Genomic DNA, 70,240 nt, shown 5'->3' with positions numbered 1-70,240 from the left:
ATACTTTGCCACGTGGCTCGTGGCTTACCGGTATCTTACATCTCCCTTGTCATGGCGGCGGCTGGCAGCATCTCTCTGCCTCAGCCTTCCACTTCCCAGCATTCTCCTCTCTCCTTGTCCCGCCTATACTTCCTGCCTGGCTACTGGCCAATCAGTATTTTATTTATTAACCAATCAGAGCAACACATTTAACATACAGACCATCCCACAGCAGCACATGGACCAAGCCCGGGCTTGCTTGTTATCAATAAACCCGTGTGTTTTGCATCTGATATCGGCTCTTTGGTGGTCTTGCTGGTGGGGGTGGGGGTGTGGCTTGCCACTCGGGCACAACAGCACTAATCTGTGGGCAGGAACACAAATATTTAGAAGGCAATTTGATGGGCACAACATATGCACGTAGCAAAACAACAACAATACCTTCTCCTCTAGGGTCCATGACCTCCCCAACCATGGTTTTGGTACCATCTTTTCACTCTTAATTTTTTTTTTTTTTTTTTGGCCTGGTGGTGGTAGTGCCAGCCTTTAATCCCAGCACTTAGGAGTTCAAGGCCAGCCTGGTCTACAGAGTGAGTTCCAGGACAGCCGGAGCTGCTACACAGAGAAACCTTGTCTCATAAAAACAAGAACTCTAGTCTGGAATCATCTATTGATGTTATGGTCATTGCCAATGGCCGATCTTCTGATTTCACATGTGTTTTCCGGCATACTACTAAAAGATGGCACTTCATCTTCCTCTTCCATTTATTTTCATTGCTCATACTCTACTGGATTGTCTTTTTGAGACTGGGTATGGTGGTTTGAATAAGAATAACCCCCATAGCCAGGCAGTGGTGGTGCATGCCTTTAATCCCAGCACTTGGAAGGCAGAGGCAGGTGGATCTCTGTGAGTTCAAGGCCATCCTGGTCTACAGAGTTGAGTTTCAGGACATCCAGGGCTACACAGAGAAACCTTGTCTTGAAAAAAACAAAATGAAAAAGAATAGGCCCCATAGGCTTATAGATTTGAATGCTTGGTCATTAGGGAGTGGCAATACTTGACAAGAATTTGGAGGTCTGGCCTTGTTGGGGGAAGTGTGTCACTGGGGGTGGGCTTTAGGGTTTCAAAGGCTCAAGCCAGGCCTTCTATCTTCTTGCTGCCTGTCAATCTTGATGTAGAACTCTCCGATCCTTCTCCAGCACCATGTCTGCCTGTGTGCTGCCATGCTTCCTGCCATGACAGTAATAGACTAAACCTCTGACCCTGTAAGCCAGTGCCAGTTAAATCCTTTCCTTTATGAGTTGCTATGGCCATGGTGTCTCTTCTCTCTTCACAGTAAGAGAACACTGACTAAGACACAGGGTTTTTGTTTTGTTTTGTTTTTCAAGACAGAGTTTCTCTGTGTAGCTTTGAAGCCTGTCCTGGAACTCACAGAGATCTGCCTGGAATCAGTGCTGGGACCACCCGGCGACCCAGGGTTTCATGGTGTGACACAGGGTTTCATGGTGTCACCCTGGCTAGCCTGGAACTTGCTTTGTAGACTACGATGGCCTTAAACTCACAGAGATTTACCTGCTACTTCCTGAGGACTGAGATTACAGGTGTGAGACCCTGGTGGGTTTTTTTTTTTTTTTTTTTTTTTTTTTGAGAAATGGGGTTTCTCTGTGTAGCCCTGACTGTACTGGAACTCCGTCTGTAGACCAGGCTGGCCTCAAGTTCAGAGATCCATCTGCCTCTGGGATTAAAGGCATGTGCTACCATCACTCTGCTATTTTGTTTTTTTTGGGTGGGAGGGGGGTTTGAGACAGGGTTTCTCTGTAGTTTTGGTACCTATCCTGGATCTCGCTCTGTAGACCAGGCTGGCCTTGAACTCACAGAGATCCGCCTTAGCTCTGCCTCCCCCGAGTGCTGGGATCAAAGGTGTGTGCCACCACCGCCCAGCCGGCTATTTTTTTTTTAAAAGTATATTATAATCTGAAAGCAGTCAACAGGTTGAAAGTAATGTTAAGATAAATATCCACCACCATGCATATAGGGAGAAACCTGTGTATATAGTTTGAGGACATCTGTTTGTAGTTCTAAGTGCTGTTCTGGGTTAGTTAGATTCTGTAAGGCAACTTCTTCCCTCAAAACCTGTTTTCTGTGATATTCAATAAATAGATAGCAAAAAAAAACCCCAACAAAACCCTTTGTTAGTGATAGCCAGACATGAGACACACATTGACCACAAACCACAGACAGAAGACACGGGAGTGAAGTGAAGAACTCAGATTTGGACTCACTCTTGGTCTAAGGTACTCCAAGAGGAAGACTCTTTTCTTTCTTCCTTTTTTTCTTCCCTTCCTTCCTTCCTTCCTTCCTTCCTTCCTTCCTTCCTTCCTTCCTTCCTTCCTTCCTTTCTTTCTTTCTTGACAGGGTTTCTCTGTGTAGGCCTGGCTGTCCTGGAACTCACACTGTAGACCAGGCTGGCCTTGAACTCAGAACTCCCCCTGCCTCTGCCTCCCTAGCACTGGGATTAAAGACGTGTACCACTACTGCCCAGTTTATCTTTCTTCATTTCTTAATGCAATCAATACACATAATTCTCCTTCTAGTCTGTAGATTGAAGAGAATAGAAAACTCTTTCCTTTCTCCTGATGCTATGTATAATGCTAACTATGATGGCTGTCTCTCCTAATGAATCTGCTCTTCTGAACCAAAGGATCTATCTGATCATGGCTGCAAATGGGCATGGTGCTATAACTCTCCATATAAAGTTTCTATTTGAAGGAGAGTTCCTCTCCACCTCCTGTCTCCTGAATCACCCGTGACATCTTTTATTTTTTACAAGAACCTGGAACACAGGTTCTCTGTGTCTTCTTTGCCTTCACTGAGTTCTGTTTGATCGGGTCTCTTCCAGGTGTGGGTGTATACCCCTGTAATCTCAGCATTTGGAAGGCAGGACCAGTAGGATCCAGAGTTGAAAGTCATTCTTGGCTACAGAGGGAGTTAAGGCCAGCCTGGGCCATATGAGACTCTATCTCATAATATAAGATAAAACAAAACAAAATAGAAAACAAAACAAAACAAAAAAAACGAAACATTTTTTTTTTTTTGAGACAAGGTCTCACTACAGCCCTGGCTGACCTAGAACTCCTTAAGCAGACCAGACTAGCCTTGAGCACACAGAACTCTAAAGGCCCCTGCCTTCCATGTGTTGGGACTAAAGGCAAGTGCTACCATGTTCACCTCCTGTTTTTAGGAGCAAGGTGTCGTGCAGCCCAAGATGGCTTCAAACTTATACAAATATTGGCCTACCTGGCTCACAGCTGTAAGTACAGTATTTGGGAACCTGAGGTGATTTTGAGACTAGCCTGATATACATGATGAGTTTCAGGCCAACCTAGACTAGAGTGTGAGACCTTGCCTCAGAATAAACAAACCATCACCACCAACAACCGAACAATAATAAAAAATTCTATATGGTAGCTGATGCCTGTAATCCCAATACTCAGATATTCAGGAGACTGAGGCAGGAGGATTGTTGTAAGTTCTGGGTCAGCGCCAGATAGTATGTGATTTTATCTTTAAAAAAAATGAGGGGGGTCTGGGCGGTGGTGGCGGGGCATGCCTTTGATTCTAGCACTTGGGGGACAGAGGCAGGTGGATCTCTGTGAGTTGGAGGCCAGTCTGGTCTACAAAGTGAGTTCCAGGCTAGCTAGGACTGTTATACAGAGAAACTTTGTCTTGAAAAAAAAAATGTGGGCAACAACTCTTTATGTAGACAAGACTGGCTTTGAACTCACAAAGATCCACCTGCTTCTGCTTCCTGAGTGATGTGATTAAAGGCATGCATCACCACACCCTACTAAATGAATAAATCTTTGTTTTGTTTTGTTTTGTTTTGTTTTGTTTTGTTTTTCGAGACAGGGTTTCTCTGTGTAGCTTTGCACCTTTCCTGGAACTCACTTGGTAGCCCAGGCTGGCCTTGAACTCAGAGATCCGCCTGCCTCTGCCTCCCAAGTGCTGGGATTACAGGCGTGTGCCACCACCGCCCGGCCTAAATGAATAAATCTTAACATCGAACAAACAGAAGGCCAGGGAGAGAGCTCATCAGGTAAAGGCACTTGTCACCAACCTTTGTCAAACGCCTGTAACCAACGTGGTGGAAGGAAAGAATCGATTCTTTGACTTCTCCATTCATGCTGTGGCCCACGTCTCCCCCAACTAAATAAACAGACAAATAATAAATAAATGTAACAAAAAGGTAAAAATGTTTTAAAAATTGTTTTAGAAATTTTGTGCATGCACACTCAAGTGTGTGTGTGTGTGTGTGTGTGTGTGTGTGTGTGTGTGTGTGTGTGTGTCACTGTGTGTGAGCATGTGTGAGTTCAGGTGGCCGCAGAGTTCTCTAGAGGGTATCCAGTCCTCTGGAGATGGAGTTAGAGGCAGTTGTGAGCTGCCAGGCATGGGTTCTGGAACATAACTCGGGTCCTCTATAAGATCAGTATGTGCTCCTAAGCACTGGGCCATCTCTGCAGTGACAGAGAGCCTTGGTCGTGAGTCAGGATTCCTGTGAGGTTGCAGATGACAATGCTCAGTTCCTCAGTCATCCCAGAGAGGAATGTCTGATAGCCTGGCTCACCATGGAAAAATACTTTCAGGAAGGAGAGACCATAATCACAGTCCCCTACAGCTGCCCCAATTTCCTCACCCCCAAGCCCCTCACCCTCGCTCTACAAAGGGTCCCTGACAGCTTTGCTCACCCTCTCCTGGCTGACCCCGCCAATTTCCTATGGGAGAGGGGCTGCCCTTTACCGTGTGCACTAATAAACACAGATCCGTCGAGGTCATACTCTGTTTTTTTTCTGCCTTCTGTCTCTTTCTGCTGCTTCAGAAATCTAACAACTAGCTCTTAATTAAAAGAACAAGACAAAACAAAAACATATATTATAATTTTATGTGCATGAGTGTTTCACCTGCGTGTATGTATATGCACTATGTATGTGCCTGGTGTCCCAAGAGGCCAGAAGAGCTTTTAGATCCTCTGGAATTGGAGCTTTGGACAGTTGTGAGGTGCTGTTTGGGTGCTGGAAGCAAATCTGGATCCTCTGCAAGAACAGCAAGTTCTCTTAACCACTGAGCCATCTCTCTAGCTCCCTCTAAAAAACAGAAGGTTTTATATTGTGACCAAAAACTCCTGGGAAGAAGCTGGGTCTGCAGAGACCGGTTAGAACTTCAGTACTGTGGACAGACTGGAACGGTGCAGGTCCGGGGGCTAATGACCTTGTCTTGGGCTAAGTTCTGGCTCTCTGAAACAGCCATAACATGCCCTCTTCTGTGTCAGAACTGACATCTTGTGACAAAAGATAAAGCCTTTTTGGGATCTGTTAATTTAGCAGACCACTAACCTCTGCCAAACCCCAAACTAAGAATGTCATCAGATAGCATCTTGGGCCTATAGAAAGCTTACCTCATCCCCCTGTACCCATCTCTCTGATGTCCCCATCAATGTATTTTAAACTTGCTTTGATTTATTACTTTCTTTAAACTATAAAAACTTCATGAAACTGCTTACACATTGTAACATGGAATTTGGGGTAACCTAAATCTGTATTCCTGGGCCATGATCACTGAATATGACTCTAGTATAAACTATCACTTATTCCTTTTAAGATGATAGCTGTGGTTTTTGTGTTGACAATATTCAAGCTTACTTTTCACTTTGATGCTTGTGCATCATATAGTTATAGCTGTGACTGGGTATCTGCTCCACACAGGAGACAGAGATAATACATGATCTTACAGGTAATAATTCCATCCACGGTCTGATAGGATTGGCAAGGAGCTAGGCTTGTAACAGTCAGATCACTTGGGCTTTGGGGCATGAAAATTTTTAGGTGTTATTAAACTGACTTTTTTTTTTCTTTGATGATCCTTCTCCTGCATGCAAAACAGCTGGGCATGAACATGGTATTGCCATCCATACTTCCAGGGGAAATCTGAGGACTGCAAGTATTACGTGATTACCATCCGTGTGCTAAGGACACAGGCTCAACCAGTCCGAAGAAGGATGGCAAGCACCTCCCAGGCTCACTTGTTGTCCTGATTCCTGTTGCTGCTGCTGGTGGTGAATTTGAAGATGGTATTTCCAAGGATGAGCAGACAGACCCCTGAGCAAGTCTTCTGGTTTACACACTGGGTATGAAAAAACTAACCCATGGTCCTCACAGAGTGATTCTACTGATTGGCACTACAGGTGAAAAAGAGGAAATTGTTAAGGAAGTCAACACCTACAGTAAGAAATGTGGCTACTGTTCCAACCCCGCAGTATTTGTGCCAGTTTCCAGTTGGATCAGTGATAACCAGTTGGAGCCAAGCTAACACTTTGCTTCAAGGGATGAAAAACTGTGCATAGAGATTGCGTACTTGTGCATCCTAGGGCACCACCATGCCAACTGCATTGAGTTGATTTGTTTTTTGATAAAGGGTATCACTATGTAGCCAAGCTGGCCTCCAACTCACAGTAATCCATCCCCTGGTTGTAGCTACCCAAATACTAGGATTGCAGGAATGTATCCACTGTGACCACGTGATTAGCAAAACTCCCAAAGCGTTCCCCTTTAGGAAGAGATGTTGGGAAACAAGAACTCTTGCCAGAACTCTTGCCGGGCGGTGGTGGCGCACGCCTTTAATCCCAGCACTTGGGAGGCAGAGGCAGGTGGATCTTTGCGAGTTCGAGGCCAGCCTGGTCTACAGAGCGAGATCCAGGAAAGACGCAAAGCTACGAAGAGAAACCCTGTCTCAAAAAAAAAACACAAACAAAACAAACAAACAAAGAACTCTTTATAACCTGTAGGAGATATAAACCATCATTTCTGTGGATAATCTAGGCACATGCAACAAACTTTTATTGTGCTTGTCCTTAGTCTCAATATTTTCATTTCTGGGAATTGAAGAAAAATAATTCTGTATGCATAGATGGGTGCACAAATATTAAACACAGCTTCAAATGATAATAGATGATTGATTACTTAGGTTAACTTATGCCATATATATATATACTGTTTCTTAGGGTTTCTACTGCTATGATAAAACACCATGACCAAAAAGCAAGTTGGGGAGGAAAGGGTTTATTGAATTTAGACTCCCATATCACTGTTCATCACTGAAGGAAACCAGGACAGAAATTCAAACAGGGCAGGATTTGGAGGCAGGAGCTGATGCAGAGACCATGGAGGGGTGCTGCTTACTGGCTTGCTCCCCGTGGCTTGCTCAGTCTGCTTTCTTATAGAATCCAGGACCACCAGCCCAGGGATGGCACCACCCACCATGGACTGACCCTCCCTCATCAATCACTAATTAAGAAAATGCCTTGGGGTTGGGGATTTAGCTCAGTGGTAGAGCGCTTGCCTAGCCCTGGGTTTGGTCCTCAGCCCTGGAGAAAAAAAAAAAAAATGCCTTACAGACCTGCCTACAACCTGATTTTATGGAGACATTTTAATTGAGGTTTCCTTCTCTCAGATGACTTTAGATTATGTCAAGTTGGCATAAAATTACCCAGCATATATAGCCACTGAAAATAATTATTTGAGCCTGCCATGGTAGCACACTCCTTTAATCTCAGCACTCAGGAGGCAGAGGCAGGCAGATCTCTGTGAGTTCTAGGCCAGCCTGGTCTACAGAGTGAGTACCAGGATAGCCAGGACTGTTACACACAGAAGCCCTGTTTTGAAAAAACAAACAAAAAAAAATTATTTCATTTTTCTCCAAAGAGGGTTTCCATGTGTAGCCCCTGCCGGCCTGGAACTCACCATGTAGACCAGGCTAGTCTCCAACGGTGGTGATCTCCCACCTCTGCCTTTTGACTGGTAAGATCACAAGGCATGAACCACTACACCCAGAAGTCTGTTGCTGGGAGACTGGATTTTGCTATGGATGCCAAGGTGGCCTCAAACTCAAAATCCTCCTGCCTCAGCCTCCTGATTGCTCCGATTACAGCCATATACCAACATACCTGGTTTCAAAATTATATTTCTTACCGTATAAAGATAAATGTGTAGCCAATACGACAATTAGATGATAGATACTTAGCAAATATTTGTTAAATAAATCACTGAGGCAAGCAAACACAGGTCAGTTGAGCGTGGGAACCATTTTGTGTGGTTATGCACATCCTCTCTCCTGTAATAATAGACTTCTCTGCCTAGTTCCTTCATTTACTGATGCTATGCACAAGCATCTCTTTCCAAACAATATGCCTCACAGCCTCAGAACCTTCCCCAACCTCCCGCCTGGGCTCCAGGTACTCCCATATCTGAACAATCAAATACCTTTCCCTGCCCTTAGTAACAATCACATTTAGACAGTTTCTACCTCCACCATACCTGGATAGGAAAAATAGAAGGGCTGATCTGGCTGGTTTTGGATGGGTGCTCAGTGTGTTACTTTTTCTGTTGCTATGACAAGACACCATGAACCAAGGTGTCTTATGGAAGAAGGAGTTGATTTTGGCTTATGATTTCAGTGGGAGAGTCCATTATGCCAGGAGAGACATGGCAGCAGACCACTGGAGCAGGAAGCTGACAGATCACATCTCCATACACAGGAAGCAGAGAGCATTGACAGGAAGTGGGGTAAAGCTATACACATTCAAAGCCCATCCACAGTGATGTGCTTATTCCTTCCATAGCCTTCCCAAACAATGCCACCAATTGTGGACCAAGTGTCCAAATATGTGAGCCCATAGGAGACATCTTCCATTTGAACCACCATGCGTACGAGGTAAAACTATGTCCTCAAATAAACTTTTAGGGAGATCCCCTACTTGCCATCTTATGCCTGCACATAACTTGACGTGTTTCTAATATGATTAAAATCAAATGCGCTATACAGTAGGAAAAACTAATATAAAACCTAATTTATCAATTAAAACAGAACCACCCTCACTACACCCCTTAGTAACGGCCCCTTCCTCTCTTGAACCCCATAAAAGGAAGCCTCAAGCAACACTCAGGCCCTCTCAGTGCCCTTACTTATGCGGCGGATGTCAGTCTTGACCCTGTATCCCTCTATAATTTGTACTTTCCTTCAGCTTTCCATCAAGTTGTCTTGCTTCTTTTAAAAATCTGTGTGATAACCAGCCATGCACATCTTTTTTTTTTTTTTTTTTTTTTTTTGAGACAGGGTTTCTCTGTTTAGCTTTGCGCCTTTCCTGGATGTCGCTTTGTAGACCAGGTTGGCCTCAAACTCACAAAGATCCACCTGCCTCTGCCTCCCGAGTGCTGGGATTAAAGGCGTGTGCCACCACCGCCCGGCCGCCATGCACATCTTTAACCCCAGCACTTGGAGGAGGCAGAGGCAGGTAGATCTTTATGAGTTCGAGGCCAGCCTGGTCTACACAGTAAGTTCCAAGTCAGCCTGGATGAGATAGATTCTCTGCTCTCCGACAAAAAAACTGATTGAGTCCTTATTTTCAGTTCTTTGGATTAAAAAGTACCTGGAAAGACTTGGCCTGGACCTTGGCCACCAATAATAATTGCTCATAAACCGGGCAGTGGTGGTGCACACCTTTAATCCCAGCACTTGGGAGGCAGAGGTTGGCGGATCTGAGTTCAAGTTCAGCCTGGTCTACAGAGCGAGTTCAAGGACAGGCTCCAAAGCTACACAGAGAAACTTTGTCTCAAAAAGAAAAAAAAAACCCAATTGTTCGTAATATATATTATATATAATAAATAATAAAAATGTCATAAATATATATTATTTTGGCCTGGAACTTACTATGTAGACCAGGTTAACTCTGAACTCTACCTGCCTCTGACGTCTGAGTGATGGGACTAAACGCGTGCATTACCACATATGGCTTTTGAAACTTACCCTAATTAGTCTTATCAATAAAAACCCGGAGTCAGATATCAAAGGTGAAAGCTGAAAGATCAGAGGAAAGCAGGGCAGCAGCCACTAGAGACTTCTTATCTCTACGAAATATCAGACTGAATGGGAAGGATCCTGTCTCTACAAATCCTCAGACTGAAAGGGGGGTGGGGAGTGGGGTGGGGGGGAAGATCATGTCTCCACCTCCCTAGTGCTGGGATTAAAGGCGTGAGCCACCATTGCCCAGCTCTGTTTCTTAGTCTGGTTCAATCTTGTGCAGCCCAGGGTGGCCTTAAACTGCTGATTTTCCTGCTTCCTCCTCCCAAGTGCTTAGGTTAAAGGTGTGTGCCACCCCTGCCTGGCCTCTGTGGCTAACTAGTGGCTAGCTCTGCCCTCTGATCTCCAGGCAAGCTTTATTTGTCAAAATACAAACAAAATATCACAACAGGCTTTCTTTGTTTTGTTGATGGTAACCAGTCTGATAGAATCATGGTATTTTTAATTTGCATTTTCCCGATCGATAGGGATGTTGAACATTTTAAAAACTATTTATTGCCTAGCCATGGTGACATATGTTTTTAATCCCAGCACTCCAGAGGCAGAGGCAGGTGGATCTCTGTGAGCTAAGTCAGCCTGGTCCACACAGTGAGTTCCAGAACAGCCCAGACTACATAGTGAGACTCTGTCTCAAAAAACCAACCGCCCCCCCAAAAAAAACCCAACCAAACAATAACCCCAAAATATTTATTGGTTATTTGTATTTTCTCTTCCTTCCCCTTCCTTTCTCTTTCTTTCCTTTTTTTTTTTTTTTTTTTTTTTTTTGGTTTTTCGAGACAGGGTTTCTCTGTGTAACTTTGCGCCTTTCCTGGAACTCACTTGGTAGCCCAGGCTGGCCTCGAACTCACAGAGATCCGCCTGCCTCTGCCTCCCAGTACTGGGATTACAGGTGTGCGCCACCACCGCCCGGCTCTCCTTTCTCTTTGTTTTGTTTTGGTTTTTTAAGACAGGGTTTCTCTGTGTAGCTTTGTGCCTTTCCTGGATCTCGCTCTGTAGACCAGGCTGGCCTTGAACTCACAGAGATGTGCCTGGCTCTGCCTCCCGAGTGCTGGGATTAAAGGTGTGTGCCACCACCACCCAGCTGTATATCTTCTTTTATGAACTCTGTTCATTTTTTTATACTAATTTTTTTTCTTAATTGGGTTACTAGCTTAGTTTAGTTTTGAAGCTCTTTGTATATTCTAGACATGGATCCTCAGTCAGCTATTACTGGCAGATTTCCATTCTGAAGTCTCTTTGAGGTTAATGGTCTCCTTTGCTAGGAGAGCATTTTAACTCTATGAGGTTCATCTCCTTTCCTCCTGCCCCTACACCTTGAAGTGTCTCCTCCACTTCCTAGAAGTTTCAGAGGGTTCAGGGTTTACATCTCAGTCCTCTATTTAGTTTAGTTTTGTGTAGAACCAGAAAAAGACCTCATGTCACTCTTCTGTTCTTAGTGTGCTGGTTAGCTTTTCTTGTCAACTTGGCATAAGCTAGAATGACCTGAGAAGAAATCACAATTGACTATTGCCTGGACCAGGTTGGCCTGTGGGCAAGTCTGCAGGACTCTGTCATGATCGTTAACTGATGTAGGTAGGCCCAGGCCACTGTGAGTAGTCCCATTACTAGTCAGGCAGCTCAGGCTGTAGAGGAGCCTGAGGTAGCTAAGCATGAGCCAGTAAACAGCACTCCTCACCAGGCGGTGGTGGCGCACGCCTTTAATCCCAGCAGTTGGGAGGCAGAGGCAGGAGGATCTTTATGAGTTTGAGGCCAACCTGGGATACAGAGTGAGATCCCAGCACAGCAAGAGCTACACAGAGAAACCCTGTCTTGATAAACAAAACAAAACAAAAAAATAGCATTCCTCCATGGTTTCTGCATCAGCTCCTGCTTGAGTTCCTGTCCTGACTTCCCTCAGTGATGGGCTCTGACCAGCAAGCTGAAAAAAACCTTTTCTTCTCCTAAGCAGCTTTGGGTCATGGTGCTTGTCACAGCAACAGAAAGCAAACCAGAATGGCAGTTGGTGTCCAGTGTTTTTTTTTTTTTTGTTTCTTCTCGAGACAAGGTTTCTCTGTGTAGCTTTGGAGCCTGTCCTGGAACTCACTCTGCAGACCAGGCTGGCCTCTGCCTCCCAAGTGCTGGGATTAAAGGCATGCACCACCACCTGGCTGGTATCCATTTTTTTTTCAGAACTGTCTGTTAAAGAGGCTGTTTTTTCTTTGTTAGGTGTTTAGGAAGAAACATGGTTCCAGAGAAACATGAAGTTGGACTGTTGTTCAGGGAAAGGTTCAGATATAGTTGTGCATTCAGAAGCAAAAAGCTTCAGCCTGCCTAGGATAACAGAACCTGTTTTTTTTAACCTGAGAGGGCAGGTGTTATGCCACAGAAAATGGGGCCAAGGTTGGGTGACACCATCTAACTAGGCTAAGACATTTTGTCTTCTGTATTTCTGGCTGAGGCAAGTGTTTGAAGGTCTCAAGTACATTTCAGGATAAGGAGCTTGAGGAAGAACAATAAGCCTAGTTAGTATGTGATATGACAGGTCATTTGTCCTGTCTGTAGCTCTTCTGTTCATGGGTTTGCTATCTGAAAGGGACCATTCCCAGGAGTGGGGGTGGGGTAGATGAGTACTTGGATATTTGTGAGAGCAGGGAGGGTAGACTGCAGCTGGGCATGGCCTTGTCCGCCGTCTGCAGCAGCTGTGACGGGAGAGACTGCAGCTCGAGTGTCTGGATTCTAACCTTCTCCAGGGTTCTGGTGTCCTCGTCAGACACCAGGTGGTTTCAGCTGCACAGATTTGTATCTGGATCTTCTGTTGTTCCATTTACCCACATTTGTTTCCGTACCATGCTGCTTTCGTTGCATTGACTCTGTAATATAACTTGAGATCAGGTACGGTCGGTCATACTTGGAACTAAATTATTTTCTTTTTAAAAATACGTTTAGCCAGACATGATGATGCATGCAGTCAGGTCCAAAAAAAACTCCAATTCCCCAAACTCACAAAAGCTGACCAAATATCTAGAAATGGGCTCAAGCTGGACTATGGCGGATTTCTGGCAGTTAGGTAATAGCCAGCCATCCTCAGGAACTTGTGAAGCCAGCTCCTCTCTACCAAAGGAGTCATTTTCCTTACCTCTGGCAAAAGGGACAAATGGCTACCTGTCGTGTCTATCAGCATATAAAAGTTCATGCTGGCCTCCAAGCTCCTTTGGTATCTCAAGTACCTGTCACACATCCTGGTCCTTCTCACCTCCTACCTTAAGCTCCCAGGCTTCCCTTCCCCAGCTGCTGGTTTTCCTTATAGCCCTGCTATTCCGGCTGTATTTTCTCTATTATCTGCTCTTCTCCCCTCTTAAGACCAGGTTGTCTTCTGAACATGGTCAGTCTTCTCTGGACTCTTCCAGATGCCTCTGGCTGTTCTCTTTATCTACAATAAAAATCTTCCCCTTAACCATACCATGGAGGAGTCATATTAGGAGGCTACTATCCTAAACCTAACACGCATACACAAATGGTATATATGCACACAACCACCCCCAATAATGCCTGTTGTAAGCCTTTTGGCTAAGGAACTGAGTGGTATGTTTGAGACAAAACAAAATTGAGGTGTTGTGTCAGAAAGGGAAAAAAATGATCATTAAAACCTACTTCCTGCCGGGCGGTGGTGGCGCACGCCTTTAATCCCAGCACTCGGGAGGCAGAGCCAGGCGGATCTCTGTGAGTTCGAGGCCAGCCTGGGCTACCAAGTGAGTTCCAGGAAAAGGCGCAAAGCTACACAGAGAAACCCTGTCTCGAAAAACAAAAAAACAAAACAAAAAAAAAACCTACTTCCTGACAGTTTGAACAAGCACTGTCTAGTTAAGACTGAAAAAAAAAAGGAAGACATGTAAAGGTTAAAGGTCAATTTAATGGATTGGAATCAATACATACAATTCTGTGTGGGTTTCTGTGGGTATTTGCTTAACTGAGGGTGAAGACTCTCCCTAGAGTGTGCAGGCTTTCCAACAGTGACCCAGATATAAAGCAGTCCAAGGCAGGCTGGAGATATGGATCAGCAGTGAGCAACTTTCTGTTCCTGCAGAGAACCTGAGTTCAGTTCCTAGCTGAACTGCCTAACTGCCTATAACTCCAGGGGATATAAGGCCTCTATATAAAGGTACTGGCACTCACTGTCCCCAGTTCCCATAATTAAAATAAAATCTTAAGAGGTTCAAGAAAAAGCAGTATTGCATGCCCACCTTTGCTTCATGATTAGTCAGTCTATCCCTGCATCTACCATCCACACTGTAGCTTCTTGGGCCTTCCAACATGTACTTGACTCCCTTCAGCACCAGGCTGGGATGACAGAGCTCAGGCTTCCAGTTTCATGAAGTTAAAGGACTGTTAGCCTCTCCATTGTGCAGATGGTCAATGTTGGGACTACCCAGCCCGTATTGACTGCAAATACATACACATGTGTATAAACAAGATGTGTGGTGATATGTCTGTGATTCCAGCACTCATGAGGTAGAAGCAGGAACACTGGAAGTTTAAGCCTAACCTGGGATAGGTTAGGTTATTTCAAAATAAAAAACCAGAAGTACTTGGGAGGCTGAGAGAGGATGACTGTTCAAGGAGAGCCTGAACTACAAAGAGGCCCTGTCTCAAGAACAATACAGGATGAACTCTGTGATTAGGTGTTTCCACCCTCGTTACAGAGCAAATCAATGACAAAGAAGTCATCACGTAAAGGAATATAAAACTATTTATTGACCACTGTTCACCATTATTTACAATAAAGTAAATATACAGTTGGATGACATTCTGATACTACAAAGTTACTTTTCTGGCTCATTGAACCAGAAACCAAATACTGAAAAGATTGATCCTACCAGTAAGGAATGAGTCAGGGTACAGAAAAAGCATGCAAGTCATTAATTTATATTACCAAATTTTGTTCATTTATGTCAGCGGGTCTGAATTTGCCAACATCATCTCTAACCATGATCCCATTTCCACAGCAAACAGATATTCCACAAATCATAACCTTTTAGTAGATTTCAACTTTCTATAAAGGAATGGTTCACTAGAGGAACATTTACATGCCCATTTGAGTCTTTTTGTTTGGTTTTTAGAAACAGGGATTCTCTGTGTAGCCCTGGCTGATCTAGTCTAAATCAGAGGTCCGTCTGCCTTCATGCTGGGATTAAAGGCATGCACCACCACACCCAGCTTAAGTCTTGTTATTAAATCATACTACTACTTTGTCTAATTCCATTTTCTGAAGAGGGAGTTTGTAAGGACAAACTTTTGTAAATAAACTACTGTATTTATGTGATAATACATAAATTCTGATGTGGTTGCTGTAAAACTATCCAATAAATTACAGAATCATCTACTTAATCTGAAAGGTTATGGTTTTAGGAAAACGTTCACAATGATGGAATCTCATCAACACATGTTCTCATCTACAGTTTTTGAGCATTAAAAAACAAGACAAAATGAAAAACAGTTACGCAAGTGTTTTATGCATACACACACGCAAACAAACAAAAAACCCAGAATGGTCCTTCTGTGTCCCAGTTAAAAATAAGTTCTGATTGAGTAATGACTGTAAAATCTCCTCAGCGCTTAAGAAAAGTTGTTCTTCAAAGCCGAGGAAATACAACATGGTATCAAATATTCTATTGTTAAAGAAGCAACTACAGAAAGCTTTCATTTGCTCAAAGGAATCAGTGCCTTTTGATGCAGAACAAAAACCAAAAATATCCCAACTACTGTCAATACTTCAAAACCAGCATATCAAACTCGATTTTCATTAGAACGCTATTTTTTCCACACTAGTAATTCAAAACCAAAGATCCAGATTTTATATATATATAAATATATATAAAAATGCAAACAATTATTGGGCCTCATCTTCTGGACAAGAATGCCAAGTCAGCCTCTCCTCATAAAAGGCGATGACAATCTGAGGACACTTCATATTTGCCTCCTTTGCCAGCACCAAGTCTGCCTCATCTGAGTCCTTCCTGTTGTGAGGGGAAAAAAAAACCCAACAGGTTAAACATATGAACTGTGCCTGTCATCGGAATGTAAGAGCTAGCAGGGCTGCATGGCAGTGTGATTACATCTCAGTGAACTTCATTTCTCCAGAGGCTATGCATTTGCTTGCTCTTAACCTTCACTTACTTGTGGCAATCCTACCTCAGCCTCTTGAGTGCTAGGACTAGAGGCACCATGCTCAGCTAGGTACTTCCCATCTTTATCTTAAGAACCACTTATCCCAGCACTCGGGAGGCAGGGGGATCTTTGTGAGTTCAATGTCAGCCTGGACCACAGAGCAAGTTCCAGGACAGTGAGGGCTGTTACACAGAGAAACCCATCTTGAAAAGAAAAAAGGAAGAAACCTTGTGTATAACAGAGAATCAACACCCTCTCCACCTCAGGCCTAGTTCTCTTGGGGCCAGGTGGAACTTTTTTTTTTTTTTTTTTTTTTTCGAGACAGGGTTTCTCTGTGTAGCTTTGCGCCTTTCCTGGATCTCGTGCTGTAGACCAGGCTGGCCTCGAACTTACAGAGATCCTCCTGCCTCTGCCTCCCGAGTGCTGGGATTAAAGGCGTGCGCCACCACCGCCCGGCTCAGGTGGAACTTTTTGAGTTGAGAGCAGCTTGGTCTACATAGAGAATTCCATACCAGCCAGGGGTACACAATGAGACCCTACTTAACCTCCTCCCTCCCCAAAACCCCCACACAAAAACTAACCAATGTATCTTTCTAACCTTTTCTTTTTACTTTAAACTGTAAGATGACTCAGCAGGTAAAGATGCTTGGCACACAAGCCTGGCAACCTAAACTTGAACTCATGAATCCACATCCAGGTGGAGAATGGACTCCTTAAAGCTGTCCTCTAACATGTACTGTGATACATGTACTGCCCTCGCCATTATGCATGCACACACACAGTAAGAAAAACAGGCTAAAACAACTGCTCGAGCACTTACCATTTCATGAGAAACATTAATTCTCCACTGCTGTCGGTGGCACCGATTATTCGTTCAGGATCAAGACCTCTGGCAAAACCCCTTGGTTTGTCAGCCTGTTTAGAGGGTTAAGTAATAGCCTGCATAAATATTTTCATACAACCAATAAAATTAAGAATTCCTTATGTAATACAACTTTCACCACTCCCAACAGTGAGACAGGAACAACCAGAGTAAGAACCCAAGTTACAGGGCTACAAAGAGAAAGAAAAACAATAAAAAAGAACCCAAGTTAGATAGGAAAACATGCTTGGGGCTGGGGATGTAGTTGTAGTTTAACTGGTAGTGTTTGCCTAGTATGCAAGAAATGCTGGGCTTGGTCCAGCACTTGGTAGCTGGAGGCAGGAGGATCAGGAGTTAAGACAAGCCTGGGCTAGATAAGACCTTTTCTTATTAAAAAAAAATAAATAAAAATTAAAAAGTCTTACTATGTAGCCTAAATTAACCCTAAACTTTCTTTTTTTTTTTTTTTTTTCTGGAGCTGAGGACTGAACCCAGGGCCTTGTGGCAAGCACTCTACCACTGAACTAAATCCCCAACTCCTAGTCCTAAACTTTCAATCTTCCTGCTTCAATTTCTTGACCGCTAGAACTACAAGTATGCAACAACATACTGAGAAATTATATAGTCTTGAAATTAAATTTCCAATGTCTATAAACCTAGCATTTTATAGAGGATAGAGGCATAGTAGTAAGTTCAAGGCTGGCCTGGGCTATTTAGTCAAACTTGACCAAGAACCATTCCTCCAATGAAAACCAAAAACAAGTAAATAAATATGTAGCCTCTTATAGTAGGAAAAGCCTATTATCTCAGTACTCAGGAAGATCAGAGGTTTTAAGTGCACCCGGGGCTACATAGCAAGACCGTGGCCTAAAATATACACTTATGTGAAGACCCGAAGGGGCTGGAGAGATGGCTAAGTGGTCAGAGCATCTGATTTTGTCGAGAGCCTGGGCTCAGTTCCCAGCACCCACTTGATGGCTCACAACTGCGTCTAACTTCAGTTCCAGGGACATAACTCTTCTAACTTCTGTGGTACCTGCGCGCGCGCGCACGCGCGCGCGCGCGCACACACACACACACACACACACACACACACACACACACACACACACACACGGACCTCCTTCCAATATTAACATTTTTAATGTAATGTTAGTCACTACTGCTGGGCGTTGTGATGTAAACCTTTAATCCCAGCACTTGGAAGGCAGAAGTAGTCAGATCTGAGCTGAGGCCAGCCCTGGTCTACAGAGTAAATTCTAGGACAGCCAGCCAGAGATATGTACAGACCCTGCCTCAAAAAAACAAAACAAATTAGTTACCAAGCCAATCCCAAATAAAACACAATGAATTTACTTCTAGGAATTAAGTCTAAATTATTTGCTTATTTTAAAGACACACACACAAATAAATCTGTAAGGTCTCCTTTTTTGACTTATCTATTTTAGATTATCTTTACACAGTTCTTTTAAATATATCACAGCAAGCCAGAGTGGTGGCATAAAGCCCCAAGATTGATCCACCACTTAGATGGAAGCTGGATAATAAGGGATTAAAGGCCAACCTGGGCCATGAGAGACTATCTCCCTATTTTGGAGACAGGTCTCTGAAGCCTGAACTATTTTCAAAGTCTTGAAGCAATTCTTTTAACTTAGTATCTCAGGTGTTAGGATTGTAGGTATGAACCATCATGAGCAGCTCTGTCTTCCTTAGACACCGAAGACTCCGCTTTTTCACAACATGTTTAACACCCAATAGGTTTTATTTATATGCATACTCGTATGTAATTTGTTTTTTAATTTTTAAGCTAGGGCCTTAATGTAGGCAAGGTTTGCTATGTATAGCCGAAGACCTTGAATTTACCTCTCAAGTGTTGGGATTATAGGTGAATGTCACTTTGCCCAGTTTCCAATCAGTTCTGGCCTTAAACCATTACTTGTTTTTCTTTTGGCATTGTTATTTTTAAAAAATTATGTGTATTTTTCTGTATAAGTATGGGTGCTCTTGGAGGCCAGAAAGGGTTTTGGATCCTCTGGAGCTGGAGTAACAGGCAATTTTGAGTATCCACATAGGTGCTAGGAACTGAACTTGAGGGTTTCTACTAGAGTAGTTTGTGCTCTTTAATTACTAGTACTTTAAAACTGTTTTCTTTAGGAAAAGAAAAATCTTTATTTATGCACTTGAGTGTATTACCTGCATGTATGACTGTGTACCATGTGTGTGTCTGGTGCTGTGGAAGTCAGAAGACCCACTGGAATTGGAATTACAGACTGTTAGGAGTCACCAAGTGGGTGCTGGGAACTAAATGGGTCCTCTGAAAGAACAGCAATTGCTCTTAAGTATTGAGTTCTCCAGACCTAAAATTGTCTGTCCCTGATCCCTCACAGGGTCTCACTCTATAGACCAGGCTGCTCTGGGAATCTGAGAGATCCATCTGTCTTTGCTTCCCCCCGCACTAGTAGACTAAAGCCAGGCCCCCACCTGGCTGTTTTTCAATTTCTAAAACAAAACAAATATGTTGGCAGTTATAGCCCACATAATTCTGGAGTGTATTTGGGAACTAATGATGTCAATAAATTAAAATTATTAAAGTTTCACATCAGTGTAACTAGGCTCTGAAGTCAGATTGGGTTAGAATGACAACTCTACCTCTTTAAAGGTCTGTGGGTTGGGTAAGTCAATTATTTATCAAAAATAATCAGTCCCTATGTCATAGGTTTTTGGGAGTGCATCAATATGAATTAAACTATTTAGAACATTGCTGGCTCAATATAGCTTAGGCATTACTACCAAAGTTCTGCTTCCCTTATATATATGCTTTATTTTCAGATCTTCATCTATAATAATCTTGTTTTCTTATCTATAAATTGGGTCATTATCTAGACTTAACAGGGTTGGTATTAAGATTAATGACCTATATATGCAAAATTCTTGACACTTATTCAAATGAACACATTTGAAGCCCATTAGTCCTTTACTAATTTAATGTGTGCTGCATGCTTGGAGTTGGTGACTAATTCAGCACCAAATCTTTTCCTTCAATTATCACACTAGGCCAATAGACAAGGTAAATTCAATGATTTTAAAGGCCTAAAGGTACAATTACCTTATTTATCAATCACGAATGGCTCTATAAAAAGTTTCTTTTTTTTCTCAATTGGAGTTTAAAAAGTATTCTAGGGCTGGAACAGTTAGAAGCATTTGCTACTCTACCAAAGAGTCTGAGTTCAATTGCCAGCACCTACATGGTCGCTCACAACTGCCTGCATTTCAGTCCCAAGGGATTTGATACCCTCTTCTGGCTTCTGGAACACCAAGAAGGCATGTGGTGGGTGCACACATGCACGCAGGCAGGCAAAATACCATACACGTGGAAAAAAAAAAAAAAAGCCTTCTAGTTTTAGCTGGGCATGGTGGTAATGCCTTTAATTACAGCACTCAGGAGGCAAAAGCAGGCAAATTTCTGTGACTTTGAAGCCAGAAAGGGTTACACGGTAAAACCCTGTCTCCAAAACCCCTAACCTAGTCTAGTTTTCTAAAGTAAGCACTGTGGTGAACACCTGTGAATCCAGTATCAGGATGCCAGAGGTAAAACGATGAGTGGTTCAAGGCCATTCTCTGCTACATGAGACCTTGCCTCAAACCCAACCCTCAAAAGGAAACTAACCAAAATGGGAAGGGATAGAGAGATGAATTAGAACAAAACATAATGATAAATATGCATGAAAATACCAAAACAAGCTGGGCAGCAGTGGCATATGCCTTTAATCCCAGCACTCTGTGAGTTCAAGGTCGGCATGGTCTACAGAGCGAGATCCAGGACAGGCTCCAAACTACACAGAGAAAACCTGTCTTGAAACAAACAAACAAACAAACAAACCCAAAAAAGAAACAACCCCCCCAACAAACAAAACAAAACCCAAACAAAAAAAACAAAAAACCATAACAAAACTCATCACTTTGGAAGCTAAAGAACAAAATATAGACTAAATAAAAAGTATCCTAGCTGGGGAGGCGGAGGAAGGTTCAAAGTAATGAAATTCAAGCTATTAACTTTTGTTATATAGACCCAGTCTAACAGGCAGGACTTTATACTTACAGCATCTCTTTTCTTCTTCGATTTGCTATCATCAGATTCACTGTCAGATAAAGATTTCCTTTTTGTACCATCTTTTTCTTTACCAGCTTTTTGAGAATTAAGAAATGCTTCAATTAATTCTGGACAATCTAAATTTTCTTCTGGTTCCCAAGTATTATCAGCACTGTGTTCAGTTAAAGAAAACAAAAGGTTGATTCAATTAAACATTGCCATTACCTGGACTGGTTTATAGCTATCTGGGAAAAAGTTTCCATATGACAAACACTAATACTGGTAGAATAATAATAGAAATGTTCTATTCCTTATATTATTTAAAAATGTCCAATTTCTTTCACGCCCCTCTTCACATGCCTAAATGAGCAATCTGGTATTTTAACCCCAAGGCAGTTGAACCTGACTCTAAGGGCAGTCAATAGTAGTATCTTTCTGCTTCCTATGCAACTCCCTTCATGTAACCCCAGCTGGCCTCCAACTTCTTCTGTAACCCAGTCCTCATTCTCCTGTCCCCCTCCCAGGTCCTGGAATAAAAGGAATTCTCTATCTCACCCAGTTTATTTGGTGCTGGGGATCAAACCCAAAGCTTTGTGCATGCCAGGTAAGCACTGTACCAATTAAACTACACTACATTCCAATCCTTTGAGTTTTCAAAAAAAAAAAAAAAATTTTTTTTTTTTAAAGTGGGGGACAATGTCATATGTACCACAAGCTGGCTGTGAAGAACTCTCAATGCTGGAACTATAGAAGGATTTTTAAAAACAGTGATTCCTAATTCCTTACATATTTTGCCTAGGTTTGGGATCTCCAATGATGTCTAGAGATAAAGATTCTGACATATTCTCATATGTGAAATGTTTTCAAGTTTTGGTGGGTTCCCAATTTGGGAAATGATATAAAGCAAGGGCTGGGGAGAAAAAAAAAAGCCAAATCTAGTCTGTTGCATGGTCTGCAAAGCATCAACCCTGCCCCCTTTAAAAAGATATAGCATCACCATGTAGCCCAGGTTGGCCTCCAACTCCTAAGCTTTCAGTGTTGGAATTATATATAGTACTGTACCACCATGCCCAGCTCAAAATTTTTTCCCTTAAAAAAACTTTTTAAGGTCGGGAAGAAATGAAAATAAAGTAATTTCAGGCAGGGTTCATAAGCTGTCACTGAAATAGTCATGCTCATTTAATACATTAGATACTGCTGCTTTTATGATGCTCATGCAGACAAATCAATGGCCCACAAAGCCTAAAACAGCCACATAAAGATGCTTTGGGGAAGAGACTGCCAATTCCTGCCTCAGCACAAGGCTGAAGTAACCATTCCCATATGTTCTGCAGAAGAATCGTGAAGAAAATGAGCATCACCTCACAAATACAGAAGTATGGTCACCTTATAACAATGCATAGACTGTTTTGTGCCCCAGCCACAAGTATCTTTATAGAACTATATGGAATGAGTAATTTCAGAGATATTTGGTGCCAGTAACATTTGGTACTCAATAATTTGGTCTGCTGATATCTTCAGACTGTAACATTGGGAAAGCTTAATTTTGGAAGGAGGGCTGATACCTCAAATTTAGTGTTATTTTCAGTATTGTCTTCTACATTATAAATATATACTGTAAAATTTAGGCTCTTGGTCATAGATATTCAAATTAGTACGTTTAATACAACATTAAAATGCTTTAGTGAAAGAACACACTGGGACATGAAAGATGCAGAGAGATCGAGGTAGGAAGTGGGAGATAAGGGAATGAGAATCCATTACAACATGCTTTGTTTAAAAATGCCACGGCATTTAGTCCTTTGCGTGCTAGCTTCAAAATTGCTTTAGTGAGCTTTAATTTTCTAAGTTTGACTCTATAGCAATAAATTAAACTCTAATATGTTAGTTTCAACCACTGCTAAAGCTTTGAGTTTTTTAAATTTATTTTTTTGTGCGTATGAGTGTCTCTTTTTTTTCCTGCACTTATGTATGCATGTGCACCATGTGTGTGCCTGGTACTTGAAGAGGTCAGAAAATGGCACTGGATACCCTGGAACCTGAGCTAGGGATGATTATGAGCTACCATGTGGGTGCTAGGAATTGAATCCTGGTCCTCTTTAAGGACCACTGAGTCATCTCTTCAGAACCCTAACGCCTTAAATAAACCTCAAACAAGGTAATTCTGGAACTAAAACTGACTTCTAATAAATCTTTGGGCAAACTGTTAAAATATTTAAGCTAAAAGTAAAATTTAAGAATATTCTAAGTACAATTACAGATTCTAAAGTTAAGGACCAGGGATGTTGTTGATCAAGAGTGCTGGCCGAGCATGCATGAAAATCCTGGGTTCAATCTTTAGTCTCACATAAACCAGGTGTGGCGGTGCATGTCTGCACTGGGGAGGCAGAATCAGAAAGATCAGAGTTTAAGGTTATTCTTGGCCATATAGCAAGTTCAAGAGTAGTTTAGGATTCACAAGAACCTGTCTCAACAGAACAAAAAAATAAGTAAAAACATAAATGAGGCATGTCAAACTCTTCTAATCCCAGCACTTGGAAGTATAATCTGTGCTATATAAGACACCCTGGCTTAAAACAAACCATAAGAAGTTTCTTACTCTGTGAACCCTTTCCACTTGAGGAAATACTCCACCTTCCCATTCACTACACGTCGGTCCAGTACTTTTTCTACCACAAATTCTTCAGGCTCTGCCTCTTCAACTTTTTTACTCTTTCCATTCTGTTTCTTTCCCATTTTTTGCTAAAACAAAAGAGAAATTAAGAAAATTTAAAAAAAACCTTGAGTACATTTTAAGGCCAAATTGTTTATTCATCTGACACAATTTTTTATTTTCAAATAAAACAAAAACCCAACAACACCCTTTTTAAACTTCTGTGACCCAGGGTAGGCATCTTCTAGAAAGTCAATAGATAATAAAACAAAAGCTTTGCTCCACTGATTTACATTTGTAACCCAATACCCTTCATCAGTATGACAGAATTGATAACAACAAAAAAACCAACCTTATCCTTTCCCAGTTTTATTTCCAGGATCCTACAAGACCATGTTTACCAGAATTGCCACTCATTTTAATAACAACACAGTGACAAATAACTAGAAAACATTAGACAGCGACAGAGAATGGAGTATTAGTAGCGGTGGTTTCAATGAGAATGGCTCCATAGGATCACATATTTGAATGGTTGGTCCCCAGGTGGCGGAACTGTTTGAGGATTGGAGGAGGTATGTTAAGGGGTGGGGGACAGGGTGGGGAACTGTTTGAGGATTGGAGGAGGTATGTTAAGGGGTGGGGGACAGGGTGGGGCCGGGAGTGATGCTTGGAGGTTTCAAAAGCCAATGCCATTCCCATTTCGCACTCTCTGCCTTGTGCTTGCTGTAGATCAAACTGGACCTCTTACGACTACTTCAGTGCCATGTGTGCTGCCATCTTCCTACCAGTATGGTCATGGACTCATCCTCTTAAACTGTGAATCTCAATAAACTCTTCTGTTAAGTGGCCTTGGTCATGATGACTTATCACACCAATAAAGAGCAACTAAGAATGAAGTGTGATAGCAAAAAAGAAAAACAAAACAAAACAAAAAACACTCAAGACAGGGTCACATATAGCCCAGGGGAGCCTCCAATTCACTTTGTAGCCAAGAAAGACCCTGAATACCCAATCTTTCAGCGTCCACATCCCAAGTACTGGATTTATAGGTGTGCACCACCACACCCCACTAAATGATAGGTCTTACTAAGTGTAGCAGAGTAAACCTATTAAAACTGCAGCTCTAAGACATCCCTTTCCCAATGGCAGTATCAATTTAAAATTGTCCCAAGGATAAAGTTACCTGCAAAATGAAGAGTTGTAGTCATGGAGATCATGAGTAAACTAAAAAGGACAAGATTTTTCCCATAATAATTACATGTAATTTTTCCTGACCACTCAAAACAAATCTAATAATATCACTTTAAGAGTTCAAAATGGTGGTTTTATTCTACAGGTGGGAGAAAAAAAATCCCTTCCTTCCTGGGTTTTCAACCTAGAGGGTTAACTGGTAGCCGGTTAAATTTACTTTGGAGAGGCATGAGGTGTACATGATGAGCGCACTAGCAGCACCCAGGAAGGTGAAATAGGAGGATTATCAAGCGTTCAGTGTCAACCTGGGAAAACCATCTCAAAAAACAAAAAAAATCAAAGTTTTTCCTTTCTGGGTGGGTGGGTACAGCATCACTCCTGAGTGATTTCTCAGCACATAAGCAGGTTTGTTAAGGGGAGTGAAAGTAGGTGTTTAAAAGCCCGAAATAGTTAATTACAAGCCCCTATGGGACACCACAACAACCCAACACAGTATGCTCAGTCATTTCATTTCCACAACAGTGCTATGTAGTCTTTACAAATTTTGAGACAGTAGCCCAGTCTAGCCTTTAACTTGCTGTGATCCTCCGGACTCAGCCTCCTCCAGTGTAGGTGTGCACAGGTGCTTCTTAAACAGTTAAAATGAATCCAATCAAATCAAAACCAACCAAACAAAAAACCCCTCAAATGCCTAGTCACTACTAAAACCATCCCCCAAATGAAGGACCCAAGCAGGAAAAAACAGCAGCACCCCAAGACCACCAAGATACTTAAATCTATTAGCATATAGGGGCATACCTACACAAACATCCGATGGAATTTACCAGGAGTCATGCTTTTTTTTTGAGACAGGGTTTCTCTGTGAAACAACCCTGGCTGTCCTGGAACTCCCTCTGTAGACCAGGCTGGCCTCGAATTTAGAGATCCACCAGCCTCTACGTCTGGAGTGCTGGGATTAAAGGCATGCGCCACCACTGTCCAGATGACCTAGTTTTATCTTGTGTGTGTGTGTGTGTGTGTTTTAACACTATAACGTGACAAAAATAAACATGTCTTTATAAATTTGTCTAACTTGCTAGAAAACCCAAGAATACAAACACTGGGTTTAGCAATAGTCAGGAAATTGCTCAAAAGATACAGAATTGATCTACTGTTCTTTCATTCGTAGACATAGTTTGTAATTCTTGCTAAAGGCAACACAATGCAGTTGTTATATTTGATTCACTGTGCACAAAGTATCTATCCTAAAATTCTGCATTAATACTTGGTGTCTCTAGAATTCTGCACAGATTTAAGGACAATCACACCAATCAACTAAGACTTTATAGATTTCCCCATGAAACATTTTTTTCACAATTAAGTTCATTTAAAATGTTATCATGGGGTAGTGTATCTCCACTTGTGTGGCGATCAGGGAACGATTTTGTGGGTCTTGTTCTCTCCCCATCCACTTTTCCTTGGGTGGAAGATTGAACCATCTCACCAGGCCCAAATAAGCATTTTTATCTCAAAATAAAAACACTCAAAGTTTTACTATGTAATCCTCTTAAGATCAGGTTTTAAAAGCTGCACTGTGACCCTCCCTATGGAAAGCCAGTAAGAATATTTCAAAATCAACAACTCAGGTTTTCTTCAGAGTACCGAGAAGTACCCTGGCTGTTCTGGAACTCACTCTGTAGACCAGGCTGGCCTCCAACTCAGAGATCTGCCTGCCTCTGCCTTCACCTTGCTCAGATTAAAGGCGTGCGCCACACTACCTTAAAGGTTTCTTAGTTGTAATTTTTAAAGAACAAAAAAATTCTTCAGTTAAGACTCTTAGATGTTTTAGGGTTTCACAAACTTACCAATGTAGTTTTATTGGAGGCCATTTTTTTTTTAAATCGAAGACTTGAAGAACTATTGCAAGAAAAAAATGCATGAGTTAAATTTTCAAGACACACAAATGGCAGCTACAAGTTTTGTGTGGAATTTAACCTGCACATTTCTGATAAAAATGCAGCGAAAACTCTTCTGAGTTCGTTATTAATTAGTGTTACCTACTTGAGTATGTCAGTGCTTTAACCAATTAGTAAAGATAACCTTACCAAGGACACTGGTACCTCAGACAACTTTACTTGGTGATAATAGAGAATTACCTTTCCAATTTAAATCTCATTTGTAACAAATTCTTTTTATTTTGTATGAAAGGCAAGCTTCTGTTTCAAAATCAGGCATCATTACTTAATTTCTATCGGTAAATTACCATATTTTTTTCCCTCTGGACTTCTGAATAGTCCAAGGAGCTCCTAGATAAATCCAACCTGATGTTTTTCAGAAGCCCTCCCTCTTCAATCGCGAAGGAAAAGGAAAACACTGATGCTTCAGTCCTATTTCCTGGCCTTTTTTTTAAAGGGGGGTGGGTATCACTCTATAGCCCAGTCTGGGCAATACTCCTGCCTCCGGCCTCTGAAGCACGGTCCTGACAAAGCTAGAACGGATTGGATCCTCCATGCCTGCTCCCCTTCGAAGAGGGCCCCTTCCCTGCTCGATTCCCGCGTCGACAGACTAAGGCAGGGAGCCCGCCCCCCACTCGGGAGCGCGGGCCTCGTGGTCAGCGCCTCCGCGGGGAGAAACAAAGGCGGCGGCGGCGGCGGGGGCTCAAGGGCACTGCGCCACCAGCCCGCGCCTCCCCCTCCGGCGGCGGCCACGTAGCGGGGAGCGCGCCGCCGCAGCGGCTCCAGGCCTCGGGCCTCGCGGCGGCCCAGCCGACGCCGCTCTCCCCGCGGGCCCGCGGCGCGGCTGGGGGAGGGGAGCCCCGCGCTTTGTCTGGAGTCTCCGCAGCTGTCACCGCGCTCCCACCCTCTGCACGACCGCCCCATCTCCCCGTGCAGCGGCGCGGCGCGGCGCGGCGGCCAGGCCCCGCCAACCTCTCCCCCCCCCCCACCCCGAGCCGCCCCGGGAACCCACGGCGGAGCGCAAGGCCCGCCGCTTTCCCCGCAAGCCCGGGCGCACGGAGCATCCTAACCCCCGCCACGCGCGAGATAGAAAGCAAGGCACCGACTTCACCGCTCCGAATCTCCGGGCCGCGCGGGTCCTGCAGAGTCTCCGGCGGCGCGCCTCAGCTCAGCCACATCCGAGGGGAGGGGGCGCGGGCAGCTCGGCCGGGGGGGGGGGGGGGGGAGGCACCGCCCACGCTCGGGCCGCGCGGGGCCCGCCGGGAACGCGTCCTGCGGGGGGCGGCGTGCGCGCCACTCACCGTCCGCGGCGTGGCGCCTTGGGGGTCTCCTGGGGGGTGGGGGAGGCCGGCCGCACCGCCGCCGCCGAGGCCTCTCGCTGCGTCGCGCCGCGCGCCAAAGCCGGGCTCCGCCCACCTCCTCGCCCTGGGCCCGCGGGCTTGGGGGGGGGGGGGGGAGCCGAAGCAGCGGGGTTCCTCAAGCGCCACCTCTCCCAGGGCGCGGGCTCCCAAGGCCTCGGGCCTCGAGCGTTGGACCGCGAGTCCTGCTGGGAGGGACCCTGGCGGCAGGTACAAAGATTAGGGTGGCCCGAGAACCCGGATTAGGATTGGCGAAGGTGGAGCCGCAGGGTGGAGAAGGCCGCACGCCCCAACTGCGAGCTAGGCCCCGCCCGCCAGCGTTTAATTTCAAACTGCGCGACCGTTTCTCGGCTCCCTGCGCCGAGGTGGGGCGGGGGGGGTGGGGGTGGGGCCGGCCCTAATTCCCGACGTAGTAACACGCCCGGCGCGAGCCTTCCGCCATTCACTGAGCCCAGTTGCGCAAGTGACGTAAGGCGCTCTCGCTCAACCCAAGGGGGGGAGGTGCACGCCGTTGGCGGGAGGGGCGTGTAAGGCCCTTCCCGCCACTGGCGGCGGTTAGGACGTTTACGTAACGGCCTGACGTCAGCGAAGACGCGTTAGTGGGGGGAAGGTTCTAGAAAAGCGGCGGTCCCGGCTCCAGCGGCAGTAGCAGCGGCGCCGGGTCCTGGGTGCAGGTGTCCCCCGCGGCGCGGTGTCTCGGAGCAGCGGCTGCTCTCCCTCCAGCGTCAGGACGAGTCCCGTGCGTGTGCGTCCGCGGAGATCTTTCTCATCTCGCTCGGCTGCGGGCACTCGGGCTGAAGCGACTGAGTCCGCGATGGAGGTAACGGGTTTGAAATCAATGAGTTCTTGGAGAGGGCATGGCGAGGCCGGAGGCGCCGCCGTGGAAGCCGCCCCCCCCCCCCCCGCCTCCGCGGGCCGGCGGAGGGAAAGCGGCCGCTCGAGCGGCGGTTGGCCCGGGGGGAGTTCTGTGCGGGGTCGTTGGCGGAGGCCCGATTGTCCGAACGCCTTCCCCGCCCTCAGCCGCCCGGCGCCATTTCCCTTAGCTGGGGTGGGGGATGGGAGCGGGCCGCGGCGGGGCGGCTGGTCCGCGCGGGGAGCGCGGGAGCCGGCCGTCGTCGCCCCCGGTCGAAGTGCGCGGGCCCAGGGGCCGGGGCGTGCTGGCGGCGGGGCGTTTTGGCGGCCCCCGGGTCGCGGGAGCGAGGCTGCGGAGCCTCCCCTCCCCCCCTCTCCCGGGAACCGGATTTGGCGTCCGCCATTTTCCCGTCTCCTTCCTCGCAGCGATTTTTGCGTTCAGCACTCGGCGGGTCTGCTAGTCGGGTCCCTTTCACCACCGCGTAGAGGCGGCTAGTGGCTGTTCTCTGTTTCCGGCCCGTTTTCATGCCGTTTCGGGGTGGATTGGGAGGCTTTGGAGCTCGGATTCTAGAGTCCTGCGCACCTCGTTACAGGCGCTCTGCCTTCCCCTCGATGAAATGGCGCCATTGCGTTGCGAAGCCACACACAGAAGAGCGGGTGGGGGTGGTGGCGCTCCACCAGGTTTCCCGGCGCAGGCCGAGGGGATGTAGTACAATCGAGGCCCGGGCCTCTTGCCGAAGGGAGGGAGCCTTGCTGGAAAAATTTTTTAAAATTTTTTTTTCTAGCCTCCAATTTCTTTACTTGAGGGTTTTATGAGACTGCAGCGGTAAAGTACTTAACTGTAGCAAGTTCAGAATGCTCAGTTGTAGTGAGAAGGTTATCTTGGGCGGAGTTTTTTTTATTATTGCAGCGTAACTTTATTATCCTAAAGGATCCTTCTGTTTGAAATAGTTCGGATTAGGATCATTTTCAAGGGAAAACAGCATATGGATGGGTCCTCACACGTGATGGCCACATTAGGGAAGTGAAATAACTAGTATTTTTTATAGTTATCCCTTGCTTAAAGCATGGCTCAGTCAACATTAATCTATGAACTAGCTATATAAAAACTTGCAGTTCTGGCCCCAAATGTATTTGAATTTTGTCTTTTGCTTTTCTGATTGTGTTTGCAATTATGGTTGATCATTACATTGATGAGCATAAGGTTTCAACTTGAAGGGGGTCTGCTTGGTTATTTTCTTTGACCCTAAGCACGTTTATAAAATAACCTTGTTTATAATCGATAGTGGACGTCGGGTAAGTTTGGAAAAAACCTACGAGGTAAGTAATGAGCTTTTGCTTTTTGTTAGTGATATGAAAATAATAGTAGGTGTATTTTTTATATTTACATTTTGAATTTAAAGAGCCATAGTGGCATTTACGTAGAACTGCCTAGAAACTCCATTTGCAGTCATGTTAAGCAGTTAGAAGTATTTGAATCTTTAACTTATTTTGTCATTTCCATTTTTCAAATTTCAGAACCTGAGAAGGGCAGTAGTAGTAAACTTAGAATTTTTTTTAGAAGATTTTGACAGAACCTTGTAGATTTGGGTTGAGTTTAGTAAGAGTTGTCGAATTTTTTTTTGTAATTTCAATTTTGTCTTTTCAGTTTGTTATGCAATCAAGATAGGTCCTGAGTAGTATGACCTAGTTTATGAGTATCTTCTTTTAAGCTTCGTTATTTATAAACCAGTAATAAACAGCACAATTTCAGTTAATATTTATTTCAGGCCTTTTTCTATTGGAAATCTTTGAGAGAACGACTTTGTTCCATGATTTGTCAGAAGGCCACTAAAGTGGACAAGTATAAGCTGGTTTAATTATTAAAAACAGTAACAGTTTTAAATGAACTTGCCCTGGTAACTGTAAATAAATGTGTGCCTGTTCATACTGTAGCTTAAATACCAGACACAGAGTGCCTCCCAGAACCACTTTGCACTTAAGATAATGATAGCTATAGGAATAAACTTTCCTAAGTTAAGAGAATACTCTTTTTAAGGTGGTACCAGTATCTGGAGTTTTCAACTTCATGGAGCTTGTTTCAGAGTTACAGGATTTTTTTTTTTAAACCCCTTGAGATACTTATTCTAACACCAGAGTGGGCAGTTTAAGGAAATTCAAATCTGCCACTATTTAGAACCTGAATCCTGAAGTGGTGGATATGGAAACAGTAGTAGGGTTTTTTTGTTTTGTTTTTTCAGTTAGATAACTTGAGTAGAATTCTGTGCTTGAGTTATAGGATTTAATGAAGACTTTCATAAGTTCTTTAATACCCCTTAAATGACCACAGAGTTGGGTATGGTTTTTCTCAAAGATTTTGAAGAAAATCTATGATCAGTTTAAGATAATTTATGTGAATTAAAGTTAGATCAAATATTAGTGATTTTAAAACTTGTATAGTTCAGCTGAGGCAATTTTTGGTGTAACACAACTAATATGCAGTTTAACATATGGTTTAAATTTGATGTAAGTTTTTTTTTTCCCCCCCAGAAAACTTTAGAAACTGTTCCTTTGGAGAGGAAAAAGGTACTCTGCCAGCAGGTCACCTCATATTTAAGAATTTAATTTCCTGCATACAAAGAGAAAATGTAAATAAAAATTGAAATGGTATTTCCCTTTGCAGAGAGAAAAGGAACAGTTCCGTAAACTCTTTATTGGTGGCTTGAGCTTTGAAACCACAGAAGAAAGTTTGAGAAACTACTACGAGCAATGGGGAAAGCTCACAGACTGTGTGGTACGTCAACTGAAAGCTGGGCTGCACGTTCTAGTTGTACTGTTCAGTATGGGTTAATTTTGGGTTGAGTCATAGAAAATCAGTATTAAAAATAGACTTTTTTCCTCATGGTTTTTGAGACCAGGTTTCTCTGTAGTTTTGTAGCCTGTCCTGGATCTCACTCTGTAGACCAGGTTGGCCTTGAACTCAAAGATCCACCTGGCTCTGCCTCCCGAGTAGTAGGATTAAAGGCGTGGCCACCACCGCCCAGCAAAAAATAGGCTTTCTAGCCGGGCGGTGGTGCCATACGCCTTTAATCCCAGCACTCGGGAGGCAGAGCCAGGCGGATCTCTGTGAGTTCGAGGCCAGCCTGGGCTACCAAGTGAGTTCCAGGAAAGGCGCAAAGCTACATAGAGAAACCCTGTCTCGGAAAACCAAAAACAAACAAAAAAAACAAAAGAATAGGCTTTCTAATTGGTGTTGCTAGTTCTAAAAGGCATTGTCTAGACATGAAATTAAATGCTAACATCTTTTGGTTTTAAAGGTTATGAGAGATCCTGCAAGCAAGAGATCAAGAGGATTTGGTTTTGTAACTTTCTCTTCTATGGCCGAGGTTGATGCTGCCATGGCTGCAAGGCCTCATTCCATTGATGGCAGGGTAGTTGAGCCAAAACGTGCTGTAGCAAGAGAGGTAAGCAAAATGTGTTGTGTGGTGGTGGGGTTAGGTTGTGCTAGCTTTTGTACATGTCTTTCTAACACTAACCTTTAAATCTATTGCTATAGCAGAAGGAATTTGACATTAAGATAAAAGTATAAGTTAGATATGTCAAGGTGGAATTTTCCTGTCAGGGTAACTTTCTCATCACTATCACTTGTAGGAGTCTGGAAAGCCAGGTGCCCATGTGACTGTGAAGAAGCTGTTTGTTGGTGGAATTAAAGAAGATACTGAGGAACACCACCTTAGAGATTATTTCGAAGAATATGGAAAAATTGATACTATTGAAATAATTACTGATAGGCAGTCTGGGAAGAAAAGAGGCTTTGGCTTTGTTACTTTTGATGACCATGATCCTGTGGATAAAATTGTATGTAAGTGTCCAGACGCGCAGCAGGTGTGGTGTGCATATAAAATATTGGGTATATTAAGAACAGCCTGTTAAAACATTCAGATTGCTTACTGTTAGAATGTATTGATGATTCTTTTTTGTTTGTTGCAGTGCAAAAATATCACACCATCAATGGTCACAATGCAGAAGTTAGAAAGGCATTGTCTAGACAAGAAATGCAGGAAGTCCAAAGTTCAAGGAGTGGAAGAGGAGGTAATTTTATATATGTTATATCTACATATAGTGGTTTATTCGTCTGAATCCTTGCTAATCAGAACGTGTATCCTAGGAAACTTTGGTTTCGGGGATTCTCGTGGTGGCGGCGGCAATTTTGGACCAGGACCAGGAAGCAACTTTAGGGGGGGATCTGGTAAGTTAGTGTTTTTAAAGGGTTTGATAGGGTTTTTGGGGGGGGGGTATTGAGTGAATAGAGTGGTTTTAAGGGGATTTAGGAAATCCTGAGCTGGAGTGGGGAGCACATGTTGAGCATGTATGGTGCCTAGCATGCTATTAGCCTAAGGTTGACTCCCTAGCACCTTATAAAATGAGACATACCTGTAATTTCATACTGGTGAACATAAGGTCTTCCTCAGCCATGCACGCACGTGTATTGATTCAAGACAAGCCTAGGCTGTATGTAAGTCCCTGTCTCAAGAAAATTCTGCCAGAAGTGATAGATGTTCTTTTGGCTTTCAGCTTGTATAAATGAATGTAGTGACTTGTGACTTTAAAGTTTTAATGATACCATACACTTTGTCTTTTTATATTAAGAAGAAAAAACATTTCCCCCTTAATAATAGTTTGGGGATTTCTGGATCTAAACGCAGTGCTTAAAAAAGTGGCTGCGTTGTTAGTAAAATGGAATTAACGTAAGAGTGGTGTGTCTCTCCACCCCCCCCCCCCCCCAGTGAATGATCAGGTAAGATTTCCAGCCATCCTCATTCAGAGATACACAGAATGGTAGAGAAAATAAAATAAGTGTAATCTTACTACTTTTTCTAAACAGATGGATATGGAAGTGGACGTGGATTTGGGGATGGCTATAATGGGTATGGAGGAGGACCCGGAGGTTAGTTTTATTTTGATTTTTGTATCTTAATATACATAACATCATATTTGGGCATGGTCAAATGTGTGTATCACTTGTTTTGCCTGTCAGAATACTTGGTGGTAGTGGTTGTTTGGCTTTTTAAAATACACTTTGAGTTTTGTAAATAAGCAAAGTATATCTGTAGCTATTGCTATACAGTAAAAATCGAGGATCCAGTTGGAAAAATTATTGGATCTAGATGGGGATTTGAACTTTGTAGAAAAAGCTAGAATGTTGGAATGTCTCTGTGTAAAGGGGGAATATATTAAGAGTAGTTATATTGTTAGTGCTGGTGGGTCCCTTAGGATAACATTTTACCTAAGGGACTTATCCAGATGTTACAAGTTTTTGTTTTGTTTTTTGACATGGTGTTTATGTAGACCTGGCTGGTCTAAAACTCTGAGATCAGCCTGTCAGAGTTTATAAATCTTGCCAGTATGTTGCCCTTAGTATTTCTTCTTCAAACTACAGAGCATAAGAATATGAAATGTTATCTGGCTCAAAGTAGAGTTCATGGTATTAAAGGTTGTTTTAAAGTTGCTTTGTATGGTGGTTTGTGACCCTGAAATGTTTGTCCAAAAGAATAGGTAATTATTTTACCTTTGAGTCTATTTTAGAATAGACCATGAAACAAATAATTCACCTTATAAAAAAAGTTGTGTTTTGAAAAAACAGAAATGAGTATAATAAAGACAATTCAATGGAATTGAAAAATTTAAGCAATTACTTAAAGGCTTATTTTATAATAGGTGGCAATTTTGGAGGTAGCCCTGGTTATGGAGGAGGAAGAGGAGGATATGGTGGTGGAGGACCTGGATATGGCAACCAGGGTGGGGGCTACGGAGGTGGTTATGACAACTATGGAGGAGGTAATAAATTCATCTACAACCTTTATGTTGGAATTTGGATTAGAATTAATGACATTTATTTTCATTGTCACTTAGATACTTTAATTGTAGGATTATATAGATAGGTATTATACTTTGATTTTTGTAGAAAATTTGTCCTAAAAGTTAAACCTTTGGTTTAATGTTTCTATAATAGTTCAGAGGTTTGTTAATATTCTAATTCTTTCATAGGAAATTATGGAAGTGGAAATTACAATGATTTTGGAAATTATAACCAGCAACCTTCTAACTATGGCCCAATGAAGAGTGGAAACTTTGGTGGTAGCAGGAACATGGGAGGACCATATGGTGGAGGTAATTTACTAAGGACTTGCAATTCAGCTAAATTAAGAGATACAGAAGTCCAACAGCTTTGCATTTCAGAAGGGGAAGAATCTATTAGAGGTGGGAAGGAAATTTTCCTGAGCTACTGAGTTGTTAAAGTGTACCTCTCAAGTATAAAGTTAGGTGATTGGGGATGGCAGGGATGCTATTGTTTGAGACAGGGTCTATGTAGTCCAGGCTGTCCTGGAGCTACAAAGATCCACCTTCCTCTTCCTTGTCTGATTAAAGGCTGGTGGTTCCACCATTCCCAGCTAAAGCTGGGTGAGTTAGTTACTCTTGGATTTAAGTAACAGCTATTCAAGGTACTGTCAGTAATCCTGGCAAGGGGCCTTTCAAACATGAAACCATGTCTCAAATACAATACCCTGCTTTTAGCTTGTTGAAGAAGCTTCTTTTAACATAACAATTCATTTTGTTTTGATTTTTTTTTTTTTTGAGACAAGGTCCAATTTTTTAAAGCTATTGTACTTAAAAGTAATGGACTTAAAAGGTGGGTGATATATTTCACACCTTTCTTTTTTTCATTGTTTTTTTTTTTTTTGTTTTTCGAGACAAGGTTTCTCTGTATAACTTTGTGCCTTTCCTGGAGCTCACTTGGTAGCCAAGGCTGGCCTGGAACTCAGAGATCTGCCTGGCTCTGCCTCCCAAGTGCTGGGATTAAAGGTGTGTGCCACTACCACCCACTATCTCGCACTTTTCATGTGCCCATAATCCCAACACTTAGAAGGAGTTAGGGTTCAAGGCCAGCCTGCCTGAGCTTCATAGTGAGTTCAGGACAGCCAGCCCAATATAGAGACTATCCGTGATACAACCAGAAGCAAACTTGTAATTTCCGAAATTTAAAGATGATGCCCAGAAGCTTACAGATTTATAGATGTGCTAAGCTTGCTTTTTTACTTCAATCATTGTAGGAAACTATGGTCCTGGAGGAAGTGGAGGAAGTGGGGGCTATGGTGGGAGGAGCCGATACTGAGCTTCTTCCTACTTACCATGGGTAAGTAGTTTTTGAGTTTTACAATTATTATTATCTTGGGAGTACTAGCTGCAGGAATTAAAGCATTTTAGGATCATGTTATCTTTCCTTAAAATCTGGTTAGATGGATAATTTCATAACCTATTTTTTTTTACTCTTTACTTCTGTTGAAACAGGCTTCACTGTATAAATAGGAGAGGATGAGAGCCCAGAGGTAACAGAACAGCTTCAGGTTATCGAAATAACAATGTTAAGGAAACTCTTATCTCAGTCATGCATAAATATGCAGTGATATGGCAGAAGACACCAGAGCAGATGCAGAGAGCCATTTTGTGAATGGATTGGATTATTTAATAACATTACCTTACTGTGGAGGAAGGATTGTAAAAAAATGCCTTTGAGACAGTTTCTTAGCTTTTTAATTGTTGTTTCTTTCTAGTGGTCTTTGTAAGAGTGTAGAAGCATTCCTTCTTTGATAATGTTAAATTTGTAAGTTTCAGGTGACATGTGAAACCTTTTTTAAGATTTTTCTCAAAAGTTTTGAAAAGCTATTAGCCAGGATCATGGTGTAATAAGACATAACGTTTTTCCTTTAAAAATCTAAGTGCGTGTGTAGAGTTAAGAAGCTGTTGTACATTTATGATTTAATAAAATAATTCTAAAGGAAATTGTGTAATTATAGACTTTTTATTTTAAATAAGTTAAGGAGTGGGTAGTATAATTAAGGTCCATTGCAAAGCTGTTGTTGTATTTGTGTAAGATAAATGCTGGTCAGATTTAAGTGTGTTGTCTGCAATTCCTCAGGATTAAATTACCTAGTTAACTTAAGGGATATCTCTGCAAGGAGAAACACCTTTTTAGATCTTTTAGATGCTGCTTCTTCAATGCAAGGAAAGGAAATAACCCCAGCGAGGTACTCTTCAGGGACACAGGTCTAGTACAAGAGAACTCTTGACGACTAAGCTCAGCCAGTCTTAAAAAACTGTGCTGTATCTACAAAGCTTAAACTACAGTAGTTGATAAGGATGCCAACGAAAGCTGAGGGTGTAGAGCAAAGTAGTTCTAAGCTTCAGTTAAACTTCTTTAGGTAAGATCTTATTTACTTTTTCTTTCTTAATTTTCCTCCCTAAAAGATAAACTAATAAACTCTTCAATGGTCTTTTCAGTATAGTGATTCTTATGTAGTTTAACATAGCTATAAATTTGAGTTTAACAATAATAAACTCAAGATAATTTTATAAACCCTGTTTTCCAATCTGTCATTTACTTAAATTATTTTGGTTGTTTTCCCTTTTTTTTCCTTCTTTCTCACCCCCCTCCCTTTCCATGAAGATTCAGGTGCTTAACATATCATTTTTTTCCCTGCTGGAATTTTAGCATTGATATGAACCATGGACAAGTATATTCTGCTGCCACAAAGACTGTAAAGTGCTTCATTTCAACAGCTGAGGCAAGCCAAGTGATCATTAATAAAGCTTTTCTTGCTTCCTTCAGTGGTGTTGGTAGTAAAATGGTAGGTAAAAGTTAGGCTGCAAGTTCAATAAATGAGATTTACCTATCATTCCACCCTTGTGCATTTATTCACCTGTCCTGGATCAAGCAGTTTGAGTCAACTAGGCAATGAAAGGCATTGTGTTTATTACTTTATGGTTCTTATTTTACATGTTTGTCAGGATGAGACTGACCAGAGGTTAAGGATAGTGTCTTTACTACATTGAAATTTTTGTGCAACGACAACAAAACCCTTTTGTGTACCCTGTACTAAATAATTGGGTTGAAATTTGGTAATTTTTGCCCCGTTGTCCTACCCTAAACTGCTGCAGGTTGGCTACTGAAATTCATTTCTTAAAACTACCCTCTAATTTCTAGGCTTTATTGCCTTTCCAGAAATGAGATATTCAGGGCTTATACACATCAGTGAGTCTGCTTTAATCCTAAAACCACCACTGAAGTTATTTAGGTTCTTTGGACAAACATGATAAACTTCTTCAGATACTTTTTTTTTCCTTTGGCAGGAAGGTGTCTTGCTGCAGGTAACTAATGAAGAAGTGGTCAACCACAGAGTCTTCAAGAAATAAGAAATTCTGTACCATCTGAAAGTAGTTCTTGTTGGTGCCTTCATTTAAGAAGCACTTTTAAGATAAAAGGGAATGTTTTCTGATTAAAAACTTCATTAGTACAGGTTCTTGATAAAATTACAAAATGAAATGAGTGCTGTTTGTAAAGGGTAACATCAAATTAGCTAAGGATAATGTATTGTTTTAAAATAGGATTTGTGAGTAGACAGAGAAAAGCTCTATTTTGAGTACAAGTTTTATAAAATAAACTTTTGTATCCAAATAACGTGGTGTAATGCTTACACACAAGTGTGAATCTTGTTCAGTCGACACCAGTTGTCTACAAGATCGCCACCCCCTTAAATTTTAAATTAGTTTTGCACAAAGCTACACATTTACAATTTCAATTCAATATTAATAGACAAATGAGAAAAGCATTAATGGGCATATTGCTGTCCCTAATACTCTTATGAATTATACATTGCTATAACTACCTGTATTGAACATTAATGGTTGCATTTTGAAACCATGGGTTTAAACAGATTAAGTGTTTGATGTTAATATGTACAAAGCACCAAAAGAGTCCTGCCAAATATGAGTTCTAGTTTACACTTGGTCGGTGAATAGTTAGTGGTTAAACCCAGTCTTGTGGTTTAAACTTAATGATGACTTGGTGAGTTATAATCAGAGTAAGCAGTTAATTTAACACTATTTGATAATGATGCAATATAGGTAAGTCAACGGTTAGTAAGTGAGCTCTTGGACCTTTTGAACTAGCACATTTATGAACAATCTGTCCAAAAAGTAGCTAGAATGTGATAGTAATATATGCTTAATCCCACCACTTATGAAGTTGAGGTTGAGAGCTCATCCCCCACCTCATACCCTCAAAAAATTCAGGGTTTAAGCGCACGCCTTTAATCCCAGCACTCGGGAGGCAGAGCCAGGCGGATCTCTGTGAGTTCGAGGCCAGCCTGGGCTACCAAGTGAGTTCCAGGAAAAGGCGCAAAGCTACACAGAGAAACCCTGTCTCAAAAAACCAAAAAAAAAAAAAAAAAAAAAAAAGAAATAATCTTTTTTTTAAGTTGGACTTCAAAGTAAAATTTGTATTACTCAGTTGTAAGAAAAACAAGTTATTAAACAGTAAAGGCAATGCCCCAAAAGGGAAAATCAATGGTGGTAGCAGCGGCTCATGGAAGGTATGGGACTAAGCATAGTATATATGTGTTTACTATGTGTGGGGCCCTTAAAGAATGGCTAGCCATACTGGAGGCATCACTGGAAGTGTTCTGCATGTTGTGCACATAGCTTTTGGATACCTTGGACCTGGGTATCTCATATTTGTGCCTCTGGGAACTGAATTTGGGTCCTGTGGAACAGCTCTTACTACAGAATTTTATTAATAGTTAAATTTGTAGGCAGTATAAGGGCAGCTTGAACCAGTCAGTTCATTAAGCATTCTGGCCACCAAAGGTCCCTGGGCCCCAGGAAGGGGCCTTCACATGCTGAGCCCTTTCATTGGTAACGGCTTTTATCATGAAAACCTAACAAATTGGGTATGTTTGGTCTCTCCACACGTGGCTGGTAGGATTGGTCCAGTGTGTTACAAAGGGACAAACTTGCAAACATCTAAGTTGACAAAACATTGCTTCTATGTCTGGTCAAGATTTAGCACACTTAAGCAGGAGCTATAGTTTGGATTCATAGACTTAAACCTGTATGGAATTTGGTGGGCAATGAAAGTACCATGCTATCTTCACTTTTCCTTAATACTGGGCACAATCAATTAAATTTGGAGGTCAAGGCTGAACATATCCTGTAAAGAGGGCAGATTTCCAAATGGTCTCATAAACGTGCAGACAACCTAGTAGACGATCTCTGGTCATAGTAATAGCTGGTTGCCTGGTCACCTCCAGGAGCTAGTGGAAAATGTAACAAGATGTGTTGGAAGTTTTACTTTAAATGCAAAATGTTGGTTTATGCATGTTTGTCTACATTATGTCTACTATGCGTGTAGAGCAATGGGTCATCTGGAACTATAGTTAACTGCATGTTAGGGCTCCAGCTGGGTCCTTCAGAAGAGCAGTCAGTAAACACTCTACCCTCTCCCATCTCGCTTTTGACTGGTGCTGTTGATTTTTACTTTGCCGTCATGCTAGGAGGATCCTTATTCTAACACTTTAATGTCCTTTCTAAGTGGTTTATATGCCTGATATGAATATAGGAAGCATTGGTTCACACATCTCACATTCAGCGTGATTTACTACCATGTATATGGATTAAAATCTGTTAACACTAAGCGTTTTTGACATTTAGGAAAGGAGAAACGGTTGACTCACTGCAATGGCTGACCACTGGTCAATGTATTTCCTTGGAACTGGGATATGTCAGTAGTACAGCATTAAAAATTATCAAAATTTGACAGGTTGTACTTCGTTATAATCTAAACTGTTATGACTCATTTTAATTTCAAAGATCATTGGTTACAGCTTCATTTTTAACTGTCTTATTTACCAATTTTAAACATCTGAAATTTAAGATGGTTTAAGCTCAATACCTGAAAGTTCAGAATATTTTAGGTTGTGAGGTCATCATAGACAAGTGCTGCTGCCATATATTTCTCGATACAGGTATTTGCATTGCATCTGGATGTAGGGCTGTGACTGCTTTCTGAAAGCTGGGGTACTTTGCTCTGAATCTTAATGTTAACCTTGGAGGCATCTGTGTTTGGCATATTGTTAACACAAACTATAAGGGTTAGAGCGGATTTTTTTTTTTCTTTTGGAAAGGTGGATAAGGTAAATTTAATTTGACTTACTGAAATAAAATTTTTAGGAATTCAAATATTAAATTTATTTTCACACTTTTCCAAGTTAAATATTGAAAAACACCTTCAGAAGACACTAAAGGCTACTTCCATTTTGTAAGCATCTTAAAACTTTTCCAAGTGACCAAGTTACTAAAAGGTGGTTTTAAAAGTTCTTGGAGATTACATGAACATGTATTTATGAAATTCAGTGCAGAAGTGGTTCATGAAAATGTGAATTCTCCCAACTTCACAGAAGCATAACTTTGAGTCTTAAACATTTATCAGTAAAAACTTTTAACATGTATCCTTAACTGAATGATTCAAGTAGCAGTAGTTGTAAAAATCTTAAAATAGTTTGATGCAGGTCCCTGGAGTCTGTTCAGTTTTTCCTCCCTCTCTTTCCCTTTGGGGTTTCCTTTTTGTGGCCTGATGTGGCCAGTTCTTTGGGTACAATCAAAACAGTTCCATCATGGCTGTACTGAAGCGCATAGTGGTTTGGATTCACTGGCCTACCTTGGTCATCTCTTAGGAAACTAAAAACATCATGGTAGAGGTCATGCAGCTTCTGTTTCATTATGACAATAGCTTTGTTACATTGAGCCAACTCACTCTGGAGGGCTTCCTTCTTTGTTTGCAAGTTACATATATCATCTTCTAGATTTAAAATGATGTCTAGTTTACGTTTACGACAGTTCTGAGCAGCAACTTTATTTTTTCCTCTTCGTCTGATGTCACGGATGAGAGAAACTTGTAAGTCTGTCAGGTAGTGCGTGCTTAACATGCTGTTGAAAGAGTCAACAGGCATGCGGACAATTTCTTCTACTGAAAAGGGAATATGCAGAGCTTTAGCACGTTGTTCATCACGACTCAAGTTTCTATCTGGGTTGTCAAGGCATCCAGTGATTTTCTGTGACTTCCCAGATTCAAATGTGGGCTCTGGTACCCCTGGCTGTAAGTGGTAAGTGTGGTCATGAAATACTTGCTGACATTCAAGATCCTGATGAAGGCCAGACACAGTCCTATGATCCATATAATGTTTATGGGGTTCTGGGTAGCAGCCTCCTACAGCACCTAAATCATGACAAAGAGACTGAAGGTCACTACTGTAACCTATAGCACCATCGTACATACAGTGAGAAGAATTGGACTTAGTGATAGAGGTGCTGTTGTAACTTGAATTTATTGAGAGCCCAGAATCAGAGTCTGGGTCTTCAAAAAGATGAGAACCTTCCAGTGGACTGAAACCTGTGGCCAATGACATTAGGTTTATTCCATCAAATATATTTGAATCGAGGTCATACAGGAGATCTTGGCTTGTTACATTCCTCACTTGATTGTCAACAGGTGGAAGAGACATTGCGGGAATGGCTTGCTCAGAATTGGTATGAGAATTTAATAACTGTAGAAATGGTTCTTGTGCCTGTGAAGTCTTTGCTGCTGGATCTCTTCTAAATGTGTTGTTGGGATGCAACAGCATGGCTTCATGAAGATTGACATCATGGCTTATTGCATGGCTCAAATTTATGCTATGTGCTGAGGAATTCACACTTCCATTGACACTGCTTAGAAAAGGTGGAATGTCTTCCAACGAGATGCCCTGAAGAACAATAACACTTATTTCAAAAGGAGTTCAACCATTATCTAATATCACATTCCTTTAATCAAATTTCTCTGTACTAATATGGAGATACTATTGACTATGAATAACTTATTTGGGCTACAATATAATATGTGATCTCAAATCAGAATATGCTGCTGTACCTGGGGAAAAGGGGTCTATTGAATAATCAGAGAATTAAGCTGATTATCATTAAGCCTTATAACTTGAAGCTATTAATGCTTTTGGAGCCAAAATCTACATTGTGAAGGTTCAAGGAGAAGCTCATGAGCAGTCTGGCAAGGAAGGATTCGTAATTGCTACAAGGAAAACAAAGTTAACTAGTATGAGTGGTCTAAATCTCACAAAATGGTGTATGTTTACATTCTCCAAAGTGATTGTTTCTTTGAAAAGCCTTTATACTTAATGTACTTGGCAAATTGCTATGTCATCCAAGTAGAAACCGCTAATTCACACAGGTCTGTCATTTCAAGTTTTGTTTTTTTTTTTTACTGAGACGGGTCTTCTCTGGATCTCACTCTGTAGACCAGGCTGGCCTCGAACTCACAGAGGTCCACCTGGCTCTGCTTCCCCAGTGCTGGGATTAAAGGTGTGCGCCACCACCGCCCAGCTCAAGTTCATTTTTTAAATACAAGTAAGATTCCTTTTACCTCCAGGAAATGTTCAGACTGTGATGAAAGTAGTTGAAATAAATCTTCTAGAGAGAAAGATGTATTGGACCAATGTACGTGGCTCTGTATATAAACAAAATGTATACCATTAGAAAATGACAATTCCCTGCTCGCCCCGTGGGCCCCACCCCCCCGGTTTTTTTTAAAGAGCTTATGTAACCAAGGCTGGTTTGGAACTCATGCCTCTGCTTCCTGAGTGCTGGGATTAAAGGCATGGGCCACCACCATGCCCCAGCTGGGAAGCTAGACTTTTAAAATAACTTTTCCTAATCTTATAATCTCATTTTAGATTGAGAATTCAAAAAACGTGGAGAGGAGACACTTAATAGAGCTATCTTTTAAAGTATTCCAAGCTTTATTTTTCTTAAGTGAGAATTGATGGGTCTTCATATCAATTACACACATTATCTGCCTGCATTCTGAGCCCAGGCCACATTTTACCAGTGATCCTTGGTATTTTTTCAGGCTTTCTACTCAAAGTAACTCACTGATCTGACACTGCTTTTGTTTCCCTGCTAAGAAATACATCAAAAGTGCAGACAGTGCTAGATGCTCTTACAGAAGACCCAGCCCACACATGGTGGTTTACAATCACCTGTAAACTCCAGTTCCAGGACTCTGATGTCCTTTTATGGCCTCCCACAGGCACCAGGCACGCACATGCTACAAAGACATACAGGCAGGTAAAACACCCATGCACAAAAAATTTGTTTTTTAAGTATTTTGTCAGAGCTATTTTGAGAAATATTGCTACTATGGAGGCTGAGGCTCACAAGTTTGAGACTAGCTTATGCCAAACCCAAAAAACACAGTATCTCAAGGAAAACAAAGGTACAATTCTAGTACACAGTGACTCAGTCCAGGGACATGAGCCTGGTAAGGAAGGCATGGCAGGGCATGATAACACATGCCTACAATCCCAGCATCTGGAAGGTGGAGGTAGGATCATGAATTTAAGATCAGTTTTGGCCAAATTGGGCTACATCAGACCAAGAAAGTGCCCTGCTTTGGGTGTTTAGTATGTTTCAGCAAAATTTGGTCTGAACTGCCGTTTGTCTTACATTATAGCTCTCTATCTCAGTATGTAATGAGTCTACCATGTCTAACTGTGATTTAGTTACTACAAGTCAAAAAAAGTTTCCAAATTGTTAAATGTTCCCTGTAATGAGCAGGTGTCCAGAGCCATATGGTTGGACAGCCTAAGTGGTTTAGAAGACCACCTAGAAAGGGAAGGACATTCTACTGAATATTCAGAAATCTTAAAAGGACCATCTGGTGGGAAAAGCCAAGTGCTCTAGCTTTGGATGTATGTGTTCTCAAAGAACCAAACAAATGAAAATGCCTATAAATATGGAACAGTTGCTTATAAACATCTAACAGTTTTCTATGTATCCCACCAGTAAGAGAAAACACTGCCTGATAGCACCAGTCAGATAACACCTTAACAACTGCTACACTATCATGACCTGAGAGTGTTTAGTTTCCACTCCTGCCAGTGCTGAGGATTGAACTAGGTCCTTGTGGTGCTAGGCAATCATTCTACCACTGGTCTGTATTCCCAGCCAACCAGAGAGATTTCTTAATCTGAATCTCTAGAAGCCATGACCCTGGCTAGCTAGGTCTCACCCATGGTATAAGAATGAGTTCCTATCACTGGAGCAGCCTGGAAGAGAGGCAAGAGTAGGAGTAGGGGAAGAGAGAACAATCCTGATTTCACTCTGAAAACTCCTGCAAAGAAGCTGTGTCTGCAGAGACCGATTGGCTGGTTAGAACTGTAGCACTGTGGAGAGACTGCAATGCTGCGGGTCCATGAACTAGTTACCTTATCTTGGGCTAGTTCTAGTCCACCAGAAGAGCCATTCTTGCCCACCTGTGTAAGAACTAATATTCTGTGACTAATGGATAAAAGCTTTTGAGATCTATTAAATTAACAGACCACTTGCTTCCACCAACCCAAAAAAGCTCACGTTGCATCTTGGTGGACCTACAGGAAAGCTGCCCTATTTCACTGCACCTGCTTCCTGACGTACCCACCAATGTATTTCCAACCTGTCTCTATGTATACTTCATGAAACTGCTTCCATGTTTGAACACGGAATTTGGGGTAACCTAAATCTGTGTTCCTGGGCCATGGTCACTCTAATGACTCCACAATAAACTCTTATTCTCTTTAAGATGAGGACTGTGGTTTTTACATCAAGTACTCCACAAAGTCAGGTTTTTGATGCAATGTTACGTGGTGATGAGGGCTGACTATGGGCCAGGGCATGTACTCTCCATCCTCTAAGGATTTTCAAGACTGAGCCCCAGGTTCCACCTCCCTGAGAGACAGGTACTAGACCTGGTCATGGTGAAGTCAACCACCAGAGCATTGGTGCTTTGCAGGTAAAAGTGTCATGTGTATCTGTGAACCTCCAGGTCATCTCTGAAGCACCTATGTGCCAAACTTGTGGCTAGAACCATCTGGATCTAAGTCAAAACCAGAGTATGGCCCACATGAAACCAGAGGAAGCACTGACTACAGAAAGAACCCATTCCTTCAACCTGGTTCCTGGAGTTCACCCTGTTCAGCCAAGAGAAGTACAGAGAGATGCCCTCCAGGAGCCTGGACCTAGCCCTAAGTGAGGCCAGGGTATGAAATGGGCTATTGGGTACCAGTGATTTGGCCCAACCCACTGGCAGACTGAAGACTTGGGTTTGAGCTTTAGTGGAAATTGAGGGAAATGTTTGTAAGGTTGGTCCTTTGATATCCCAGACCTGGACAGTCTAACCTGGATGTCAGCTCTTCTGTTTTTCAAGACAGGATCTCTCTATGTAGTCTTGGTTGTCCTGGAATGGTCTGTAGACCAGGCTGGCCTTGAACTCACAGATTTTCGCCTGTCTCTGTCTCCAGAGTGTTGGATTAAAGGTATAAGCCTCCACTGCCTGGCTACCAGCTGTCTTTTATCCCTTGTCTTGGCAAACACAAATAACAGAACTTGCTGTGGGATGGTCTGTATGTCAAGTGTATTGCTGATTGGTCAATAAATAAATCTGATTGGCCAGTGGCTAGGCAGGAAGTATAGGCGGGACAAGGAGGAGAATAAAGCTGGGAAGTGGAAGGCTGAATCAGAGAGACACTGCCAGCCACCACGATGACAAACATCATGTGAAGATACTAGTAAGCCACGAGCCATGTGGCAAGGTATAGATTTATGGAAATGGATTAATTTAAGCTGTAAGAACAGTTAGCAAGAAGCCTGCCACGGCCATACAGTTTGTAACCAATATAAGTCTCTGTGTTTACTTGGTCGGGTCTGAGTGGCTGTGGGACTGGCAGGTGAGAGAGATTTACCCTGACTGTGGGCCAGGCAGGAAAACTTTAGCTAAAAGAACTACTAGTAAGTTCTGTCTTTAACCAGAGAAAATGAGCCTATGGGCTAATTGCTTTGTAAGTACAATGTACACACGCGCACACACACAGACACACTTACTTTTAAATGTTATTTTCTTACACCAGATTTGCTGAAGACATACTTACACACATAATTCATTAACAACACAGTCTTCACGAAAGGCAAATGGCAAGCCTGGAACCTTCTGCCACGCTCACCTCATTCCTGGACTCTGGGATGGTCTCTGGTTCCCAGTCAGGTGCATCTGACATTGTGTTTTCATCTTTCCTACCCGGCTGTAGCGATTTCACATGGGCTGACGCCTCTTCCTCACCTTCCTCATGCTGGGAACTGTGACCCACAGCTTCACACTTTTCTTTTAGTATATCATTCTCCTGTAAAAAACACCCAAAATTCTGCTAAGCAGAAAACCATCACCAACAAATAGGAAAACTCTTTAAAAGCCACATTTGTCATCAGCTGAGGCTGGTACTTAATCATTTCACTATCAGAGGAGCATTTGATCCTGAAACAAAGGTCAGCCTCACGCCCTGCCCTTCTTCTGGACCCAGGACAGTCTAATCTGTAGTTTTTATTTAGTTCTCAGTTGAAAACAGATCAAAGACATAAGTTGGAAGTGAATACTTATCAAATGTAGTATATGTATGTAGAAAAATCCAGGAAGCAGTATTTTTAAAATTATATACTGTGTTCTGTCTGAAAGGCACATGCAGTGGGGACAGGTTGGGAAAGGGTTCGATTCACTTTGCAGACCAAACGTGTATTCCTTTTACAATCAGTAAATAAATTTCACTTATTTACCCAGAAGACTCCTTCCTGCTGTGAATTTACTTCATCTAGGAAAGTTTTTAACTAGTGAGAGGATTCTTCAAAAGCAGTCAACTGTTACCGTGGAGCAGGCACTATCTACGGACACTTTCAATCACAACACTGAAAGGCTCGGCATATTTTGCTCAACTGTAACGTCACCCAAACATCTGTTTTTTTTTTTTTTTTTGGTGTGTGTGTGTGTGTGTGTGTGAAATCAAGGTCTCACTCTGAGACTTAGGCTGGCTTTTTTTTTTTTTTTTTTTTTTTTTCCTGAGACGGGGTTTTTCTGTTCTCTGTGTAGTTTTGCACCTTTCCTGGATCTCTCTCTGTAGACCAGGCTGGCCTTGAACTCACAGAGATCCACCTGGCTCTGCCTCCCCAGTGCTGGGATTAAAGGCGTGCGCCACCACTGCCCAGCTGGCCTTACTCTTGCTGCAATCTTCTGGCTTCAGCCTTGACCCTCAGCACTGGGATTATAGACATGAGCCTCTCCCATCCCCCCCCCCCCCCCCCCCCCCCCCCCCCCCCCCGAGTACTGGGGTGGTTTTCAGGTTTATAGAAGCATGATGTTAACAGGTTTAACTCAAGGGTCCACCTCCCCTCCAACACACAGAAATCTTTGAAAAATGTAAATGTCAACCAAATGAACACCTACAAATGCTAGGAACAGGGTGTGGGGGTGCGGGGCAGGACAGAAAACCAGAGTCCCAGCAGCCCACGTGGTTTTCTTGACCGCACTCTGTGATATTCCGCTTTCTCTCCAGACACCGAGGTGTCTTGTTCCCCGGGGCAGTCATGGGCACGCTTCTCAGGACGCTGATGTTCAGGAGTGGTTCCCACAACTTTCTTCCCTTCTGTGGCCTGGTGCCTCCTAGCTAGAGAACCATTCCCTTGGGCCCATATTCCTCCTGTAGATTCCATCCCATTATTCTGCCCACCTTTATGGGAAAATTCTCCAAGAGCGATCTGCACTGAGTGTGTTCTCTCTCCAATCCATTCCAATGAGGATTTCTGTTCCCAGCACACTACTGAAACAGTTTGCCAGTGTCTCCCACATCTAAAGGCTCTCAATCCTTATATCTGACCCCATCAGAAAATTCTGACTTAGTTACCACTGCTTCCTTCTGGCACCCCAGCACCCTGCCTTTCTTCTAAGTCACCAGAGACTTCTAAGGTTTTTTTTTGGGGGGGGTGAGTTTCGAGACAGGGTTTCTCTGTGTAGTTTTGGTGCTTGCCTGGATCTCACTCTTGTAGACCAGGCTGGCCTCGAACTCACAGAGATCCGCCTGCCTCTGCCTCCTGAGTGCTGGGATTAAAGGCGTGTGCCACCACCGCCAGGCCTCCTAAATTGCTCATTCTTGATCCTCAGATCTCTAAAACTGAGCACCATCCTAAGGCTGTGTCCTCAAATTCACTCTCTCCAAGTATTATCATCCCATTTTTTTCCTTAGCTCTCTCTCTAATATAGTAAAGATTTGTTTTCTATTGTTTAGGTGTATGGATGTTTTGCCTGCATGTATGTCTGCGTACCTCATGTGTGCCTGGTGTTCATGGAAGTCTGTAGAGGGTGTTGGATGCCCTGGGGCTGGAGTTACAGACAGTGGTAAGCCTGCATGTGGGAGGTGGGAACCACCTGGATTGTCTGGAAGCTCAGGTAGTGCTCTTAGCCACTGAGTCAGCTATCCAGCCCCTCTACATATATTTTTAAAAGCACCTCTACTGCCAATACTTAATTTTTTTCTGTACCATTTAGTACCAGCTATATTTATTTGTTCATTGTCTGTCCACTAAAATGGTAGTTTTTCTCTCTCTCTGCGTGCACATGTGCGCCCATGCAAATGTACACAGAAGCCAGAAGACGTTGGGTGTCTTGCTCCATATCACTCTCTGCTTTATTCCCCCACTGAACCTGGAACCAGGCTAGCAGCCATTCATCCCCAGAATTCCGCTCCGTCTCTGCTCCCCACAGCACTGGGGTTCTAGGTGCCCAGTGGCTGTACCCAAATTTTTACAAGGGAATTTAAATTGAGGTATTCATGTTTGCAGGACAAGCACGCTTACTCACTGAGCTGTCTCCCCAGATCCCCAAATGGTAGTTTCTTTTTCTTCTTTTTTACTTATGGTATTTTCATTCATTCATTCATTCACTCATTCATTGGAGACAAGGGTGTCTTCTCTACATAGCCCTGGCTATCCTGGAACTCACTATGTAGAATAGACTGACCTTGAACTCAACAGAGATCCACCTGCCTCTACCTCCCCAGTGCTGGGATTAAAGGTGTGCATCACCAAGCCCAGCACAAAACAGTAGTTTCTTGAAGACAGGGACTCTGTATCTTCTACCTACTCCAGAGCCTGTCATTTATTGCCCCTCAGCAAATATCTATTGAAGTCAAATCGTAGGCACAACATCCTTAAGACTTCAGCAGGAATCCTTCTAGATTGTTCCTTCCTGCAATTACAGAATCATAGTGCAACCAGGTGGTAGTGGTGAGGCCTTTAATCCCAGCACTGGGGAGGCAGAGCCAGGCAGATATCTGTGATTTCAAGGCCAGCCTGGTCTACAGAGTGACCAAAACTACACAGAGAAACCCTGTCTCGAAAAAACAAAACAAAACAAAACAAAAAAGCAAAAACAACAACAACAAAAAACCAAACAGAGCCGGGCGTCGGTGGTGGCGCACGCCTTTAATCCCAGCACTCGAGAGGCAGAGCCAGGCGGATCTCTGTGAGTTCGAGGCCAGCCTGGGCTACCAAGTGAGTTCCAGGAAAGGCGCAAAGCTACACAGAGAAACCCTGTCTCGAAAAACCAAAAAACAAACAAACAAACAAACAAACAGAATCATAGTGCTGATTTCTCCAAATTGGGAAGCACAGGGGTGTTGGGGGGTATGGGGAGTGTGTGGGGGTGTTACTGATCCTCATTTATTTTACTGCAAGGCTTCTTTTGTTAACCCTTAATACTGGATTCTCAACAAAGCTGATTTTGTTTGTAAAACCGCTGTGGTTGGACAGAGCCTATAAAATCTGTAATGTATGAGGTAATTCAATATACAAGAACACTCACACAAATATGCAAACAGAAGGCCATGCTTATGATGTCATGCACAGCACATACAGGCTAGGTCAAACCCGTAAGGACACTGATTAGATGAACAGGAGTCTGGGAAGGCTGTGTGTGTGTGTGTGTGGGGGTGGCTAGAGAGTGACAGGCTGGTGACAAATGTATGTATGACTTTCTGGAAAACTCAGGGAAGAACTTAAGTTACAAAAATTCTGTATGACCAGAACAGCACTGCAAGAGGCCACAGTTGGTTAAAATTGGGGCTAGAGAGTTGGTGCCATGGTGAAGAGCACTGACTGTATACTTCCAGGGGACCTGGGTTCCATTCTTAACATCCACATGGGGGCTCACAACCATCTGTAACTCCCAGGGGATCCAACACCCTCTTCTGGCCTCTGAGGGCTCTACATGAACATAGTATAGACTGACATGTAGTCAAAACACTCATACACTTGGAGGGACAACACACCTTTAACCCCAGCACTTGGGAGACTGAGGCCAGCCTCCCATGAGTTCAAGGCCAAATGTGGTCTACATAACAAGCTCTAAGCTAGCCAAGGCTACATAGCGACATCCTGTCTTAACCTCCATCTCCACCCCACAAAAGTGCATGTGGGGGACCCCAACTCACTGAATAAGGAGCAAACAAAAGGGCAAATCCACTCAAGTATAAAACGACCAAATGAGTGTGTGTGGGGGGAATCTCACGGTAGATTACAACTGAAAACATGGTGATGCTAAATATAATGAAAAGACATTTAAAGCGTCTCAGACTGTCATTCTGTAGATTGCTTGTTAATTACAAAAAATAACACTCCAGAAGAAGCCTGGCAGACACCATCTTAAGCAATGGCCAAGTCTATCATTATAATCTGGAGAGGGTCACCATGTACCCTGTTATGAAGGAAACAATACTTACTATAGTTTTTCTGTCAAAAATCATTCCAGAATAGAGGTGACAGACACTGTGTGGCTGGTTAGATGCTAATGGGGACAGACTCCGAATACAGACATATAAGACAATGATCTAGGTTCATAATAAATTTCCTTACTCTGGAAATTGAGTACAGACAAGCAAACAAAAATAAACCATCACTCCTAGGAAACACACAAATGTATCCAATATTAAGCAAAGTAATGGCTTTTATTCACTCTTTACATATGTCATAACAAAAAAAGAATTATGTGTTTATACATACAGATAGTTATTTTTTTTCTTTTTCTTTTTTTTTTATGCCGAATGCTGTTTATTGAAGGAGGGAAGAGGTCTTAAATACAGGCTTACAGCACAATGGGAGAACCCTGGAGGGCAGAAGTTCGATACTGATGTTTTACAATCTTGCATCTAAACTGTTAATGCCCATTATGCAGGATACACAGACAAGGAACTTCCCTTAAGCATTCAGGAGGGTTGAAACCGGCAGGGAATTAGCATAGGGAGGATATAAGGTCAAGCAAGGCAACAGTTACCCAAAACGGGGGGCCAGGGCCCTACAGGTCCCCCTTTTACTAAAAAATGAGCTTCTGACTTAGGTTGCGTGGGAAGTCAGCAGGTCACCTTACCTGTCATGGAGACGCCTGTCCAGGCCACACAGGCGTTCTGTCTTAGGTTGGTGAGCGCCCCCCAGGCATTACCTGTCTCTGAATACTCATTATCATACAGGCTCAATTGTGTGTGAGCTGCAGAGTTAAGTGCTGCCAAAGATCTCAAAGTGGCACTGGGCTTGCAATCCGTGTGTTTGACACAGAAAAGACCAACAGAGGTCCTAGATAGTTATTAATATAAAGTCATATGGGAAAATTAAAATCTGGGTAAAGGACATTATTTAGTATTCTTGCTTAAAATTTTGAGATTTTTATTTCATGTGTATTTGTGTTTTACATGCATGTATGTCTGTGCACCATGTGTGTTCAGTGCCCACAGAGGCCAGAAGAGGGCACTGGATACCTTGGGACTAGTTGTGAGCTGCCATGTGGGAGCTGGGAATTGAACCCAGGTCCTCTGAAGAGCAGCCTGTGTTCCTAACCACTAAACCATCTCTCTACCACCATCTCATTACCACCCCTTTTTTGAGACAGGGTTTCACTATGTATATGTCTAACTGGCCCAGAACTAGCTCTGTAGACCAAGTTGGCCTGGAACTCACAGAGATACACCTGATTCTGCCTTCTGAGTGCTGGGATTAAAGGAATGTACCATCACACCCAGCTCTTGCATTTTTTTTAAAGTTTGAAATTATATTTATTTTTATTATTTACATTTGTATTAAAATTTGGGGTAAAGAATTACCCTAAGTTTAGCTGGGTGGTAGTAGTGCATGCCTTTAATCCTAGCATTCAGAAGGTGGAGGCAGGCAAATTTATAGACCTGGCCAGCCTGGTCTATAAAACAAGTTCCAGGACAGCCAGGGCTACACAGAGAAACCCTGTCTGGAAAACAAACAAAATAAACAAAACAAAACAAAACAAAAACAAAGACTAGGAAAAGAAAAAAAGAATCACCCTAAAAAAGTCTATATAGCAAAATGACTTTGGCAAAGGGTTGGCCCAGGAGCAGGTCTTCTACAATGATGCTTCAAGGTGGTTTGAGCTGAAAGTACCCACAGGAACTGCTAATAGGTTGGTGGCCTTCAATATTCTTTTAGGGTAGAAGCCAAATGGCCTTTGTGAAGAGTAAATGAGACGTGACAGCTAATGACTACACCAGTGGACAGGCCGTCCTTTCAAGATTCGGTTACGGGAAGGAATAGAGACATGGATCAAGACAATACTTTGCATTCTGAAGATGAGATATGCTAGGGCAGAGGCAGGAGGATTGCCACAAATTTCTGGCCAGCCTGCAGTACATTCTGAGAACTACTGTCAAAACCAGCATCAGTAAAAAGGAGAAACAAAACCCTACAACAAGACCAAGGGGCTGGGCAGAGCCGCCTCAGCTGCTAAGAGCACCTGCTGCTCCTACAGACGGCCAAGGCTGGATTCCCAGCCCCCGCATGGTGGCTCACAACCATCTGTAACTCCAGTTCTAGGGGACCCAATACTCTTTTCTAGCCTCCAAGGGCATCAGGCACACACATGGTGCACATACATACATACATACATACAGGCAAAACACTTGTACACATGAAATAAAAAAAAAAAGCAAATCTTTAAAAAAGAGATAAAAAAAAACCCCAAAACACCTGTATAAATAAAACTCACTGATCTCACTATGTAGCCTAAGCAAGACTTGAGATCATGATCCTTTTGCCTTTAGGTCCCAAGTGCATGCCAGAACACCCAACAGCTACGTAAGATCTGGAAGGCAGGCAGAAACAGGAGTGAATGCTTCCTCTCACACCGGGTAGGTGTTTAACAGGCATCCTCTCCGAAGATACTTGTGTATTCACTCAGCTCCTCACTGACAGCCTGTTAGGGAGCTAAGAGGAATAGGGATCCCAAGCAGTGATGAAGAGAGGAGGGAGTAGCCTAAGTTTGTGGGACACACATGAAGATGTCGTCATCCCCCACAAGGAAAGACTAGTGACAGCTGCTAGAGACCCGAGGCAGCCTGCGGAGAGTTATCTCTCCCTCCCTTGTAGTCAGGTCATGCCTTCGCAGGCAGCCACATCCTATGCCTGAAAAGGTTAAGGAGGGAAGAGGCCAGGCCATAACGGGGCAGTGTGGACTGCTTCTGATGTACACAGCTTCTGTGTGTCCTTTCTCTCCTGCACATTCAACTTGGTCTCAGGGTCTGCTTCCCAGACAACTCAACTTGGGCTAGCTAGCAGTTCTGCCTCTGGGCCTGCGGGGAGGAGACAGAGATGGCTAGAGGCTTCACCATTACAGTGTTTGTATTTACAGAGTGAAAGAGCCCGCTGCCTCCATGATATAATCTGTACAGCTTGCAAAGCCCAAAGTGGCCTGGTACTGGGAAGTTCAGCTCCAAGCTAACTGAAAGGATCTACCCGGGTCCAGCAGCTCTGTAAACTTGGACCACTTGCTAAACCTCGCTGACCCTCAGTTTTCCTAACTCTAAAATAAGGGGATATTATGGAATTCAACTTTTAAATAGTTGGGGAAATGCCCTTTCATATATTTCAAGACACACGAATCACTCCTTTCTTCAGCTTCTGACCTGGGAGCCTTGATTATCTTGCGAACAGCTGCCAACACCTCAATTGGCACTCCAAGAGAAAGCGATGCCCTCCCTCATGGGCAGCTTTATGATCTCTGTTCCCTCCTTCCCGGCTTCTCTCAACTTGCTGGCTTGCAGCTGAGGCACGGGGATGTCTTCTCCATGCCTGAGGTCTATGGCCCATGCTCTTAAGGCACAGGCAAGTTAAATCTGCCACTAAGTTACTTCTATTTGTGTGTAGGTGAGATTTACCCTAGTGGGCTGGAACCCCACTAAAAAAATAAAAAAAGAAAGGTCCCATGTGTGTCCCAGGAAGCCGGCGTAAATGTGTGTGGGGAGAGCACTTTATGTGATTCTCAGAGCGCTGGTGTTTGCAGAAATGCCCACGCCATATCCCACTCTCATTCTGTAAGGAACCACCAGAACCTCGGCTCCGACCTTCGGACCAGACTTTCCCCAAAACGTCATGATTTTCTCTTATGGCATTTAGCCCATCTTATTGGGGCCTTTTCTTCCCTAATAACATCATGTGACCTGTTTACCTGTCACCCAGGAAAAGAGCAGCCTGGGAGTGAAGGTTTTCTTTATCAGTGAAGAGAAGTGTGAGGGGAAGAAGGAAAGCTGGGCTTGTCTTTGGGAGTTTCTCTCTCTCTCTCTCTCTCTCTCTCTCTCTCTTCCTTCCTTCCTTCCCTCCCTCCCTCCCTCCCTTCCTCTTGCAAACTCTCTGAAGACCCGTCGCTGGCAGCTTGGACCAATACCACTGCACTGGATTCTGAGGGCTGGGTGGAGCGCTTACCCCTGCTATTCCCTTTGTGAGCAGCTGCAGCTGGCCTAACCGGCCCTTTCTTTTTCTCATCTGGGGGAGGAGTGAAGAGACCTGCTTTGACTTTTAGGGTTGGGTGAACCTTCAAAGACAAAGAACAGAGCGCTGTCTATGAGTGGGATGACATCAGAGGGAGCTGAGAATCCTGAGGCCTGTCTCTAGGCTGCAGGCAACCTGGAGTCACCCGGCCTAGAGAGAACCAAGGAGCCAGATAAAGACAGCCTGTGTCCTGCTTGGCCTGGGTGGATTTTAATAGCAGTTTACAATAATGACAGCTCATGTCCACCAAGCTCTCGCTGTAGGCTGCGCGGCTATTACCTCATTTAGGCTGTGCGGCATTCTGGCAAGGTATGTACTGTCAACATTCCTTTCACAGGGAAGGAAACTGAGGCACGGAAGTTAGACAACCAACCTTCTGTCACACAGTAGTGAGTGACAGGATTTACATTTGGTGGTGGGCATTTTCATCCCATAACCAGCTAGAAGCCCGGGGCTGAGTCCTTCCTTCTTTCTTTTCTTCTTTTCTTTTTCTCTCCCCGCCCTCCTCCAGACAGGATTTCTCTATGTAGCTCTGGCTGTCCTGGAACTCTCTCTATAGACCAGGCTGGTCTCAAACTCAGAGATCTGCCTGCCTCTGCCTCCTGAGTGCTGGGATTAAAGGCGTTCATCATCACCATCGCCTGGCGGTACTGATTCTTAATTACCATCTAGATCATGTATGTGTCCCTGAAGCTCACCCTTGCTAAGCTGGTATAGGCAGGAGCTACAGAGAGTCAGGACCCTCTATGAACAGACAAGGTGAAGGTGGGTGGTGGGAAAGAGGTTTGTTTCCCCTGGCTCCATTTTCTCCGCTTGTAACATATGTTAGAAAGTTTCAGTAGTAAAATTCGAGGCATGCAAATCCACTTCTGAAGGCCCTTGGAGGAGGCAGTGTGTCAGCGAGACAACAGCAGACATCCTCTCGGTAGGCTCAGGGTAGACACAGGAGCCTCATATTCAGTGTGGCTAACTACCAGGAGAAGCACAAAAACAAACAAACAAAAACAACAACATCAAAAAACAAAACCAAAAAACAGGCCAACTTTCAAATAGAAGCCTTAACAATTCAAAACACAAGGACACAAGCCCCAACCCCCAGGATCCCTATAAATGGAGCCGTTGCTCCTGCGCGCAGCCCCTTCTGCAGGCTGGAGTGTATTGGGAGTGTTTAGGGAGGTGAGAGTTGTGTGTGTGTGTGGTGTTGTTTCTTTATTGTCTGTTTATTTAAGTAGCCCAACTGGTCCTCAAAATGCCAGATCTCATATAGCCCGTACTGGCCTTAAACTCCTGATCCTCCCAGCTGAGATCACTTCCTGGGTGCTGGGGTGATAGGCGTGCAGCACTACATTTGGTGCTGGTGATGAACGAAGGGCTTCCTGCATCCTAGGCATGCCCTCTACCAACTGGAGCCACACCCCCAACCATCAATTATTCTTTCTGCACAGTTTTGGGGCTAGAATTGACATCGGTGTAGATGCAAACACCCAGCTATTCACTGTGTCAAATGGAAGCACACGTGTAACTTGGATCCCAACCATGACATAAGATACTTAAGAAAGTTCTCTCCTGCTCCATCCACACTTACGAGTTATTTGTGTGTGGGTGTGTGTGAGTACGTTCGGAGATCACGGGACAACTTGTAGGGATCAGTGCTCTCCTTTCACCGAGTGGATCCCAGCAATGGAACTCAGGCAGGAGCCTTTCCTCTGAGAAGCCATCTTACTGGCCCCTCATCATTGCTATTTATTTATTCGCAAGTTAGCTCCTCATCCCCCAGTCCATTCCACTCTCATCCAGAGAAATGTTACCTGGAATCACCAAAGGAGTTTGGGAAATTGGACTTCAATTTGAAAACACCTTTCTCCTGTCTGCCCCTGGGGGTTGGCCTCTTGCGTAACAACAGCTCCTTGGCTATCTAAAGTTGGCAATCACATTCCACCAGTCTGATCTCAGCACTGACGGCCCAGTGCACACAGTAGGAGTCCCCAGTAGGGAAGGAAGGAGTCCTTCCATGCTGAAGTAGATTCTGTATGGTCAGACCATCTTTGGCAATCTCCTGGAGAGACGAGGTTTCCTGGGGCTTTGACATGGAGCTCATGGTATCTGTCAACATACCACTTACTCCTCACAAGACTGCTCCAAGAAAGGACATTAATATTCTCTTCTCATCAATTTGGAAAGCCAGGTCTTCAGAGCTCCCAGGAGGAGGTGGAGCCGGAGTGTCTGTCAAGGCTTCCAGTGTCCGTGGACTCAACTGAACAGGCTATTTGTTCTGGAGGAATCTATGGACCTGGTTATACCAGCTGATTTTAAGTATCTTCAGTAATCGAGTAGCTACATCCAGTCTGTTGAAGGACTTCAGGAGCAACCTTGAGGCTCCTGGGAGGAGAAATCCAGCATGAGCCTGCAGCATCCCAGCCTCTGGTGAACTGCCAGGGCATCCTGCTGTCCTACCGTCCGGATTTGCCAGTTCCTACAGCTGTGTTGGCCAACTCCTTGATTTGTCCGAGTGTGTGTTTATTCATTCAGACTCTGTTCGTCCCATTTTCCCGGCAAAGCCTGGCTGATAAGACGGGAACCCAGTTCCAGTCCCTGGAGGCCTCCCAAGGCATGGCCACATTCTGCCAGCCACCACCTGCTTGCTACTCAACCAAATCAACCCGGGCGCATGCCTCCGCCACCTCCAGCTGCTCAGAGAGGAGATGTACGAGTTCTCACAAATCCCTCACAGCTGTGTCTGAGAAGCCATTCCCTCACAGGGCTGCCCTGAATGGGAGAAGATTGTTTTTCCCTTTGAAGTTTCCAAGTGGGTGAGAGGTGTGGTTTACTCGGTGCTTAGGAACAGCTCTATTCCAGACAAGGTCACCACTAACTTGCTCTATCAGTCTAGGCAGTCCCAAATCTTGCCACCGGAGCCAATTACAATGGCAACTTGAAAGTCTGCTCTTCAGCGCCCCCACTCACTTGAGTGGATGGCGTGAAGCGGTCAAGATTTCAGAGCTGACCTACTTTCTGCTTCCGTGATCTGGCCTTGAAGGACCCAAAACTCATCGCGGTCATGACATCCACGAAGTGCAAGCCCTCCAGAGTGACTCTGCAGATGTGACAAGCTGCACCAACCTCTGCTCCAGGCCTTGGGCTGACTGAAGGTGAGCCTCAGCGGCCACACTCCAGCTCAACGCGGAGGGTGCTAGAAGAACAGCTCCAGGGCGCAGGGCCGGCTCAAGGGGGGAGGAGATGCTTTGCGGATGGGTGACAGCTGAGCCAGGCGGAGAACTGAACGGTGAAGAGGAATGAATGGCTGGTATTCTGGGCAAAGATAAGCGAGGCAAAAGTGATCCTGAGGTCGTCTAGGGAAAGGAAAGGAAGCAGGTCTGGACTGGGAAGTAGGTCACAGGCAATTTATCAGCAGGCTAATAGTTCAGCAAGGTCGGTGTCACCGTGGCCACACCTGGGGAGCCTGGAATGGCAAAATATGGAGCTGGAAGGTAATGAGGGGCTGGTGGAGTCACCCGCAGCAGAATGAAGTGGAGGGCAGGGGACTCTGGAGCCCTGCCAGGACAATTAACAGTCGCTGATCCTGCTAAGAAGAAGGACCACAGCACACAAACTCACCTTCTCATTTACCCTCCCCAACAGCCCTGTTAGCATCCCTTTTACAGAGAAGAGAGCCCAAGGTTCAGAGGGGTGAGGTGTGCACAGCAGATGTCATCATCACACAGGCGCTGGTGACAACCTAGTTGGCCTGGCACAGTGCTAGTTAGCACCTTGACCCCTAGACTGGCCCACCTCAAATCCGGGGCCCTGTATACTGGATTTCTACCATGTGAGCTAAGAAGCAGGGGAATGGAAAGGAGGGAGTACCTGGACAGATACAGTTTTCTTCTGTAACCCACCAAAAACAAACAAACAAACAAACAAACCGTAATCATGACAACAGTTTGAATTAAGGTTCCCAGGATCGCACATCAAGCCAGCAAACCCCGTCCTCAGCAGGACATACCAAGTGCTACCACAAACAGCCCCATACGCAAACTGACCCACTCAGTTGTTCAGTTGTTTCTTCTTCTTCTTCTTCTTCTTCTTCTTCTCCTCCTCCTCCTCCTCCTCCTCCTCCTCCTCCTCCTCCTCCTCTTTTCTTTTGGTTTTTGAGACAGGGTTTCTCTGTGTACCCCTGGCTTTTCTGGAACTCGCTCTGTAGACCAGGCTGGCTTTGAACTCACAGAGATCTGCCTGCCTCTAACTCCCTTGACTCCCCTGATGCTGAAATTAAAGGTGTGCACCTCTCCCATTTAAGGAGCCAAAGTAGACCTCTACAACATTCACGAAGAGCAAAATGAAAACTCTACTGTGAGGTCACACTGCCACGAAAGAAGACTTTGCCTGTACCAGGGCTTAGTGAAGTGTGACCTCTGACCTTCCCACCTCGGACCAGTTGCTGAGGCATAGGAGATACTATTGATTTTGAAATAGAAATCAAATTTACTTCAACAATCAGGAATGGCCTTTCTCTCCCCTTCATTCTGCGGACTAAATATGGACTCTTTGTGATTCCATGACTGAAGGGACCTATCCTTGTGTAAGCCAGGGTGCTTGGTAGGATTGCTCACACAGCAGAGGGGTTCTGGAACATGACTGGTGACACAGATGACCACAGCCAACTCAAGTTTCCAACAGCTCTTTGAAACGCTGACATATATTCAACTCCACAAAACTGTTATCTTAGATTTTTTTAAATTACTATTCTCTTTTATGTGTATGGGTGTTTTGCCTGCATGTATGTCTACACCCCCTGTACATGCAGAGGCCAGAAGAGGATGTCAGAGCCTCTGGAACTGGAGCTATAAATGGTTGATAGCCACCATGTGAGTGCTAGAACCCAGACCTGGGTCCTCTGCAAGGGAAGCAAATGCATGCAGTGCCAGGAGCAAGATGAGGGCGTCACCTGGAACTGGAGTAGCAGAGAGTAGAACCCGGGTCCCTGGAAGGGCAGCCAGTCCTCTTAACCCCTGAGCCATCTCTCCAGCCCCCACAACTTTACTTCTTGAGAACCCCACACTTCCCTGAGCCAAGCATGGGATAGGCTTCATCAGTTGTAAGTGAATGGCCATGGTCATAAAAGGGAGCTGTCAGCTCCGGGGAATTCCAGAGTCCGTTTTCAGAATTATTAGCCCCTCTAAGAAGGGAAATCAAAGCAAGACTTGTTTTTGATACTTTGAAAATCTCCAATTCTAAAATGATTTTGCATATGCATAGAAGTTGTGAGAAATGATACTCTAAGACCAGAATACAACTCATATGTAAGTCACTGGAATTATCTATCAATTATCTAGTTCTCTACCTACATTCCTACCAATCCTACACATTCGGCCCCTAATAAGCAAGCTGGCTGCAGAGACAGACAAGTCCAAAGGAAAACAGTAAGTGGGGACAAGTGCAGATTTCAAAGGAAAGGGAAAAGAACAAATGTAGTCCAGGCACAGTGTTGGCGAGCTGTCATCTGTTGGGTGACAGTTCATCCTAGCTGTCCCCATTAGTTGGCCCAAAAACTCCAGGAAAACTTCACTCTCCCACTTTCAATGAGACACAGGGGCTTGGAGTGATTCAGATAACCCACGGGAGGAAGTGCTAAGGTCTAGGTAATTGCAAAGACTGGCATTATTTCTCTAGCCCACATTACCCAGAGTCATAGTCTTCATTATGAATGCACAACCTGCCTTTTATTTTACTATGTTTTTTTAGAATAATTATTTATTTTTACCTAATGTGTTTGGGTGTTTTGCTTGAATGCAGCTGTGAGCACTGTGTACATGCAGTGCCTGCAGAGGTCGGAAGAGGGCGTCAGATCCTCTGAAACTGGAGTTACAGATGGTTGCTAGCCACCATGTCAGTGCTACGACCCAAACCCGGGTCTTCTCGGCAAGCACAAACAATGCTCTTAACCACTGAGCTCGATCCCAGGCCAGAACCTGCTTTTAAAAAAACAATCCAAGCCAGGCATGGTGAACACACACCTGGAATCCCAGCACTTGAGAGGCTGGGACAAGAGGACTAAGAGTTCAAGGACAGCCTGGTCAACAATACTCAATAAAGCTAGTTGTGGTGGCTCAGGCCTGTAATCTCATCACTAGAAGTGGGAGGGAAAACCTCAAGAGTTCAAGTCACCCTTGGCTACAGAGCAAGTTCAAGACCAACCTGGGATACATGACACTCTATCACAAACCACCACCACCACTACCACCACCACCACCACAAAAAACACAATCAAACAGATAACAAATAAACAAATCCAGCACCAGAAAGCAGTTGTCTTGCAGCCCAGAGACAGGCTGAGTCAGGGCCTGATTCATCACATCCCAGATGTATTCCTATGGAGAGGACCTGAGTACAGCCTACAGAACTTAATTTACATACTGGCCTGGGAGACAGAAGACTCGGGTTCTCAGTCCACTTCTGGCATTAACTAATGTATGGATTTAGAAGACTTGGGCTCTCAGTCCACTTCTGGCATTAACTAATGTATGGATTTAGCCAAGTTCCCTGATCTGGGTTTCTTTTCCTTCAGTACAAATTAGACATGTAAATGGCATTACCACATCAGTGCGTTGGCTCCGACATCTGGAGTCCTCAACAGCTGATCACTGCCTAATTGAACAGAACCAAATCCCCACTGCCACCATTGTCTAGCAGGTGCACATGCCAGCCCAGCCAGGGAAGGCCCTGCCAAGAGAAGTGTTGGGGGGTTGGTGGGAGAGCGGAGGAGATGGGGCCACAATGGCTTTATCATCTCTTCTAAGGAACAGGGACTCCAGGTCCTCCCTGTGAGGACCAGTGGCTGACACAGAGGGTGAGGGAAAGATTAGAAGAGCCTCCCCCATCGCTCGCCAGTTTTCTTACCTCGCATGAGTTTCTAGATAACCTGTGTTTCAGCTCCCAGGCCATCAGATCTGCCTGGAAAACCAGCCCACCAGTCTATATAGGTTATCAGCCAGGTAATGGTAGGAAAAAGTTCTTGGAGAGAAAAACCTCCCTTCCCTTCAAAGGCTTGTACACTTAGCAAGCCACAGGACATTCGGCCGAGAGAGGTGTGGTACCACTTTGTACAGACTCTACAGGAGGGTTTCAAACCCACACTTTCTTTGCAGGACCGAAAAGGTAGAGGGGCAGGTGCCCCTCCTCAGATGACATCCTCCCCCCCCCCCACCCCGCTTGGAGTTCAGATCTGCAGAGTGGAATAGGGAGTGGCTTCCTGTTTGTTCTAAACCAACAGCAGCCTACCAAGACTAGCACCAACCCCAACCCCCACCCCATTAGTTCTCATCTCCGGGAGGAGGAAGGGATCAGATCAGCATAACAGTGAATCACCAGCACCTCACGCAATGACCCCTCCAAGAAAGGGTGGAGGAGCCCGTCAGGCAACTGCCTACACAAACAGGGTGATTCTGAAGAGCCGCAAACAAACCAGTTTAGCCCCAATTCCCATTTTGCATAAGACTGCGTTTCACAGAAACATCCTACAAACACTTGTAGATTCACATCAGTAACGTCGAGCTCTGGGCCTAAAAGGAAGCTCGGGGAGGCAGGAGCTCTCTAGATGCAGAAGTCATTCCAGTTTCGGTCCATAGATCTTGGGGAGAATTTTTTTTTTCAAGTTCAGCTAAAGGGGAGCACCGGCAGCCAAAGGGAACTTGCGTGTCCCAGGAAAGAATACGTGTTTTGTGTATGTTAATAAGGGATTTCACACGTTCCATTAGGGAGGATTCTTAAGTGAGGGGGTGGATGATTAGATCAGAGGGACCAACTGCATTAAACACTGTGGCTCCTTATCCCAGGAGCACAACCACAAACGAGCTACAGTAAGGTTAAATTCAGGGCGAGGGCGCTGCCTTGGCTTGGTGCGTGGTGCTTCAGAGAGATGCGCGTCTCCTCAGAGGCCGAGGCCTCCTCCAGACCCTCTAAGTCCCGCACAGGTTCCCCATCAAGGCGTCTTAATGCATTTGGGGTACTGGTTAAAGACCGTGAACCAAACAGCACCATCCCCTCTCGCTTCCCCATTACCAAACTACCTTCCACACCCATCAAACGCAAGAAAGGCGTTCTCCGCACGCCAATCGATGTCATCCACTTTTCTCAAAATCAAATTCCAGCACTCACCTTCTTCATTCAAAAAGAGGCGGGGCAGACTTGTCCCGCAACCTACAACTACCTAGGATACGACGGAGAGCGCGGGTGTGGCCCTGCCTAGCCGTGGCGACCCCAGAGCTCGGGGCCAGTCCTTCCAGCCCTGGGTAGACGTGCCACTTGCTCGCGTCCCTTTAGGTTACCTGGCTCCCGCGTCCGCCTGTGTCCCGCACTTGCGCCGTCGGTTCCGCCGCCTTCTCCTCCTCGGCAGCCAGAGGGCTGCTGTGAGCCTCTCGGGAGTCCCCGGCGCCCGTGGGGGCCGCCTGGCCGCCGTCTCCCACGGCGGACGAGGCGGCGGTGCCGAGCAGCCCGTGGGCCCCGTCTGCGTCCCCGGTCGCCACGCTGTGCACTAGCCACGCGTCCACGCGGGTGCGGGGAACGAAGGGGACGCCGAGCGCGCGCACTTCGCGCAGTAGCCGGCCCTTGGCAAGCAGCTGAGGGGAGTGTCCCCAGCCTCCCGGGGCCGAGAAGGGGCTAGAAGACGAGGCGGGGCGGGTGGGACAGAGCGGGAGCAGTTCTTCGCAAAGTGCGGCGGCCGGTGGCGGCAGGCCGAGGTCCAGGTCCACGGGGAGCCTAGCCAAGCTCAGCAGCAGCGTGAGATTCAGGAGGCCGCCGCCCGCCCACCACGGCTTCGGGAGCTTCATCTCCCACGGCGCGCCTGGGATGCGGGCGCCCACCCGGCCCGGCCCGGCAGCCGCCGCGGTGGCACGTGCGGGACCCTGTCGCCAGCCCCAGCCGGGAAGACAATGGACCAGGGCGTACAAGGGGCCGTCGCAGCCTCACCCCAGGCAGGCACAAAGGCGCTCCCACGGCTACCCGCACAGTGCCTGGCGCGGCCGGGGATCCGGAGAGGCGGAGTAGGAGGCACCTGCAACACCCAACCCTCTGGGCCCGCCCCATTGCCTGGCCACGCCCCGAAATTAAATCCCGCCCCCAGTCGAACTCCGCCCCGCCCCGGACCGCAGGCATTGCCCCTGGGTCATGCCCAAGTCTGTCCTGGGCTCCAAGCATCTTTATAGGAGGGGTCTCAAGGCATTTTGGAATAGAAGCGATTTAGGGATCCCAGACGTCCCTGGCAGCCCTGTGGTAGTGAGCTGGACCACTCTAGCTGAAAAACTAGCAGTAGAAGTGGAGGAAAGTTCGGGGAGTTGAGTGGGAGGAGACAGGATGGGCAAATTAGAGGGAGAGTAGCTGGACAGCATCGAGGCACGAAAGCACATGTCGGGACCACTGACCAGCCCGGAGGGTTAGAGAAGTAGACCGAGCCCGGCGTGGTGGCACACGCTTTTAATCCTAGTATTCAGGAGGCAGAGGCAGGAGAAATATACAAAAGTCAGGAATTGATACACATTCCAAGCCTTTTCCATGAAAGAATATTATGCAGACACACGCACATAGGAATCTACATCTTCAGAGTCGTCACTATTCCCTAGACGTACCCCGCAAATGGCCAGTTTTCCCCGATGACATCCTTTGCTACTTACCTGAGAGCTGAGAACACCACCAGCTCTACAGGGTCTGGGTATGTTCAAATCCACCCGCCCCAATACTGCTTCCTAGGTTGATCATGGGCAAACGCTCACTCTCTGTGTGTCTCCCATGAAGATTCAGGCAAACCTTCAAGCACCACTGTACTGGCAAGGAGTACTCTGTGCTATCTTTTTTTCCCTGTCTTTGAAGGGGTAGCCCCCAAAGCTATATCCTCTGAATATTCAGCATACAGGATTAATCTCTCCCCCATCTGTTCTCCCACAGTGCTTCTCCAGCTGCCAACATTGCAACACTTGGCCCATTCTACTTTGTTTTGCCGAGGCTGAGGGTTAGGCTGATGTGACTACTATAAATTCTTGAGGGCCAGGAACCTGTTTGGTTCACCTTTGTACCTGCACAGTACCCAACATGGGCTTTGCAAATGGAGGTTTTGTCAACCCTTGCTCCTTCCCTTCAGGGACTCTGGTAGAGAGAGGCCACATTGAAGGTTTGTCAATTGCTTAAGAAATTTTACAAGGCTCTCTCTCTCTCTCTCTCTCTCTCTCTCTCTCTCTCTCTCTCTCTCTCTCTGTCTCTCTCTCTCTGTCTCTCTCTCCCCCCTCTCTCTCTCCCTCCCTCCCTCTTTCTCTGTCTCTGTCTCTCTCTGTCTCTCTGTCTCTGTCTTTCTCCCTCCCTCCTTGGGGGCTATCTAGTGTGACAGAGCTTGTCCAGTGAAAGTCAGAGGGGCAGAAGCCAGCGTTGTTGTCTTAGGGGTTGCTAGGGATAGAATGCTTTGAGCTACATATCCAGTCCTTGGTTTTCTGAGACAGGGTCTCAATATGTATTCCTGGCTGGCCTCAAATGCTCCAACCCTGACTGCCTCTGCTTCCCAGCACTGGGATTACATGATGTGTACTGCCATGCCTGGCAGAGGTGTTTCTGTTTCAAGCCTTGAGTGATTGGGGGTGAGGAAGCATGGTGAGGATGAAGAGAATGCTTATCACTTAGCAAGACTTGGGACAGAGCCCCGATCACAGCATTTAGTCATTGAACAGAGGATTCGGGATGATCTTGGCTCAGTAAATGTCTGCCACATTCAGCTTTTTATAGACTGACTTACTTTCTGGTGTGCTGTTGGAGATTGGAAAGGCTATGAAATGGGATACTTCAGCTCAATATCCTGTAGGCTGTTAGGGAGAGTGTATATAAATTTGTGAAATTCTTAGAAACAAAGATGGCACTTGAATCCTAAAATATTTTGATGTAAGTGACTTAAGGGCTTCTCTAGGGCATGCTGTGAACCAAATGGGAACACAGATGATCCCTTAGTCATGGTAGCACCTTCCAGAATCTTGCACACAATTGGTGCTCCAAAAATGTTTCTTTCCCTTCCTTGGGTTGGGATGTAGCACAGATGGTAGAGTGCCTGCCTAGCATGAACCCTTGTTACATTCTGTTTTTATTTATTGTAGGTATGAGTGTACGTGTGTGTGTGTGTGTGTGTGTGTGTGTGTGTGTGTGTGTGTGTGTGTGTGTGTGTGGTCTTCCCTGGTTGAAGACATGGCACTACACACACATGGAGTTCAGAAGACAGCTTGTAAGGGGCGGTTTTCTCCTTCTACCATGTAGGTCCCAGAAACTGAACTCAGGTCATTGGATTAGGAGGCTAGTGTCTTTACATGATGAGCCATGTCCACAGCCCAAGTCCTGGTTTTTTGTTCCCAGCAACACATAAACCAGGCATGTGTGGTGATGCCCACCTATAACCCCAGCACCTAGGGTGAAAAAGCAGGAGGATCAGACATTCAAAATCGTTCTCAGATCTGTAGGAAGTTCAAAACCAGACTGGGCTACACAATGCCTTGTCTAAGAAAGGGGGGAAAAGACTAAAAAAGTAAATGCCTTTCCTTCATTTGAACTGAAGAGGTCCCACTTAAGATGTATGTTGAGGCCATCTGAAGAGAGTAGGGACAGGAAATGTTCTTTCTTTTGCAGGGTGTGGGGTAGGGGGGAAAAGGGTAGTTGGCTTGAAACTTACTATGTAGACCAGGCTAGCCTTGAACTCAGAGAAATCCAGATCCACCTGCCTCTGCCTCCTGAGAGCTGGGATTAAGGTGCGGGCCACTACACCTGGCAGGAAGGGCATTTAAAAAAGTTACCTGTATTTGTAAAATCCTTCAATCAGTGCTACTCAAAGAGTCTGAAACTTGTACCAGTCTGAAAACGTTCTGATCCAGAGGAATTAAAGCGTCTCCCTTGGTTTCTGTAAGAGATCAGTTCCAAGACCCTCTTTGGGGGTGCCAAAGACATCTGTGCTTTATAATTCCTAATGCAATGCAAATTCATGTAAACAGCTGTCCAGCTTTATTGTTCATAGACTAAGGACGAGAAAAAAGTCTGTACACGTTCAGTGCTGACATTTCAAATATTTCTGCTCCTTGGATGGCTGAGCCTACCTCAGTAGGGAAGGAGGTCTGGTGATGGTGGAATCGAGAGTGCTTCCTCTTGCGAGAGCTCTGTGCAGCTCCTCAGCCCGCTTTTGAACTTTGTTCATTTATTAACTTAGCGTGTATGTGCGCGGTGTGTCCGCACTCTCGTTTCACGGCGCTTGTGAGGAGGTTGAGGACAACTTGTGGGAGTTGGGTCTTTCCTTCCTCCATGTGGGTCCGGGGATTGGACTCGGGTCATTAGACTTGGTGACAAGTGCCTTTACCTGCTGGGCCTTCTCACCGTCACTGTGGTTTTCTAATTGTTGTAAGTTCTTTATATGTTCTAGATATTAATTTTATCAAGTATATAGCTGACAAAGATTTTCCTCCCCTCCTAGATGCTTCCTCTTCACTCAGTTAACTGTACAAACGCCTTTTAAGGTCCCATTTGTCCATATTGGCTGTATTCCCTGAGTAACTAGGATCCCATTCCAAACTCCCCACTCGTCCGTGTATCATGAAGTGTTTTTTCCTCCAGCATTTTTTAAGTTTCAGGTATTTCATGTAAGGTCTTTGCTCCATTTGGAGTTGATTTTTGTGTAAAGTGAGAGATAAGGACAGATTTTTATTCTTCTACACGTGCTGTTTTTATTTTCTCCAATGAGTATTTTTGGCATCTTTGTAAAAACAAAGCAAAAACAACAAGCAGTGTGGGTTTGTGCATGAGTTTTCTCCTCTGTTCCATTGGTCTGCATGCCCACGTGTGTGCCAGTGTTTGTAGTTTCTGTGACGCCATGGTGTAACTTGAAACCCAATTTTGGATCCCGCCAGCATCTGCTCTTTTTGTTCAGGGTTGCTTCGGCTCTTAAAGAGGTTTTGATGGCTTTCCATATATCTGTGGACAATGACATTGGTATATTAATGGAGACTGCTTTGAATCTGCAGATGATTTGTGGTAGGATGCCTGTTTTCACATTATTGATTCTCCAACCCAGGAGCATGGGAGGCATCTCTATACTCTAGTATCCTCTTCAGTTTCTCTCTTGAGTGTTTTAAAGTTTCCATTATAGAGGTCATTCACTACCTTGATTAGGTTTATTCTGAGATATTTCATTCTTTTATAGAATTTTGAATGGGGTTGTTCCCCTGATTTCTTCCTCAGTATCTTTGTCATTAGTATATAGGAAGGCTTCTCATTTTTGTGTGTTAATTTTACATCCTTCCACTTAGCTGAAAGTAATAAGACTTTTCTGGTTAAGCCTTTAGGGTCACTTTTTTACTATATTGATTTTTTTCATACAATATGTTTTAATCATATTTTCCCCTCTCCTAAGTCCTCTCAGATTTTCCCCACTTCCTTATCCTCCCAAATTCATGCTCTTTCTCTTGCACCAAAACAAAACAAAACCCAAGAAAACAAAACCCAAATACATCAAACCATAATACACTACACACACACACACACACACACACACACACACACACACACACACACACACACACAGTCTGTTCCTGAGCATGAGACCTGCCCTGGAGTATAGTTGATATATTTTGTGTTACTTCATTGGTAAAAAACTGATTTTTCCCCTTCTAAAAGATATTGATTGCAAATGGCTTCTTGGTTAGGGATTTATGCCCACTTCCCCTTCTCTCTGCTGGAGTTGTATCAGGCTTGAATTTGTGCAGGTCTGTGTGTGCTGTCACAACCTCTGTGAGTTCTTCTGTGCATCTGCACTGCTGTGTCTAGAAAACACTGTTCCCCTGGAGTCATCTGTCATCACCTCTGGTTCTTACAGTCTCCTCTTCTGCAGAGATCCCTGAGCCTTGAGAGGTGGGGTTTGATAAATGCATCCTGTTTAAGCCTGAGTGCTCCAAGGTCTCTCACTGTGTACACACTGTCTAGCTTTGGGTCTCTGGGTTAATTACCATCTACTGCAAGAAGAAAGAAGCTTCTCTGATGAGGATTGAGCTATATACTGAACTATGGGCACAGCAATATGTCATTAGGAGTCATTTATTGCTAGTTCATTTAGCAGAATAATAGTAGTAGGTTTTTCCCTAGGGCTCATGCCTATCTAGCCTCAGGTTCTTGGCCTCATTAACAATATCAGGTATATGTTCCATCTCATCTTAAGTTCAATCAAAAAGGGATTGAATTCCCATGTTTGTGCCACTATTGCATCAGTATTATCTCACAGGTAGGTCTTTGTTGCAGGACTTAGAGTTCACAGCTGGGGGAGATTAATGATTACTTTTCTCCTCTGCTGTGGTGGTTTGAATAAGAATGCCCCCACCCAGTCTCCTATGTATTTGAATGCTCAGTCACCAGGGAGTGACACTATTTGAAAGGATTAGAAGGATTAGGAGGTGTGGACTTGGAGGAAATAGTCACTGAGAGCTTTGTGGTTTCAAAAGCTCATGCCAGGCCTAGGCTCTCTCTGTCTCTCTCTCTCTGTCTCTCCCTCTCTGTCTCTCTCTCTCTCTGACATTTATCATCAATTCATCAGTTGATGGAAATCTAGGCCATTTCCAATTTCTGGCTATTATGAATAAAGTTGCAATGAATATGGGTGAACAAGTATTTCTGTAGTAGGATGTGGAGTTCTTTGGGTATATGTTTGTCTTAGTTAC

At 44.2% G+C, this 70,240-nt stretch overlaps 3 protein-coding genes and 1 long non-coding RNA gene across 14 annotated transcripts; 2 read left to right on the top strand and 2 right to left on the bottom strand.

The window, feature by feature from the left end:
- Positions 1-14,592: 14,592 nt before the first annotated feature.
- On the bottom strand, positions 14,593-28,479 carry Cbx3 (chromobox 3). 5 transcript variants are annotated; one of them, XM_052719140.1, is made up of 6 exons: positions 28,065-28,476; positions 26,674-26,725; positions 23,585-23,727; positions 20,995-21,157; positions 16,854-16,948; positions 14,593-15,882 (listed from the first exon to the last, which is right to left on the bottom strand). In XM_052719140.1, exons 2-6 carry the CDS (start codon positions 26,695-26,697, stop codon positions 15,756-15,758), a joined length of 552 nt encoding a protein of 183 aa, XP_052575100.1. In that variant the 5' UTR covers positions 26,698-26,725; positions 28,065-28,476; the 3' UTR covers positions 14,593-15,755. The 5 variants fall into 5 exon arrangements, with proteins under 5 accessions (XP_052575100.1, XP_052575099.1, XP_052575101.1 ...); XM_052719139.1 differs by lacking the exon at positions 28,065-28,476 and adding an exon at positions 27,870-27,999; XM_052719141.1 differs by lacking the exon at positions 28,065-28,476 and adding an exon at positions 27,866-27,962.
- On the top strand, positions 23,734-26,611 carry LOC128098257 (uncharacterized). Its single transcript, XR_008214186.1, has 2 exons — positions 23,734-24,210; positions 24,263-26,611. It is a non-coding gene; the product is annotated as an uncharacterized LOC128098257 (long non-coding RNA).
- A 261-nt stretch (positions 28,480-28,740) lies between the features above and the next one.
- Hnrnpa2b1 (heterogeneous nuclear ribonucleoprotein A2/B1) lies at positions 28,741-39,091 on the top strand. Of its 7 annotated transcripts, none has more exons than XR_008214184.1 (13): positions 28,741-28,941; positions 31,503-31,538; positions 31,636-31,746; positions 32,270-32,416; positions 32,604-32,814; positions 32,943-33,044; positions 33,121-33,201; positions 33,838-33,900; positions 34,671-34,790; positions 35,001-35,123; positions 36,065-36,147; positions 37,504-37,576; positions 38,142-39,091. XR_008214184.1 is itself a non-coding variant. In XM_052719138.1 (12 exons), the coding sequence occupies exons 1-11, from the start codon at positions 28,936-28,938 to the stop codon at positions 36,124-36,126; spliced, it is 1,062 nt and encodes a 353-aa protein (XP_052575098.1). In that variant the 5' UTR covers positions 28,741-28,935; the 3' UTR covers positions 36,127-36,147; positions 38,142-39,091. The 7 variants fall into 7 exon arrangements, 2 of the variants coding, with proteins under 2 accessions (XP_052575098.1, XP_052575096.1); XR_008214183.1 differs by having other exon boundaries at positions 37,504-37,639; XR_008214182.1 differs by having other exon boundaries at positions 36,988-37,639.
- A 1,930-nt stretch (positions 39,092-41,021) lies between these two features.
- Positions 41,022-64,559, bottom strand: Nfe2l3 (NFE2 like bZIP transcription factor 3). The gene is made up of 4 exons (XM_052720563.1): positions 63,854-64,559; positions 46,874-47,050; positions 43,261-43,344; positions 41,022-42,589 (listed from the first exon to the last, which is right to left on the bottom strand). The coding sequence occupies exons 1-4, from the start codon at positions 64,352-64,354 to the stop codon at positions 41,372-41,374; spliced, it is 1,980 nt and encodes a 659-aa protein (XP_052576523.1). The 5' UTR covers positions 64,355-64,559; the 3' UTR covers positions 41,022-41,371.
- Between the last annotated feature and the right edge of the window lie 5,681 nt (positions 64,560-70,240).

The sequence above is a fragment of the Peromyscus californicus genome, unplaced genomic scaffold (assembly GCF_007827085.1).
Source record: "Peromyscus californicus insignis strain IS unplaced genomic scaffold, ASM782708v3 Scaffold_6__1_contigs__length_162567912, whole genome shotgun sequence".
Lineage (NCBI taxonomy): Eukaryota > Metazoa > Chordata > Mammalia > Rodentia > Cricetidae > Peromyscus > Peromyscus californicus.
The sequence above is the reverse complement of the archived record's forward strand: the minus strand, read 5'-3'. Positions and strand labels throughout refer to the sequence as shown.

Bases quoted from the DNA above. Each gene is read 5' to 3' on its own strand.
- Cbx3 (XM_052719140.1), bottom strand. From the start codon at position 26,697: ATGGCCTCCAATAAAACTACATTG. The intron at 23,728-26,673 runs GTAAGTTTGTGA...CTTTTGTTTTAG, and splicing joins CCTCCAATAAAACTACATTG to CAAAAAATGGGAAAGAAACA. The intron at 21,158-23,584 runs GTAAGAAACTTC...AACTGAACACAG, and splicing joins AAGTGGAAAGGGTTCACAGA to TGCTGATAATACTTGGGAAC.
- Hnrnpa2b1 (XM_052719138.1), top strand. The intron at 31,747-32,269 runs GTACGTCAACTG...TTGGTTTTAAAG, and splicing joins GAAAGCTCACAGACTGTGTG to GTTATGAGAGATCCTGCAAG. The intron at 33,202-33,837 runs GTAAGTTAGTGT...TTTTCTAAACAG, and splicing joins CAACTTTAGGGGGGGATCTG to ATGGATATGGAAGTGGACGT.
- Nfe2l3 (XM_052720563.1), bottom strand. From the start codon at position 64,354: ATGAAGCTCCCGAAGCCGTGGTGGGCGGGCGGCGGCCTCCTGAATCTC. The intron at 47,051-63,853 runs GTAACCTAAAGG...TGTTTTTTACAG, and splicing joins CAGGCGGACGCGGGAGCCAG to GAGAATGATATACTAAAAGA. The intron at 42,590-43,260 runs GTAAAAGGAATC...ATTGTTCTTCAG, and splicing joins AGTCTGAACATTTCCTGGAG to GGCATCTCGTTGGAAGACAT.